Source organism: Benincasa hispida, chromosome 8 (assembly GCF_009727055.1).
Source record: "Benincasa hispida cultivar B227 chromosome 8, ASM972705v1, whole genome shotgun sequence".
Lineage (NCBI taxonomy): Eukaryota > Viridiplantae > Streptophyta > Magnoliopsida > Cucurbitales > Cucurbitaceae > Benincasa > Benincasa hispida.
The window spans coordinates 33464478-33536566 of NC_052356.1; the positions used below are offsets into that span (position 1 = coordinate 33464478).

The 72089-nt window shown below is 34.5% G+C and overlaps 4 protein-coding genes across 5 annotated transcripts in view; 2 read left to right on the forward strand and 2 right to left on the reverse strand.

The window, feature by feature from the left end:
• The first annotated feature begins 13216 nt into the window (after positions 1-13216).
• Positions 13217-13789, forward strand: LOC120084023 (secreted RxLR effector protein 161-like). Its single transcript, XM_039039927.1, has one exon. It carries the CDS (start codon positions 13217-13219, stop codon positions 13787-13789), a length of 573 nt encoding a protein of 190 aa, XP_038895855.1.
• Positions 13790-23488: 9699 nt separating this feature from the next.
• LOC120083803 (putative pectinesterase/pectinesterase inhibitor 24) lies at positions 23489-25617 on the reverse strand. The gene is made up of 2 exons (XM_039039682.1): positions 24591-25617; positions 23489-24165 (listed from the first exon to the last, which is right to left on the reverse strand). Exons 1-2 carry the CDS (start codon positions 25615-25617, stop codon positions 23489-23491), a joined length of 1704 nt encoding a protein of 567 aa, XP_038895610.1.
• A 3380-nt stretch (positions 25618-28997) lies between these two features.
• On the reverse strand, positions 28998-40158 carry LOC120083334 (obg-like ATPase 1). The gene is made up of 12 exons (XM_039039051.1): positions 39896-40158; positions 39298-39465; positions 36996-37119; positions 36548-36639; positions 35838-35936; positions 35530-35643; positions 34604-34668; positions 33012-33131; positions 32122-32197; positions 30039-30131; positions 29743-29793; positions 28998-29280 (listed from the first exon to the last, which is right to left on the reverse strand). Exons 1-12 carry the CDS (start codon positions 39980-39982, stop codon positions 29182-29184), a joined length of 1188 nt encoding a protein of 395 aa, XP_038894979.1. The 5' UTR covers positions 39983-40158; the 3' UTR covers positions 28998-29181.
• A 28214-nt stretch (positions 40159-68372) lies between these two features.
• The window catches only part of LOC120082878 (GDP-L-galactose phosphorylase 1-like), a 6206-nt gene continuing 2489 nt past the window's right edge, over positions 68373-72089 (forward strand). The window contains exons 1-7 of one of the 2 annotated variants that reach the window (XM_039038242.1): positions 68373-68531; positions 68678-68764; positions 69065-69494; positions 70285-70415; positions 70501-70560; positions 70701-70931; positions 71391-71570. In XM_039038242.1, coding sequence (XP_038894170.1) covers positions 69404-69494; positions 70285-70415; positions 70501-70560; positions 70701-70931; positions 71391-71570 — 693 coding nt within the window. In that variant the 5' untranslated portion in view covers positions 68373-68531; positions 68678-68764; positions 69065-69403. The remainder of the gene's footprint in view (positions 68532-68677; positions 68765-69064; positions 69495-70284; positions 70416-70500; positions 70561-70700; positions 70932-71390; positions 71571-72089) is intronic. The other variant, XM_039038241.1, reaches the window with a different exon arrangement.

Consider the following 72089-nt stretch of genomic DNA (forward strand, 5'->3'; position numbering starts at 1 on the left):
GTTTATTAAGAAATAATTTTCACCTACTGAGAATGCTAAACGAAGGAAACTCATTACAAATTTTGAACAAGACATGGAAGAATCGCTCAACGATGCCTCGGCGAGGTTTAAGAGGTTGGTCAGGGATTGTCCACACAATGGGTTGCCAGATTGCCTTCAGATGGAAATCTTTTATCATGGTTTGAATCCCACTTCGCAGACCGTTGCCAATGCGGCAACCACTGGTGGTCTGCTTGATAAAACGTATGATGAGACAAAGAATGTCTTGGATCGCATCTCCAAAAACCATGAGGATTGGAGAGAAAGTGACCAGAGATTGAGAATCAAAGACAATGATGCAAGGAATGGTACTATCGCTTCACTAATAAATCAGATGACCACAATGATGAACTTAATTCAGGGAATTGCGATCAGTAGCCCAACATCGCAAAACAGGAAAATCAACGCAATCAGTCAAAACACCACAAGGTGTGCGACTTGTAGTGATGGGCATGCGATGGAGGAATGCCCGCAAAATCCAAAGTCCGTTTACTTTGTAAAAAATCATCCCTTTTCGAATACCTACAACCTCGGGTGGAGAAACCACCCTAATTTTGCATGGAAGAATCAGCAACAGAATTTTCAAACCGTGGCGCAAAAAGAAGAGCCACCAGGNTACAACCTCGGGTGGAGAAACCACCCTAATTTTGCATGGAAGAATCAGCAACAGAATTTTCAAACCGTGGCGCAAAAAGAAGAGCCACCAGGATTCTTCCCACGCAACAACGGTCAAACAAACAATCAAGCAAGTAGCTCACAACCACCGCAATCATCCTCCTTGGAGAGCCTATTGAAGCAGTACATAGAGAAAAATGAAACGGTGATTCAAAGTTAGGCTAAATCCATTCTCAACCTAGAGTTACAGATGGGCCAGATTGCGAGTGAGTTAAAGAGTAGATCGCAAGGGGCTCTATCGAGTTCAACAGAACTCCCACGTAACTCGGGGGATCAAGTAAAGAGTAATGTTAGGTTGTGACATTGTGAAGTGGGAAGACTGTGGAGAGAGAAAAAAAAGGAGCTTAGTCGGACAGCTTCCATTGCGGTAGAACCTAAAATTGTGGTGACGCAAGAAGAAGAAGGAGAAAAAGAAGCAGTAGAGCCAGAGGTTGCGTCGACCTTAAATCCAACTGAGATGGGGACCATGAAAGTGCAGTTACCCCCTTTCCCGCGATACTTAGAAATAAAAAGAATGAAGAGGTACAGTACCAATGTTTCCTGTTTATATTAACGCAATTACATATTAATATTCCTTTCAGTGAAGCGGTTGAGAAAATGTCTGCCTATGCAAAGTTTTTGAAGCATATGGTAATCAAGAAGAGGGGCACTGGTAAGTTTGTCACGGTAACGTTAACACAAAGTTCAAAATCAATCATTCCATCGAAGATGAGCGATCCTGGGAGCTTTACTATACCTTGCTTCATAGGAGGACTGTACATCGGGCAAGCCTTGTGTGACCTTGGGGTCAGTATCAATTTGATGCCTCTGCGATATTTAGGCAACTGAACATGGGGCAACTGGTGCCCACAACCGTGTACATCCAGAGGGAAAGGTGAAGGATGTGTTAATTACCATTGACAAATTTATTCTACAGTCAACTTCATCATTTTTGGATTACGAGGCCGACAAGGATGTACCCATCATTCTGAGATGACCATTTTTATCAACAGGCCGTGCTCAAATTGATGTGCACAAAGGGGAGATCACTTTGAGTATCAACAGACAGAAGCTTAAGTTCAACAACATCTGTGCCATGAAGTTTCTGGACGAAGAAGACCTGCATGACTTAGATGATGACCGGAATTCGATTGAAGAAGAAAAGTTTCATGAAGAAAATGAAGAAGAGGATGCAAGCTGATAACTTGTAGAATTATAAGTTATTTTTGCTCTTAAGTTGGAACAACGAAAGTTTTAATGATAAATTCTCCTCATTTTTAGAAGAAATGCATGGATTTATTCAAACTCATGCAAAATAAGTTTTATTACTAAATACTGCGGCACTAACGCATTGTATTGCAGGATTTCAACGCAAGGATTAACGGTAATGCATTAGACAAGTGCTGCAGGAAAAGCTCTAACGCATGAGCCATGCGTCAGAGGGAGTTCAACGCAGAGAAGATTCATTGCTCCAGGCTGATTGTGTCATATCACCACTTGCAAGTATGGGCACCTGCAGCAGGCGGCGTCTGAAAAGCTTCCACGCAGCAGGTGGCTTCTGAAAAGCTTCCGAGAGTCAGGCGGCTAATCAGGGTATGGAATTTAATGCTGACCATGACATAGACTTTAATGCTGTCCATTCACCAAGTGGACGTGACCAACACCTATAAATAGATGAAGTCCCTCCAAAGTTAAGAAGTTCGAAAATTATCAAGATCCTTACTCTCTGTATATTGTAGTCATGGTTTTAGATCTGTAGAGGCTGTACTGTGGTGCTAGACGATCAGAAGGGCTGAGAACCACCACCACCGCCGGTCAGGGAGCGGAGGAAGTTAATCTGAAGAAAGATACCTCATCGAATTCCTAAACAAGTGGTTGTACACAGCGAGATTGAGCCAAAGAAATACAAGAGATTGTAATTCTTTGGCTTAACTCAGTTTCTTTCTTCTCATTTATCACTTTCATTCCATTTTATTAAATATTGCTTTTGTAAAGACTCTCTGTTTCTTTGTAAAATTCATATGTTTGATCCATCATACTTGCCATTGTTTATTTCTTTTTTATGTTGAATGCATTAATACTTTATGCATAACTTCATTCTAAAGCTCAAGCCAACTTGAAAAATTGGTTAAAGCATCTTTAACTTAGATTGTTCGAAAGAATAACTAAGCTGTATTAAGTAGGACGCCTAGTACAGCTAGAGATAGACTTACTGGTGTCTACTGCATTTTGTGTTAGACTCATGCATCCTAGAGATAGGCTTTATATGTTATTCGCATTGAGAAATGTTGAATGAAGTCTGACGCATAAACAAAAGATAAGCAAACCATCCCATCTCATTCACGCCACATTCTAGTTGTGTACACTCGTCTTAGACCGACGCGTCCACTTACCTTAAACTCCATTTTCGCATGATCCATCATTCACCACTCAACTCTTTTGCATCTTTTGCACAGGCACAACAATTTAGTGTAAATAATATATTTCTCACATTTATTTAGGAAAACCCCTACAGTAGATACAACGCGAGGTCTGCGTTTGGTTAATTGAATCCCTGAGTTCGACCCTGGATTTACCAGGAACCTAAATTAGTTGTATACTTGGGTCTAGTTTAGGAAAACTTGAACGTCATTAGAAGGAGTTGTGTACGTTCTGCTGCAAATATCTGACGCCCCAATGCGTTACATTTACTTAAACGCATCAAAGCATAAACGCATCACTTATACTTAGAACTTATTTTTCCAATTTATTTTACACAATACACTCCTAGAGCAAATCACGATAGCAACAAACACCAGTGCATCCGTTGCTGCCTGTAATTCGATCATAACAAAAACAAGCAAGGAAGAAGAAATGATAGCAAACCAAGAAGAAGAGCCAACAGAAAAAGAAGAAAGAAAAACAACGCAACCATCCCTAGTAGAACCACCAACACTGGAATTAAAGACTCTACCAACCCATCTAAAGTACGCATTTTTGGGGCAGAATGAGAAGCTGCCGGATATTATTTCCTCTGAGCTTAATGAAGTCCAGAAGAATGCGTTGATGAGCATTTTGAGAAAGCATTTTCGAGCAATTGCATGGATGCTCAGCGACATTAGAGGAATTAGCCCATCGTACTGTATGCACCGCATTCGAACCAGAAGGCAATGATCGAACATCAACGCAGACTCAACCCTGTGATAAAATAGGTCGTTAAAAAGGAGATCATTAAATGGTTAGATGTGGGCATTAGCTATCCTGTAGCAGATAGCCCGTGGGTCAGCCCCGTGCAGTGTGTGCCGAAAAAAGGAGGCATGGCGGTAGTCTCGAATGAAAACAATGAACTAATACCACAAAAAACCGTCACTGGGTGGTGCATTTGCATGGACTACCGCAAGCTAAATGCAGCCACAAAGAAAGATCATTTCCCCCTACCATCAAATGCTAGACCATCTACCTGGAAATGATTTTTACTTCTTCTGGGTGGTTATGCTGGGCACAACCAGATTATGATAGCTCTAGAAGACCAAGAGAAGACCACATTCACCTGCCCATATGGAACCTTTTCTTTTCGCCGCATGCCATTCGACTTCTACAATGCACCAAGCACGTTCCAAAGGTGCATGATGGCCATCTTTTCGGACTATCTTGAGGACTCTATCGAAATCTTTATGGACGACTTCTCTATTTATAGGAACACCTATGAAGTTTGTCTAGCCAACCTGGAGAAGATACTGAAGAGATGCGAAGAGGCGAATTTGGTGCTTAACTGGGAAAATTTCCATTTTATGGTAAAGGAGGGTATAGTGTTGGGGCACAAGGTTTCCCGGGATGGGTTGAAGGTGGATAAAGCAAAAATCGAAGCAATTGAAAAACTTCCACCTCCAATATGCGTGAAGGCTGTACGAAGCTTCTTGGGGCATGCTGGATTCTACAGACGCTTTGTCAAAGACTTTTCCAAAATAGCACAACCACTGAGTGCGTTGTTAGAGGCTGACAGAATATTTGATTTTGATGAAAACTGCTTCAACGCATTTAGAGTTTTGAAGATTGCGCTGATTACCGCACCTGTGTTGATTGCATCGGACTGGACACTTCCTTTTGAAATAATGTGCGATGCAAGCAGGTATGCATGGGAGTAGCTTTGGCATAAAAGAGAAAAATAATCTTGCATCCCATCGCATATATGAGTAAAACGTTAAATTCTGCTCAGACGAATTATACCAGCACAGAGAAAGAGCTTTTGACGGTAATAGAAAAATTTTGAGCATATCTGCTGGGACCAAGGTACTCATCCATACTGATCACTCGGCAACAAAATACTTAATGACAAAGAAGGACGCAAAGCCGAGGTTGATCAAATGGGTTCTCCTCCTTAAGAATTTGATATAGAAATAATTTATCGAAAGGGGACGGAGAACCAAGTTGCGGATCACTTGTCCACATTAGTAAACCCTGAGGTTGACCGCAATGAGTCTGATGTGAGTGCGGTGTTCCCGGATGAGCAGCTGTTCCATATTGAAGAATTGCCTTAGTATGCTGACATAGTCAACTATTTGGTTTGTGGATAATTTCCGAAAGATTATACCTACCACCAACAGAGGAAGCTCAAACATGAATGTAGACATTATTATTGGGATGAGCTGAATCTGTTCAAAAGGGGGGCAGACCAGATCTTGCGACTATGTGTACCAAATGCTGCTCAACAATGCATATTATCACAATGTCATGACTCACCATATGGTGGGCACTTTGGAGGACAACGCACTGCAACTAAGGTTTTACAGAGTAGATTCTTTTGGCCTACATTGTTTAAGGATGCAGTTGACTACGTAATGAAGTATGATCGGTGCCAACGTACAAGTAACATTTCATGGAAGCATGCAATGCCGATGAACACCATCTTGGAGCTTGAATTGCTCGACGTGTGAGATATTGATTTCATGGGACCATTCTCTCCTTCAAATGGTAAACAATATATTTATTAGCTGTCGATTATGTATCCAAGTGGGCAGAGGCAGTGACATGAGCTGCAAGCGATGCGGCGATAGTCTCCCAATTCCTGACGAAAAATACTTTCACTCGTTTTGGCACTCCCCATGCCATCATAAGTGACGAAGGGTCCCACTTTGTCAATCATACTGTTAAGGAGCTGCTGTGCAAATACAACATTCTCCACAAAGTGGCCACCGCATACCATCCGTAGACAAATGGTCAGGCCAAGGTGTCCGATCGAGAAATTAAGCTGATACTTGAGAAGGTAGTAAGACCTTCATGAAAAGATTAGGCAACAAAGCTTGACGATGCGTTGTGAGCATACTGGACTACATTTAAGACACCAATAGGTATGTCCCCATATGCGTTGGTATTTGGTAAGACATGTCATTTTTCTCTAGAGATGGAATATAAAACATTGTGGGCGGTAAAGAAGCTGAACTTTGATTTGAAGAAAGCAGGAGAAGCACGAAAAATGCAACTGGTCGAGCTAGAAGAATGGAGGATTAACGCATATGAGAACGTGAAGATTTACAAAGAGTACACCAAGCACTGGCATGACAAACACATATGCGGTAAGAACCTCCAAGTCGGACAGAGGGTCTTTCTATTCAACTCACGATTAAGGCTCTTCCCCGAAAAATTAAAGTCACATTGGTCTGGACCATTCATAGTTAGACAAGTATACCCGCATGTTGCGGTGGAATTATCAAATGATGACGGAACCAACATATTCAAAGTTAATGGGCAGCGAGTAAAGGCATACCATGGAGAAGGCTGACATCGCCAAGTCGACTCCGTGGAATTAAAGAACTTTGAATAGAGAAGGAAGCAGGTGGTCCCTGCATTATTAGACGATCGCAATCCATCAGGGACGCAAGTTTTGGGAATCATGGAATCTTCAATTCCTCTATACTACTTAGCCTTTTCATTATATCCTTTCAGTCTTTATCTATTCTTACTCTTATTCTTATTCTAAAAAAAAAAGGATTACGATAAAAGCATTTTGTTTTATTTAAAATTATTTGACCCTTTCTTTGTTTTTCTTGCAACGACCGAGGCGCTGGATTGCAGAGATGTTACACGAAGAAGCAACCTATCTTATTCCGTCACCGCAATCCAAAGAAGAGAGATCGCCGCGAAGAAGGATGCATCAATACACAATGCGGGCGACAACGTAAATTTGAGGGTGTATTCTTCCTTATCTCTATTTCAAATTGTGCACTATCGCATCACATTTTAATTTTAAAAGTTTTATCACCGCATCCTTTTTAATCACCGCAATCATTTGACATGGATAAATTTAGTAAGTTATCGCATGCTGTCTCTTTGCCAATTATGATTTCGATGATGAAAAACATACTTCTATTCTGTTCGTATATACTAGAGTCAACTTAATTTTAAGATAGTCACTTCATGAAATATTTGTAGAAGTTAGAGGTTTGCTAGCTTTCTTTCAAACTCTCTTTACGAAGCTTTCTAAGAACATCGCATGACTTATCTTAATCTTTTGGCAATGAGAACATTGCCGCATTTTAAATTCGGGGATGAGGTATTTATTTTCGACCTTGCTATTCTAAAAAAAAAAAGAGATAAACATATATATATATATATATATATATTGAGAACATCATTTCCACTGTCAATGCAATGGGAAACCCATGTTGATAAGAGTTAAGTTGTGAAGGGCACTTACCTGTAGTTGGTTGTCCGCATGACACATGTGGGGGCAAGCCAACATGAAAGTAAGTCATCAGGATCAACTTATAAATAAATGACTGCAACTCTGCTGTCAAATAGGTAGGCCAGAAAAAAACAATAATGTTAAGAAATATGCAAGGATAAAATCATTTAACACCCCGGTAAAAAAAATTCTTTTTTGAAATAAATCATGCGATGTCCCGGAATTTAGTAAAGTCCTTTTGAAGGTTAAGCTTGCGGTCTCTAGGTCTTAGAAATATTTTCGGAGGAGACTTGAATAAGACTTAAGGAAATTTTGGTGTATAAGTTTTGAATGAAGTATCCTTGAGAAATCTAGGAAAAAACATTGCGGTCGACTTGTTAAAGGAAATCTTTAGCTTATGTTTGAGGACAAGCATTGTTTAAATTTGGGGGTGTGATAACGGGCAGAAATGCACGTTATCATAGTGCTAAGTTCTTAAACAATGCTGGCTTGCATTGAGAAAACATGTTAAATTACGTCCAAAAAGCATCAGATTCATAATATTGCGGTCGCATGCGTTCATCGCATAGGAACAGTTGATTTTTGTATTTCTATGCAGAATATGCATTAATGCAAGGCCAAAATTACGATCATAGGAAATCATTGATCGAGCGCAGCATTACCGCAAGACTTTGCAGTGATCATGTTCGCAAATATTTGCTCAAGAAGGATTGTCACAACATGGTGGTGGGTGAAAGGCATAATTAATCATGATGGGACAGAAAGTTAATGACAGTTGAATCCGAATTAAGTTGACAGCCGCTAACGATAACAAGTACATTCAGCTTTTTGATGACAAATATTCGGCACATCAGTTAGGGAATTAAAGTCGTCCCATCTGTGCAATCATGAAAGAGAAGCCGCCGTTCACCCTAGATGTTCTATAAATACCAAAGGCAACCTTCAAAAAAGGGGTTCGAAAAATTCAGAAGTTCGGATCGCACGTCTTTGTCCATAGTTTTCCTTTTTATTTTAAGGCGGAGCAAGAGAGGAGTAGAGACATCGGAGATCGCTCAAGGCAACTGGAGAGAGAACCTTGAGGCATAGAAGTAGAGAGCGGGCCGACTCTCGCGAGAGCGAGATTATCTTTTGAACATGAGTAGAAGAACAGTGTAAAAGCCTGGGCAGCAAGAGATTGCTACCAGGCTCCTTATTCTATACTTGCATTGTTACTTTGTACTTCATCTTTATATTTATACAATGGAAGTTCTTATTCTACATCTGTTCACTCTTCTAGCACACACGAGTAGCTAAACTAGTCGAATGAGTTGAGAAGACCTAAGCTAACATGACCTAGGAAGTTCATTGCTCGCGATTATCTTGTGTTATGCTGTGCCAAATACCCTTTAGAGCTACTCGAGAGAGAGTCTGAAGAAAGAACCTAAGGCTCGAGAGAGCTAGGTTAGAATCTAGACTCGAGAGAGCAAGATTAGAGCTGCGTAAACAAGAGATAGGGACTTAGAAATAAGCTCTGTTTGCCAACCTGCATCGCATGCATCCTAGAGATAAAAATGATATTATGTGGTCGCTTTATTTAAGTGTGTGTCGCTCTGTTATCGCATAAATAAGAATAGAGGCTTTTGTGTAGGTCCTATAGACTTATCGCATATATTGCATGCGTTCTAGCCTTAGAAGCCATGACATTCGCCCCAAGAGATGGTTAACTATTGTATGCATGTTGCATGATCGGAAAGCATGAACGCATCCTATGAAGTGTTAGTCGAAACCTTTCTCAACCCGTTCACCGCATACTCATCGCATTTTTCGTTTGTTAACTCTCTTTTCAAACTTCGCCGCATTTGTTCATTTTCCATTAACGCAAACGACAACCTCAACAACTATTTATTTATTTGGTTACTGCAAAATTTTCCTAAAAATTACCACAGCAACCTATTTTCACAAGTCCCTGAGTTCGACCCTAGACTTACCAGGAAACTCAGTGGAGTTTACACTTGGATTCCGCTGAGGAAACTTAAGTGCTCAACGCAATTTTACCATCACATTTTATCACATTTCCACATCATAAAATAACGCATTAGAGATCATTGAGGACGAGCGCGAAGTGTTCGTGCTATGTTCGTGCGGTGTTGCGATCGTGTAGAATGGGCGTTCGTGGTTGCTCTTGTTCGTTCGATCAGAGTCGCGCATCGGAGCGTGGAGACGTTTTTGCCGATGTGCGTAGAGTTTGTCTCCCTTGTTCATTTTTTGTTCATGCTGTAATTACTATATGATTTGCATAACCGTTTGTTTTGAAGACGACTAAATGTATTGTTGATTCATGATTGTAATTTGGAATAGTTTTGTTTCGTTGCTCACGGAAATCTCAGATCCGATTTCCTTCACCTTCACTTATACTCTCACGCATCCCAATAAAATGGAAGAGCAAAATGCAATATTGACATATCTTAGATTCTGTTTGTGTCCAACTACTCTTTGCATCATGTTTAGAGAAGTTTTGGGGTGAGGCTGCTCTCACATATGTCTATGTCATCAATCGCCTCCCATCTTCCATTTTTTTTATAACATTTCTCTATTTGAATGCCTATATGGTACTTCTCCTTCCTACTTTCACATGAAAGTGTTTGGTTGTGCTTGTTTTGTCCTACTTCAACCTCATGAGCACACCAAACTTGAACCAAGTGCTCGGTTATGCTACTTTCTCCGCTATGGAACTGAACACAAGGGATTTCGTTGTTAGGATCCTATATCAAAACGATTACGCATCTCTTGTCATGTTACCTTTTGGGAACATAATATTCTTTCTAGTTTGTCCTCCTTTCACGCCTCTCTCACTAGTTCTCATTCATTGTTCACTGATCCTTCTAGTGATTATTTCCCATGTCTGATCCCCCATCAGTCTTCGAGTCTGCTCATTCAGACCCTGGCCTTACTCTTCAAGACTCAATATTGACGTCCAATAATCAACCTTCTTCTATTGAACCTCTGCATACCTCTGAGCTTGATCAATTAGCTCCTATCTCTACTCTCTCTGATTCGATATCTGTCTCCAGTGCTGAACTTGAATTCGAAATTGTTCGTTGCTCCACTCGGGTAAGAGAACCTTCGCCTCATCTTTAGGATTACCATTGTTTTTCCATATTATGTCTCTCGTTGAACATGCATCTTATCGTGAAGCCAGTACTAACCCCCTTGCAACAAGCAATGAATGAAGAACTTCAGGCTCTGGAAAAGACTCATTCTTGGGACTACGTGGATTTGTCCCCTAGTAAAAGAACCAATGGTTGTAAGTGGATTTATAAAATTATGACTCACTCTGATGGGTCCATTGAACGATATAAAGCTTGCCTTGTTGCAAAAGGTTATTCTCAAGAATACAACATTGACTATGAAGAGACATTTTCTCCTGTAGCTCGAATGACATCTGCTCGCAATCTCTTAGATATTGCCACATCCAAGAAGTGGAACCTTCCGCAGATGAATGTTAAAAATGTGTTTCTCAATGGCACTTTTAACTGAGGAGGTGCATATGATGAAGGGTTTGGAATACCCTGAAGTGGAAGCAAACGAATGCATAGTGTCTCGTTTTCGTTTTACAGAACATGGAATTATAGAGTAATGGAAACATGATAAGCATTTTACATTAAGTGCTCTTCTACTATGAATTTCAGAGAGGAATTAGGGAATTCAAAACTCACCCTCGAAGAACCTTTCTTCTTTGCCTTTTCTCTTCATAGCAATAGACAACACCGATTTCCTTTCAACTCTCGTTCACAACAGCTTGAAGATAGCAATCGATGCTTCAACAAAGAATACCACCAAGGGATCTTCTAAGTTATTCTCTAGGATTAGAACCAAAGCAGAGTTTTGTGGGCTCGCTTAGAAGAATTTTGGTGTAAATAGAGGGAGATTTTTCCTGTGAGAAATTTCTTTCTTCACATACAAACATAAAGCTCAAATGGAAGGAAGAAGATGAAGATAATAAACACAACTTTCCACTCTATGTGTTCCATGTAAAAAACGAGGAAAAAAGGGTTGAGGGGAGTTATCAAGATAACTTCCTCCCCTTTTTAATTTTCTAAAATTCAAATTATTGGATTTTAATATACATACACATACACATACATACATCATACATACATACATATGTATGTATGTATGTATGTATGTGTGTGTGTTTGTATTATCCAATTTAATATATATTATATTAAACTATATGTTATATCACATATAATATAAAATCTATGGTTTACATTATATCCTATATAATATAACCCATAGTTTATTATTCTCTCGTTTAACTTATTAATGTGAATCATATTAATATTAATTTTAACTTATAGTTTTTATATGAATCATGTTCATATAGTTAACATTTGAACCATATTCAAATATTTATTTCTCTCATTAAGACTTTATATTATAATGTATCATATACATTATATTAATTATATCTTATATAATTAATTTCCTTTAATTAATTTGAACAATTCAAATTAATCCAAAATTAATCTGATTTTTTTTAATCCTTATTGAGCTAACAATTGGACCTTATGGACCTATATATTGAAGCTCAATTGATAATTGATTAATTAATTAAACTCTTTAATTAAATTAATCAACCTTATTAATTGTCGGTCACTCCACTAAAAATCGTCAGCTGCACTCTTCACACTATAGATATATTTATGCGTCTATTGAATATAACCAATCAATAGTACGTTGACCCTTTACAAATTGCTCGTAAGTACAGTTGGGTTAAACTTATCGTTTTTACCCCTCTAGTTACATCTAACTTCTTAAGTACCACTAATCTCTCTAATGAACAATTAGTTATAGTCTAACTATAATCGAATCTCTCGAGCCAAGAGAGGGTATAGCGCCACATTTTTCAAAACTCAGAATCAACACTTAAGGGAACAATTTATCTACTTACCTAAACAATTGGGAAGGAGTAAATTCCTTCTTGTGTAGTTGTGTGTCCAACTCTCAAATCAGACAAATTTTAAAAATGGTAGGCACATTGAGTCGACAAATCTGACCATTCTCACCCATGTAGATCAATAGACCGTCCTCATAGGAAAGAGTTCACAATTCACTCAGAATTAAGGTCAAGTCACCTATGGTCATCCTAGTGAAATGTAAATCTATTCTAGCAACATTGTTATAAAGTGAAATTAATTTTGTGGTCCAATCTTATACAAACTCTTTATATAGGATACCTCCACCTACATGTCTCCATATGAATGATCAGGATTAGATTATTTTTTGCACTTTATAGCAATTGTAACAACTACAAAGCGGGTCGTATCCGTAGTGTCACCAAGATAAGGTACCCGACATTATCAATCTACTACAGACCGTTCAAGTTATTACTTAAACATGATCCACCTATATGTCTCCACATACATATTTAAGTAACATCTAATAACCTTAGATCTTAGTTTATTGGTTTTGGGTTTGCAAGTAAATGTCAAATAAAATACAAGTTACTTTATTGGTTAAATAATATATTTGTACAAATACAATTTACAAACTACAAGACCACGAGATTTAGGGCACCAACACTAACATATGAAACCTCCCCCTAGCTTCTCTCATCCATCTTAGAAAGTTTGTCTTCTTCGTCGAGCTTTATATGGTCTAAAACAAGCTCCACAAGCCTGGTTTGCCACATTTAGTTCCATTATCACTCAACTTGGGTTTACTTCTAGTCCCTATGATACAACCCTTTTTTGACGACAGAATCCTCAGGATATTATTCTTATCCTTCTTTATGTTGATGATATGATAATTACATGTGATGATCCTCAGACTATATCTTATTTGCAAAACTACCTGAGGGAATACTTTGAAATGAAAGATATGGGAGTACTCAGTTACTTCCTTGGACTTGAAGCGTCATCCTGCTCTGATGGGTATTACTTGTCTCAAGCAAAATATGCTTATGATCTATTGGCTCGGTCAAGTATTACTGATTTAGCCACATCACCAACACTATTGGATCTGAATATTCGCTTGACTCCGTTCGATGGTATTCCTCTCAAAGATGGCACTCTGTATCGACAATTGGTTGGAAGTTTTATTTACCTCAATGTGACCTATCCTGATTTTGCATGTGTTGTTCATATTGTTAGTCAATTCATGGTTGCTCCTCGGTCTATATATTTTACAGTTGTTCTTTGCATTCTACGATATATCAAGGGCACTATTGGTCATGGACTTCAGTTTTCTTCTCAGTCATCCTTAGTGTTATCTAGCTACTCGGATGCTAACTGGACTGGTGATCCCACTAATCGGCGTTCTTCCACAAGTTATTGCTTCTACTTGGGGGATTCTCTTGTTTCTTGGCGAAATAAGAAGCAAACTGTTGTTTCACATTCCAATACTGAATTTGAATATCGTGCTCTTGCTGATGCTACTTCTTTGTTACTATGACTTCATTGGCTTCTTGCAAATATAGGTGTTCCTCAAGAGTCAGCTACTATACTTCATTGTGACAATCACAGTGCTATCCAGATTGCTCATGATGATGTATTTCATGAATGCACCTTGAAAATGACTGTTATTTTATTCATCATCTCCAAAGCAATAAATTCATTTTACGATCCATTTCTACTACTGAACAACCCACCGATATCTTCATGAAGACGTTGTCACCCAGTTGTTTCACAAAGTTGCTTCACAAACTCAAATTGGTCTCTACTCTACCATTTTGAGTTTGAGAGAAGGTGTTACCATATATGAATATTATGGAAATTATGAGTTGTAAATTATCTTAATTTAGACTAGATTTAGATTTTCCTTAATTATTATACATTTTGTATATATATACTCATGTATTGTTCATTGTAAATCAACAGATTCATCAATAAAATACCAATATTTTAACACATCCATTGAACTATCCGTTTTAGTTTTTCATATGATGTACCTAAAAATTGTATCGATGTGCATAAATCAGCGAGATGATATACCATTTATAAATTTGATATTGATTAAGAAACTTTTATGTTATGTGTACAGTTTCAGAAGTCTCTATTTTTTTATGTAGAGTTTAGAGTTCATTAATATATTTTTTATATTAATTTTATTACGTTTCTTATGTCGGTTCTGTTATACTTTTGAATAGTATATCAACGATACGATATACTTTAGCAATATCAAATAAATCAAGTGTATCGAAAACATAAGCAAAGTGTATCAAGTATATCAGCAAAATCAAAATGCATGCATCAAATTTAACGAATATATCAGTCAAGTATATCAATAATTTCAAGTGCATCAGCCATGTGTCTCAAGTATATCAACAATATCAAACGCATTAAGTGTATCAATTATATCGATGAAGTGTATCAAGTATATCAACAATATCAAATGTTTCAAATATATCAAGTGCACCAAGTGTTTCAAATGTACTAAATGTATCAGGCATCAATCGCCATCCATTTTATTGATATTCAAGTATATTTGTAGTAAATCAAATAACAATCAACCATTTTTTGAATTATAACATGAGTTTATAATTTTATTGTTGAGATTTCAAGTATATTAGCAATTTATCAATAGTATATTTCATTTTACATTCATTTGAAATAAAATATGGTACATTTAATTCATTACTATTCTTATTAGTTATGATTGGATGTATTATGTATATTAACAATGGACGAATTATATTATATCGGTTTGTATCTATGTCATTGTTATACTCAATGTAATGAAAATTAATGAGAATTGTATATCAATGATGATTTGCATGTAAGTTATGTATAATAGTTGAAGTGTATCATTAAAGGTATTAATACTCATTCAAAACGCAATTTTAAATATAACATTAATATACTTTTATTGTATACATTGATCTTGTTCCTTTTTTCTTGACTCCTTAACAACTCAAAGTGTATCAGAGATTTTTTTTTAGACGAAGTACATCAATAAGCAAAATAAGTAATATATCATTTATGGTATTGATATACCAAAAATTAAGTGTATCAAACAGTATAGTATACTTGCTATTCCATGTACCAATAACGTCTATTGATATACTAATTTTTGCACACGTGTGTGTTTAAGGGCAATGCCAACTTTTCTCAAAATTTAGTTGGGCTAGACCATCGTTTTGCTATAACTACAAAACAAAAAACATAGAAAACACGCTTTCAATTTTCTATTTCCTTTTAGTTAAAGTTACAATTGCCCTTAAAAAAGTTGTACGCTCAACAAGATATTCTTTATGGACATTTAAAAATTTATTTTGAATTCTTATAAAACTAAATAAAATTTAACTCTAAATTAACCACAACGATTAAACTTAAAATTTATTGAAGTATAAATAATTAAATTGGACATTTGAAGTCAAAGTATATATATATATATATATATATATTTATGTTCATCAAATACGCTCAGGACCCCACTACTCGTCGTATTTGGTTTGGTATTGTTACCGCGCATGACTTCGAAAGTCATGATGATATTACTGAAGAACGTCTTTATCAGAATATTTTTGCTTCTCATTTCGGACAATTAGCAATAATTTTTCTATGGACTTCCGGAAATCTGTTTCATGTAGCTTGGCAAGGCAATTTAACTATACTTTGATCATCTCCACTAAGGATTATTATTATTATTTTTTCAAGTTAAGTAGCGAGGGAATAATAATCATTTGAGTACTTTTTATTATTTATTTATTTATATATATAAAAACTGAATGTGAAAGGTGATGTTTACTTTATTTAATAATATGAATAAAAATATATAGAATGATCAAAATTAAAGAAAAAACATAGTGGGATACCAATTATAAATATAGAGGTCAATTTGGTAATGTATGAATATTCCACCAAATGCTGGATTGGGGTGTAAAGCTTATAGCGTGGGGAGGCCTTTACAAAGCTGTCGGTTTGTTAATTTCTATTGAAGCCATTACCCAAAGGGAAAAAAGGTCCTTTCAAATATAGAATAATGTACTTAGAAAATGCTAAATGCTTACAAAGGAAAAAAAAATCGTATATTTAAGCCCTTAAAAATTCACCCATAGTAAAAAAGAAAAAAAAAAAAAAAAAGTATATCTCGAGTTGCATCAATCTTTGTGTAGCCTATTTTAATTCCTAATCACAAGTTACTATGTGGTAATATTTTCTTTTTTAAAAAACATATATTTTTTTCTTTTGCGATTTGAGAAGATTCATAGAGATGTGTGCATCCTCAACTCGGCTCTACCCAAGTATTATTAATAAGGGATCAAAACATTAAAATGTCAAACTAATGGTTGTGTTATTTGAAACTCTAAACTTTCGTATGTGAATCAATTTAAACCTTTTTTTTTTCGTGATTTCTAGCTATTTTCACTTAATTCTACCTAAATTCTTCTCAAAATCACCTAGACAATATTAATTTTCTCCAAAAAAATTTATTAAAATAGTAAGAAAAATTATCACACATTTATTTCTAAATAAGTAGAGAAACATAGAAGAAAATAAAGGCCCATGATAGCGTTCCCATTTCTATTTTTCATTTTTTAAGAAACTAATTTGTTTGATAACCCTTTCTATTTCAAAAATTTCAAAAACATTTCTAAAAATCGAACCAAATTTGAGAAACTAACCAAAAAAAAAAGTTGTTTCTATTTTATTTAAATAGATTTCAAATAAGGCTCAATAATCGATGTAAGATTGTTTTGTAGGTAGGTGTTCCCAAGCCCTTGGGCTTAACGATCCTGGTTCGATTCTTTGACATCTCCTTTTTATATTATTTTTTGTCTATAGTTTTTACCTTTTTTTCTCTCTTCCTTTTATAATTCTGTCTTTTTTTATATATATTGTCTATATTTATGTGTGAAATTAATTTTGAATATTTAGATTTTTAAAATTAAGATTTTCAATAGGTATATTTAATTTTTTTTTTTAATTTTAAATTTTAAAATTTGTAATATGAATGTCTATATGTTATTTTAAATTTAATTTTTTTATTTTTAGTATATTCGAAACTTGTTATAATTTTACAATATATAAATTTTGTTTGCCAAAATATTCATTTAGGTTGATTTTAATATTTTACCACCAGAACATTAACATAATAATATAATTGCGTTGAATTTAAGTTGACCTCGTTAATTTGAGTGAGAAGTAATATTGCAAAATTAAATTTTAACAATATATGAATGATAGAAACAATTGTATTATCGTTATTAATTTTGCAAGAAACTTATGTGTACTTGATAATGTAAATTTTTATAATTATTTGTTTATATTTTAATGCATGTTATATATATTTTTTATTTTACATATTAAATTATATTTAAACCATAAAATATGAGAAAATATAAGGAGAAAATTACAAAAAATGAAAAATAAGAAACTATTATCAAAGAGGTTTATGTTTATGTTTCTTTTTTTTTCAAGAAATAAGAAATAAAAAACAAAAATAGTTACCAAATATGTTCCTATTTCTAGTTTTTAAAATAGGAAACAAAAAATAAGAAAGAAGAAACATTATCAATGGGCTCTAAACCGTTGAAAACCTACCGATGTTAATGAAAAATCATTACTATCTATTCATCTCTTGCCTTTCTCTCTATTTTAAATTAAGAAAAATTGCAATGGTAGAAAAAAAACGTATTTGCAATTCTAGCTATTTTTAAATTACAAATATAATAAAGAAAATTTAAATCTAATTTCTATTTTTTCAATTATACCAAATTTATCTATTTTAAATATAACGTTAGTGTATCAATAATATATAATCATTAAAAATTTATATGATTTCAAATATTTCATAAAAAATCGAATTTTTAGAACTTCAAGTATATCATATGCATCGAAGTGTTTGAAATAAACTAACCTTTGGAATATTTTTTTTTTCTTAAGAAAACTTTTTAAACACAATCAATCTTTCTACAAGTGCACTGGGGAAATAGTAATTTGAAACATGAGTTTCTTTAATGATTCTAACGAATCAACAAGGGTTATTATTATTTTTTAATAGATAAAAAATACTTTTATTCGTCAAAATAAGTTTTAAATTAAATTTTAAAAAGTGATTTTTGTTTATCAAAATGTAAAACAAAAGACATCTTATCATCTAAAATATCATATAATCATAAACCATTTTAACACATTTTAAATTATTGATTATTTCATAGATACTTATGAAAAAATTTGTTTAAAAAATCATTTTTTTTCTCTAGTTATAATTGTTTGGACAACAAAGTCGTGCAACACAAATTATGTTAGTTTGGTGATGGATATCGACTTTCTTTTTTTACTTTGAAGTTGATAGTATTAATACTATATCAATTGAGTTATGTTTATTTTAATACCTTCTCTATTTCGTTATTTTAGTTGATTTATGTATTCTCACATGAAAAATCTACGATTTTTATTTTATGAAAACTAATACATTGCATGCATGTCTATGTGAAAAAATATTTTAAAGAACTTAATCAACACAGTAGACAAAACTTTTTTTAAACAAAATAAAAGAAAAAAATACAATGTTTTTAGGGAGATTTTCAAAAATAGAAAAAACAAGGGAAATTATTTATACAAAATAGCAAAATTTTAATATCTTTTTATAAAAGAGGACAGAAACTGATAGAAATCTATCCGTGTTTATCAGTGATAGAAGTCTATCTGTGTCGATCAGTATTTTTTTTCTATTATTTTTGTAAATAGTTTGACATGTTTTTTATCTGTGAAAATTTTCATGTTTTTATTATCTTTATATGGTAAAACACACCTTAAATAAATATATTTTGATTGGACTAGCCAAAATGAATATAGTTCAATTGACGTAATACTTGTACTCTCGACCTTAAATTCATAATTTGATTCCTTCACCCCACACATTGTCAAAAGGAAAAATTGATTGAACTATATTCAAAAGTATTTCTATTAATTAAAAATATGTTTTTTTTTTTACTATATTGAAGATTTTCGATCAATCACTTTAAAGTCATTTTTGGATAATAATCAATCTCTAAAATGTTTGTCAAAATAGATTTTAAACCAATGTAAATTTTTTATTTTCTTTTTAATTATAAATATTTTGGGGAAAAAACACCATCGTTTAAAATCATTTAAAAATCATGCTAAACACATTTTAAATTATTAACCATATTTGAAGGTACTTATAGAAAATTAAGTTTGTTTAATTTTTTTTCTTCAAAAGTTATTTTAAATATACACTATAGTGGCTAAAGTTGAAGGTTTATATTTCCACCTATATTTGTCGTAATGAAAAATAAAAACAAGAAAAGAAAAAGAGTGATTGAATGATATAAAGTTAAAAGCTAAATATGCATGGGCAACATTATCACAATTAAAAGATATTAAAAAAATGAATTCAAGTAATTTTATTTAATTAAAGATTTTATTTATTATAGTTTGGGGAAAAAATGGGCATTGGCATGTGGTTTCAATGGCTTTATCCTATGAAAGTTATTAGTGAAAATGGACTAATTCCAATTCCCCCTTTTCAATGCAAAAAGTAATTGACTTTAAACTTTAAAGTATCTTTTGATTATGTAAATATGTTACTCTTTTCAATGAAAGTGAAATAAATGCACAAATAAAAGGAAAGTTATACAAACATACCTTACATAACAGCCAAATGTATCAAACTTTTCAAAAGAAAATTTTCTTTCTTTCCATCTATGATTTTTCGATTTAATTTCAAAATCTTTTCAAGAAAGATGAGAATTTTATGGAAGCTAAGAACAAATGACATATTTAATCCAAAGCATAGAAATTCGAGGAATGACTCCATTCATTGTTTGGTCGGAGAAGTTCTGATACCTATTGGGACCTACGACTAAACAATTCTCCGACTTAACAATTTTACAAGTTAAACAATTTCATTCTTTGCTCGAAAGGCTCTTCAAAGTGATTAATATAATGGGAAGAGACAACAAGAGAGAGAAAACAACGAATGAAAATGTTCACTTGAAATTTAAAATGGAATCATTTTCGTGAAAGATACAACAAAGATGAAAATTTTAAATACGGTTGTTTTTCGACTTTGGGACTCGTTTCATACCATTAATCTTTATTGTTAGTTTGAAATTATTATTTTTATATCTAAATTGATAAGATAATAATATTGTCCATTCAAGATGGACATAATGTGAAAATCCTCCCAAAAGTTTGCAAATTGATGGCTTATAGAGATGATCTCTTTGTAAAAAATCATAAACTAATAAGGATTAATTCGAAAAATTATTTAAAATATGAAAGACTAAATTTGAACGTTTGAAAGCACGAGGACAAAAATAAAATAAATTCTAAAATATAAAAACCAAACTAATATTTTAACCCATGATAAAACTTGGAGGAATTGAATTGAGAGCAATGTAATAGGAAATTGTAAAATGGGAAAATATGAGACTTTGAGTAACTAAAAATTATAAATGTAAATTGTTAATAAAATCAATATAGAAGGAAGCTTTTTGCAATGATGGTATATTTTTAAGAAAAAATATTAATTTATATTTCTGAACTTTGGAGGTTGTATCAATTTAAACTCTAAACTAATGGTTATATCAATTTAAACCCTAAACTTTGGGTGTAGTATCAATTTAAATCCTTAACTTCCATAAGTATATCAATTTAAACTTTAAATTTTCATAAGTGTACCCATATAAAACATAATGGAAGAGTTTAAATGGATACATTTATGAAACTTCAAGGTTTAAATTGATACACTTGTGAAAGTTCAAGGTTTAAATTGATAAAATTATTAATTTGATGTTTAAATTGATATAACTCCCAAAATTCAGGGTATAAATTGATATTTACTCTATTTTTTCTATAAAGAAAAGAAATTATCAAATGTAAAAACAACTTCTAACAATATAAGTCAAAGTAAGAGCTTAACTCAACGGTAATTGACACGGTCTTACACCCTATTGGTAAGAGGTTCAATCCCTCTATTGAAAAAAAGCTTTTAACAATATAAACCATCAAATTATATCACAAATTTAGAAGAAATTACAGGGTAACAAAATCTTCATGCTTTAGAAAATGAAATGATGAACATCAAACTAAAAAAAAAAAAAGGAAAAAGAAAAGAAGAATCATGCCAAATTATTCTAGAATGTCAAGACATATAATAGCTTCCAAAAATAGCCATCAAAAGTTTTCATTAAAAAAGAGGTTTTGATTGACATTCAATTGAACACAAGGCATCATCCAACTGCATAATGAATGTTTTTCTCTCTCTCTTTTCCAATTTTTTACATAATTCTATTGGAAGAAGTCAACCCAAAATGTTTGATGATTTATTTTGAAAAAGTAGAAAAGTTATTGGCTCTAACTTCTGAGAAAAAAAAAAATATATATATATATATATATATATAAAGCTTATATTATGAACAATTCAATTGAGATTCTCTTCTAGGAAAAGTGATGTTGGCTCAAACTACATTATATTTTCACCAATGAAAGTGCCTAATCATGCTTATGGAAAATTAAAACAATAATAATAACTATGTATTGAAATCTGAAATTTCTTTTAAGAATAACTTCAAAATATTTTGTGTTATATAAGTAATTTTGGATACAAAATAGGTTAAAAGATCAGAAAAGACCAACAAAAATAGGTCCGAAATAAAAGTGGGCTTGAGTTCAAATTAGTATAGGATCAACTCATTCTTAGATGAATCATGCTTAATGCTATCTCGTTTAATTAAGGTAAGGAAAAGCTAATATCTTAATCCTAATTGGAAAAGAAAAACTTTAGGCCTTTTATTTTATATCAAAGTGCAACGGGCTCTCCCTCCGCTCCTAGTCACTAAGTTGTGCTATTCAGTCCTCGGCTTGGGGACTATATATGGCGTAACTTGAAGTTAACTTCTTCTTCATTCTACAAGATTTTCTTCATCTATGACTTTGATACATTAGAGCCGTTTTTCTTTGTTTGGTAGGTTACTTCTTTTCCTAAATTAAAAATTTACGGTTGAAGCAAGTGAAGGTTAAAAGAGGTTTTCGTTGCCAAATTTTAGCATCAACAATTTATATTTTATTCCTAAGCAAAATTTCCAAATCTTTGACGTGTTTTAAACTACTTTTAAGACAATCATAAAAGTTTCAAAACCAATTTAATTAGTTAGTTTCTTTTTTCATAGTGTTGTTGGACAAACTTAAACGAGAGCCCACGTGAAGTAGCCTACCTTAAGGCCACTAGGTCTAATAGGAAAGGTTGTTAGGTCATTGCCTGTGATGGAGGCCGACTCGTAAGAAAAGAACTACCGAGCCATTAGAAACGCGATCAGGTCCTTTCGACCATGACTGTTGAAAGATAGGTTGACATATCATACTATTTTGACATGTATGTCAGATTGAAGATGTATATAAATAGAGGAACTAGCCCTACGATAAAGCTAACAAAAATTTCTATATACTACTTTGATCCAACATTGATTTAGGCATGGAGTTTTTGGGGGCTAGTATCACACCGGTGCAAGTTCTAACCTTGCAGGTTAGCTTAGGTGTACTCGATCGAGTTCAAAAGGGAAGCCACGTCACGTAGACACTCCTACGTGTGAGGAGTTATGAAGGTACATCAACAGAGTTTTTTTTTTTTTTTCAACTTTTGGAGGGATCAGTGAGAATTTCTTGCTAGAAAATTTTCAATGATATCATATTATTATTTCTTCCATTTGCAATCTTCAAACAGAGTTTACTTTCATGGTTTCATTTTAATATATTGATATTTCCATAGGTACTTTTGAAAATTCAACACATTTATGCCCAAATTAACTACATTGAATTCAATAGATTTCCTAACATTTAAACAAACAAAAGAAAAGCACCAAATGTCAACTGAAAAGATCAAGAATGAAAGGAAAAGAGACCCTAAAAGGGAAGTGAAGGCTCTATTACACTTAGATTTAACTCAAGAAACCTCATAGACATTCAAAGTCTCAAGCTCAACCCTAAAAGTGGACAGAACTTTCTTAGTATATGTTCTTATTACAAAACCAATCAATCAAATGGTTAAAAGGAAGTATAAAAAAACTGAACAATATGAAACAAAATAGAAAAAGAAACAACAAAGTTTGAAGACAAAAGCATTTAGTGGCATTTGTAGCAATGAGAGGAAAAAAAAACTCCATCAAGCTTTACCAAATCAAAATCAAATGCTAGCTTTGAAGGGAACTTGTGCCTTTGAGATCCAATCTTTACCATCAATGAAGGAAGAAACTGTGAACTTCTTTGCAGTTTTAATGTCAATGTTCTTCACACCCGTCCACTTAACTCTTTTAGCTGTGGAAGAACCAGGGCCATAGTTTTGAAACTCTGCATAGAATATGGTGTCTGGTGCTGATGTTCCAACCCAAGGCAACCAGCCACTTGGGTGAATCAAACTCCCCAAATTACTTTGCATAAACACGGTCGTTGAGTAGTTTTTCCACGGACGGCCGAGGTAAGTTTCTGTAGTTTTCAAGTTCTCGTATGGTTGGATCGACGAGTCTTGTATCGAAATGCCAGTGTTTTGATTAGGATCAAACCTGCCTTGAGCAGTGATTGTGTTCTTTTGGCCCAAAAGAGGCAACCTGGGTGCAATGGTGCAGTTTTGTAGGACTACTGCTGAGTTTCCAAAGATGAAATCGACCGTGCCGTAGACCTTGCATTCACGGTAGAATTGGCGGTTGGAGTGTGAGTAGAGAGTGTCTTGGTATGCATCCATTTGGCACCGGTAGAAGATCGATTGGTCGGATGTCGACATCAGAGCAACCGCTTGGTGTTTGTTCGGTCCAGCAGTGTTCCTGAATCCCATATCTATGGCAATGAACCCTTTTCCCTTTGCAGCTGCAACAGAAAAAAATGCATATGGAAATGAATTGTCAATTGTAAAAGCTTTGTAAAAAACGAAAGGGTGTTTAGACCTCAACTTGCCTTAGATGGGGTGAGCTGTTATATTTATAAGCCCTGAATCTCCTATTATTATAGTTGAAGTTCCCGAGTATTATAACCCACACTTGGCTATAGTAAAATTATTCTAAAATCTACATTACCTGCAGTGTTTACTTTTTTATAACTATCCTATCTCCTCATTTGTAATCCAGACAATAGTATGCACCCGAAATGCAGACTATTATAACTCATATTGAAATATTCTGCACCTCAAATACAGACTATTATAACCAACAAACTATAATAACCAACTTAAAGCTCCGAGCTCCAAATAGCTCCAAGTTATAAGATTAGAGGAGTCTGTTCTTTATTTTACTTACCAAATGTTGCAGTTGAAAATGTTGGTGTCCCATCTATGACATTAAGGCTGCCAGTTACTATGGTTGCAGTCATTCCATCACCAACAATTACCACATTCCATTTGTTCTTCACAACTTCAACATTCTCCTTGTAAGTTCCCTTCTTCACATAAATCACAGTTCTCTTCTTGCTCTTATTAGGAACAGCCTCGAGAGCTGCAGTGATTGTTTTGTACTTCCCCGAACTGTCTTTCGCTACGACAATGTCAGCCTGCTTCCTGATATCTCTCTGAGCCAGCTTTCGGAGTATCGGGCGTGCCCAATCTCCATTGCTTTGGTGATCTTCATAACTCATCAATCGTCGTAGACTTAAAGAATCCGTAAGCTTCGAAAAGAATGACACGATGGCGAGTCCATTACTAGTCAGTTCAGTGGAGTTCTTCAAGTAGTTTGCAATGAGGTTTGCCAAAGCCGGATCGACTTCGGTGAGACCGTCAATGCAAGTCTGTTGGTAAGTAGCAGCTGATGTTAGCCATGTTTTCAAATCATCCACAGCTTTCAACAATGTAATATCACTAGAAGACAATGAGATATTCAAATGATCCAATGCTAAGTCCAAAAGTTCATGACAATTTTTCAAAGCCAATATGGTCTTATTGTCAGTTGAATTGGTAATAGCATGATAAAAAATGTAATCAGCAACTCGCGACAATTCACCGAGCGCCAATTGAACCGAAAGCTTGGATATCTGACTGGGGTCGAGGTGGCTCGAGTTAGCTAAAGGGCCAAAAGCATTTTGACATGTAACAGGATACAATGTCACATCACAAACTGCTTTGATTGAAGTTGAAAGAGCACCACTTTGATTGTTACTGTCATCATTGTTATTGGAAGCATTTCTAGTACCAAACACGACAGCAACAACAACACCAACAAGAACAACAGAGGACAAAACAATGACAGCAATCCTCTTCCGAGTCCTCCGGCTAGCGTCGAGCCTCAATTGGTCGGTTTCGTCGACCTTACCGTAAGGTCGAAGCAAAGACATGTTGATGTTAATTCCTCAAACTTGTTGTATGGGAAGAATGTTTTTGCTGAGATGGGAAAAAGTGTGGATTTTTTAGTGTAATATATAGAGAGAAAATTTGAGTTTATAATTTGATTGCTTTGACGTGCAAAGCACTAGAGAGTGTTAATTTTGATTACTGATTCTTTCATTTCATTTTATTATTATTTTAAAAAAATTGTTATTTATTTAATTGTTTTGTTTTTAGTTTAAAGTTCATACACGGTTTGAGGACTGCATCTCACGTTTCAGCATGATATCAATGCAACTAATAATTTGTTTATTTTTTTTCCTTTATCTCATAATTGGAATGCATATAAATAAAATCACAGAGAAATTTTCACGGATATAAAATATATCAAATTATTTACAAACATATAAAATATNCGATGTCTATCAACGTTTATCAATTTCTATTACTGAAAGATACATCTTTCAGGCTCTATTAAAGAAGATTAAAATTTTGTTATTTTGTTTAAAAAAATTTCTTTATTTTTCTATTTAAAAAAATTCTCCTAAAATCTTCTTCTTTGTTGTCTTTCTCTACAGCTAAATTTCTTTTAGCTTTTTTATTCATTTTGTTAGAGAGAAATAAGATTATGAACATTTGCTTTGCAGAAAAGAAAACAAAAACTCTGACCCTGTCATTGACTTCTTGTTTTCTGGCAATGTGCTAGTTTCCATCAATAAGGAAAAATTAGTATTAAAATATCAAAAGAAGAAAATGTTTATAATTTTTTTTTTCCTTTTTTCTTTTTGGTTAAATTACAAGTTTAATTCTCCAACTATGAGATTTGTCTATTTAGTTCCTTAACTTTCAAAGTGTTTAAAATGAAACTTTGAAACCTGTTTCAAAGTGGTTTTTGGTTGTTTTCTTTTTCCGAAAATTATTGTGCTTGTTTTATTGCGACATCCTTATTCTAGTTTTTACTTTTGTTACTAAATATTTAGGACTTGTTTTGTTGGTAATCTGAAATATGTTTTGTGTTTTCAGATTAACTAAATTTTGTAAATATGTGTTTGACAGACAATCTGAATTCTATTTTTGAAAATTGTTTTTGGATTCTGTGATCAGAAAATTACAAATTTTGAAAACTATATTTTTATATTTTCATTGCATCCAAATTTTGAATTTTAAATTTTAAAGTGCAAAATTATAATAAATAAAGATAAAACTTTTGGAAATATAGTATGTCATGTTCTAAATTTAATCCATTAAAAAATCAAAATATGTATCGTACAATGTATTATAACTTATATAATATTATAAAATAATAATAATTTGATTTTTTTAACATAAAACAAGTTCAAAAATAAATTAATAATAGTTTATTGTCAACTAATATTTAATGAGTAACTAAAACTAGTTTTATGATTTATAAATTAAGTATCAAACAAATTTTAAACAATTGTTTAAGTTAGAATCCAGTTTCTAAATCTGATATCAAATACATATATGAAAACATGAAATATAACTCTGTTTCTATTAAATCCATTGTTTTTAAATTTCTGTTTTCAGATTCCCTACTAAACAAGTCCTTAAATTTTTAGTCAAATTTTTAAAACAAAAAACAAGTTTTCAAAAAGTTTTTTTTTTAGTTTTCAAAACTCGACTTATTATACTACTAAAAAGTAAATAACAAAATAAAAAACCAATAGATGCAAGAAGTGTTTACAAATATTAAATGGTTCGACCTAAACTATCAATTTTGTGTGTAGTAGATTCGTGAATTTGAAAAAAAAGATCAATAAGCTCTTGGATTAGTTTTATAATTTTAAAAATTCATGAATCAAATAGATACAAATTTCAAAGTCTAGAGATTAGATTTGTAATTTTTCTTTCCTTTTAAATAAATGAAGAAGGAACTTGAACTAAAGTTATGACTCAGGAAGGTAGGCATTATACAACACATACTACTTTGCAATTTGATGTACTGAAAATATTAAACCAAAAGTACAGGTCAACCTAAAGGTTATTTTTCAAAATTTCATCACTTTATAAGGCCGTCAATACAGTGCATATATATTATTTGTTTTGTTGGGATGGTGGGGATCACGAAAATATACAAAAATTGATCAATCATATGGAAGATATATTAATTTATTATAGCAAATTGGTGATTAATGGATTTTAAGTTCATAATTGTAAATTAACATTCTTAATATGTTACGTATAACCATTATTATTTTTTAGACAATCTTAGTAGTTTGAACTTTCGTGTTAGAATAACTTCTATATTGCAGTTTGCTGGTTTTCTTAAATAGTAATTAAAAGAAGAGAATAAATTAGATTAACATGATATATTTAAAGGGGGAAAAGAAAATCAATTTCAATTTTCAACACTAAATTTAAATGTGTTGTACTTTTAACCATCAATTTAAATGCACAAATTAACTATTGAATAAATTTACCACAATTTTTAAATGTCAACAAACAAAAAAAATACTTTGTTCTAAACAAAAAAAATACTTTGTTCTAGTATTGTTTTTCTATAAAATTTTATCGATTTTGTACTATGAAACATTTTATAATTAATTCAATGCATATTGAAACAAAACCTTTTTCGAGGGTCAAAGACTAAATTCTAGGATTAACATCGCAATACTTGTTCAAGTTTGAATTGTAATTTGATAAAATTAAAAATTTAAGATTAATATTGATACAAACAAGTTATTTTTATCGTGATTATATAATGAATTGAAATGGGAAGAGAACTAAACTAAGCAAATTTGAGAGAGGACAAAATTTAGAACCGCCCTTTCAATAAAATCTTATTGAAAGCACATCCATATAAAAAAAACCTTAAAAGTCAACCGTGATTTTTCCAATTAACTTGAAATAAGGGTTAAAAGAGTTAGAAGGATACAAATTTAGGCATATGGAATAAGAAGATTGTAGAAGTTTTTTTTTTTTTTTTTTTAATCCTCTTGAAGTTTAAAATGTTGAATGGTACAAAATGTTGATGAAAATATCAATAAAATGACGTCAAATGAATATTTCTGAAAAAAAAATTTTAAAAAAACATTTAAAATAATAACAAACAATTTACACATTTTAAACAAGTTAAACCCATGATTTCATAGAAACATCAACAAAAATGTCAAAATGTCAATGAAAATTTAATACCATGAGCACAAAATTTGAGATGTCCGAGCCACAACATTTTCTCGAGTCGGATCAATTCCGACAAGGAAGCTGCCACCATCGACTTGTTCTAAACATATGATTTTATTCAGATGGGAAAGTTAAAAGATTACGAAGAGAACCAAAATTAAGAGATGACTAAAAGGGCCATAGTCTTGTCTGCATACTGCTAAAGGATAAATGTGAAGAACAAAAATATCAAGCAGGTTTCTCTCTCTAATTTGAACTCAGAAATAGAAGAATTTCTTTATATTAAAGACCAACTCAATACAGGCTCTAAGTCCAAAATTCAGGGTTGATTTAATAAGACATTATCATAACCAAAAAAGAAAGGCAGGGAAGAACTCGAGAAATCTAATAAATTAAGAGTACAGAGGATCGATATTACGTTATATGGGGACTCATTTTTTGCCACCGCCTGAAACATTAAATTTGAAGAATATGATATCTCCATCTTGGACCACGTAAGTTTTTCCTTCTTGTTTGTATTTTCCAGCAGCCTGTAAAATGACGGGAGGGAGGTAAAATAGATACAGTCTTCCATACTCCAGATAAAATAAGGATAAATATGATAGACATGTCATTGTGTCATTACTCAGTTCGGGTTCGGGTTGGAACTTATTTTGATTAGAGATTGAGTTCTAATACAAAATGCAATCCCCTTGAAGTTGTGTAAAAATATTCAACCCAACCATAGCTCACTGATTAAAGTTACCCCTGGACCGAAAGCTCAAAGTTTGAATTCCTCACCTCTATATTTTGTTGAACTTTGAACTCGAAAAAAAAAATGATAAAGTTGCTTTTTGTAAGTTGTTAAATATGGAGAGAAATTGATTGATGATTAATTATGGTATATCATATATATTTTTATCATTTGTCGGAAACCCGTTTAAAATTCAGGCTTCAAATCCAAATTCTAGTTTCTAATACAGCAAGAATCAAGATTGAATATACATATGTACCTTGACTGCCGTCTCACTGCCAAGTTCCTTGAGATCCTCAAATTTCATGACCTAAAACCAACATAAAAATTAGGATAATATCCTACAAAAATTTCAAAGTTACAAAATAAAAAAAAAAAATCAAATATAAAAAAGATATCAAAAGAAGAAATAAAAAACCAACAAAGGCATGAAAAAGGTCAAAAAGCCCAATCGATCTAACAATCACACGGCCAAAACTTGAGGGCTCTGTTTACTGACAGTTGAATTTACGATTATGTTTAAATACAACATAAGCAACAAAGGCTCAGAATAACCTCGGCACAAATGAACCCTCTCTCAAAATCCGTATGAATTGTCCCTGCAGCTTGAGGAGCCTTTGTCTGTCGCCTAATTTGCCAGCATTTCACCTGCAAAGGTACATATATTCAGGATTAGATCAAGCTAAAAGTTATGACAGCAATAAATAGGAGACTTAGATAGCAAACAATCACAATTTGCCACATTTGCAGCAATCAAAGGAGACGAACAGAAGGTATTCTACATGAAAAGATAGAAGAAATCTCATAAACAGTAAACAACCATTAATGGGGGATGGGGGGAACCTGCGAGGTGATAACTAAATCAAGACAATTAGCCAAGTGTTGTATACTATGACAAAAGAATCAAGTAATTGGGAGAAGTAATTCAATCAAATTAAATAAAACCAAACAAAATTAGTCAAATTAGGTTGACGTTGTTAATAGTGATTAAAATTTTATTATCATTATTATTATTATTATTATTTTGGGTAATTAGGACGGTGAGTAAACTATTTAAAAGGAAGGGGTGAGACTTGAAAACAAGTACGAAAAACATAGAACCAATCATTTCAGTAGTTAAACATAGAAAACAAGTACGAAAAACTGAGCCAATCGGATTAATTCAATTAGAATTTAAAGTCTTTTGGTTTGGTTATCTAGTTCATTGTGTAAAGAACCAATCATTTCAGTAGTTAAATTTCCAGAACTGACAGAATCTATCTAGTTTTCACCCCTAAGATTTGGTCAAACCTGGTTATGAACTTGGAAACTCATCTGAAAGGCATGGGAGAAAAGTACATCATGAAACTTTGATGTATATGTCATAGCTCATGGCCATTACTACCGTCTACTTTGGGATGAGAGAGGACATCATAAAATAAATACTTTGGCTTAAATATCATTATTACTCATTACAACCATCCTCTACTTGAACAGAATTATTATTATTGTTATTGTTATTATAGAAACCATGCTTTCATTGAGAATAAGGGTACAAAATTGGAGAATACAAAAAAACAATGCCCAAAACGGCACCTGAACATCTAACAAGATAAAGAAAATGGCTCCAATATAATAAGACTCTGAGGATAATTACAAAAGTCCTTTGAAACAAATGTCTAAAGAGAGGCATTAAACTCGGTAAGGGGCACACCTCTTTCAATGACCTCTCATTCCTGTACCCTAAAATTTCTCTCATTCCTTCGTAAAATGGCAAAAACCAGCCAGCCAAATGGTACAACACCCTTATTTCAGAAGCCAGATAGAATAAGACGTCCATCATAAAATGAGAACCATATTATCATAAGACACAGACCCAATGTCTCCGAAAAGAAGTCCTAAATCAATAGTGCAAACTTGCATCTAAATCCTCAAGTGGCTCCCTATAAAGAATAGACCACTACAGCCCAAGGTTAAAGGAAAAGTGTCTTTGAACGCAGTCCATAGGGTTGACTCTCCCGTGTAAAGCCAGACAAGCAAAGAACTTAATCTTCTTTGGTGATTTTTATCTTCCATGACAAGGAAAATATAGGGTTTCTAGGAGTGTTATGTGTACCCAGGAGAGAAGGTAAAAATGACAAGAAAGCTCTTTAGAGGGATTGGGTGACCAAAAACGAGTATCTCCATTGCCCCAGTGGCGAGCAGAGATGGACCTCTCCAAAAGAGTGACTAGAGCCAACACGTCGAAAGCTTCCCCATCTGACGAGGGGGCGTAAAAATGGAAATTGAGCAAATAAGAATTACCCAAATAAGAAATTATTGAAGATACGGGGGTAGACCTCAGTGAGGAAAGCTGACCCAAAGCTTGAATTTAACCCTGTTCAACACCAGAGATAAATAATTTCCATAATTTGGATAACTACAAGTCTACAAGATTATCATCCTCAGCAGAGAGAAGGCATGCTTCTTTAGTGTTGTATTCCTAAGTCCTAGGGCTCTAATCTCATTCATATATATAGAACCAAAGAAAACATCGATACTCACTACTTCAACCATCAAAGGCAAGAAATGGTAATAATGTTTGTAATATTAGAATAACTTTTAATTTATACAAGCATAAAGCATATGTACATGTAAATAATTATGATAAATATTTTACCTCATCAGGTCCAGCAGTGAAGAAGTATATGAGATTGATCGCGGAGAACCCAGTCTTTATGATCTTGGGAAGGGCACTGCAACAATGTTAATCATGTTCAGTGCTGCATCAAATCATTATTATACAATGTGAAGCTTCAAAATCATTGTGAAAGTAACACTGTTTAGTCTTACAGTTGGGCAGGTTTTCTTTCCCCTTCCTCAATCATATTCTTGTTAGCATAGATATTCACATTGTATGCCAACAGAATACGTATGTGGGTAAGCAATTTATTTAATTAGAGTAGATGGGTTTGTTTGAAAATAAAAAATCACTGTAGCGTGAACTAGAACTCGTAGTACTTTTCCATACACGTCAATCAAGTACAATATTGTATTCACTTAGAAGATAGTGGATTCTCTTGCTACATTTAAATTGGGCAAGGGCACTTGGATTTCTTTTTGGAAGGATAATTGGGCTTGTGCATCTTTTAAGGACCTATTTTCCACATTTTTTCTCTCTTTCTCCATCTCCTAGTGTGTCTGTGGCAAAAGTAAGGGATTCTTTCACTTTATGAAGGAACATTGCATTTAGACAGCCGATCACTGACTTTGTTTTTCTTATGAGTACTATTTCATCTCTTAAAGTTGCCCCTTCAACACATTCAAGGAAGGTCTTTGGAACCCTCAGGGCTGTTTACACTAATATCTTTGACAAGAAAGTTAGCTTCTTCCACGCCCTTACAAAATGATTCATTGTGGTGCGGATAATATGGAGGACTGAGAGTCCTAAGAAGATCAACATACTAAAATCATTATTTGATGCCATGTTCGTAATTAGTACTAAATTATTTTATTCCCAAACCCCCCCNAAAAGTCCTTAGCACTACAAAGCCAAGACTGGAAACTCGCCTTTGAATCTTGTTCTCTTCACAATACTTTTCTACTTCAGCTGGCGATGACATATCTGCAAGATTTCTTTCTAACACGCCACTGAAAGGAATGATTGTTTCACCACCATGTTCCTGCACCCTGTTATTAGGAAAGGGTTATTTTATTTGTAACAAGCAAATTCCAGATGAACTTGAAGAGAATTAAAATGCAAGTCCAAGTAGCATCATACTGGGAGGAAAGCAGAGAGAAGGAATCAAATGGACATTTTCATTGGAAAAAAATGGACATTAACATAAAACACATTGCTTTCTGCGTGCAGTTCAATCTATAAATAGCACTTTTCTTAATAAATAAATAGCACATGTATTAGACAATGAGAAATTAATTCAAATACGTAGACTTTTAAATGGAGAGGGATAAAAAAACAAAACTTCTAGTTATAAAATATCAAAGGAAATGATAAGCATAATATTGGGTAAGTGAGCCAAGACAGTGTATATTAAATTTGTTCTATTGGAAAGAAGAAACCAAACTATGATTATATGATGATTATATGATCTACAGGGAAAACTAAGTGAATAATAAATACCACCGATAGAATAGCAAGCATAAAACTGCATAAAACTGCGGGATCAATAAAATCTAACATTGAGCATGTTAAAACAAAATCAAGAGCAATATTTTTCTAATTTGTTAGCAACTATCAGGAAGTAACGTGTGCAGACACTGCACATTATTAACAAAAAAAAACAAGCAAATTCCACGAAAGTCATAAAGGGAAAACTACCTTTTTGTCCATGAGGTTTGAGTAATAGGTCTGTCTATTTAGTCCATAGATTTCAAAATCTTACACCTCCATCCCTAAAATCTAGGAAACAGTTTATTGTAGCCTTCACCTGAAGCAACTTAACAGAAAATGGCATGACATATCTTATAATAAAATAGATGATTTGACTATTGAAAAAAAAAAAAAAAAAGAAAGAAAGAAAGAAGAATCCTCTATCTTCTCTCTTCCTTGCACCCCCACCTCCCCACCCTTCAGCTCTCTCATCTCCGATGAGCACTGTTTAACGATGGTGAGACTCATGACCCCACCTTCACAAATCCCCTTCTCCCTCACCTTTTTCCCTCTCCTCAAACCCTCTCCGTCTCTCACTTTCGGCCCTTAAGTTCTTTTTCTTTTTCTTTTTCTCTTTTTTTTTTGAGCAATGAAGCTCATCCCTTCAATGTCGGAAGCTCCAATGGGCAAAGACATCATGCCTTTCTTACATCTTCTTCTGTGCTTCTTCAATGTTTCAATCTTCCCCTGTTTCACTTACCCCCGACAAAGATCTTTCTCTTCCCCACCTGGGTTTTAGTTTATTGCTTGTTTTCCATTTCCTTTTGGGCTTTCCTTTTCTTTTCCCCTTTCAACATTCCCCTCTTTCCATGTATAAGATTTTGAAACTGAAGACTAAACAGGCCATTAGACCTACTACTCAAACCTCAAAAACCAATTAGGTGATTGTTTCTTTAATAAATTAATCTGACGGTACATACATTTGCATGCACATGAACAAGGCGGTAGTAGGAAATGAGAAAAGATATACAGCAAAATATAGATTATGTACCAGGCATGAATCTTTGGGAGAAATTTATTCTTTTTTCTTTGGTAATCTTTCTCCGTCATGTTAACCTACAAAATGTAAATATGAGCACAATCAAAATATCATTCAGGTCATAAAAGCATTTTAGAAGAAATTATAGGAGTAGAAAACAGATCGTCCATAGCTTTATCAATAAGTATTGCTGCATACGGCTACTGAATAATCAATGAGGGAAAAAAAAACCAATTACTTCCACAGCACCATAATTGACTTCAAATGTCAAAATCCAGCATCTATCTAATTCCAATCTTATAGGTTTACATGGTTCAACCTCTGAGACAACAATAAAACTTGATATGGCAGAAAGGACTTAGAATTGTCTTTGTATCATGCAGTTGGGTTTGAAGGCATAGATTTATTTTATTGGAATTTCTATGATCTGCTAAAAGATTTTGTATTCTATTTGGGAGGAGGCCAAGTGCTTCACTCTAACAACCTAGGTTTCAGGATTGAGAGATCTTGGGAGGAGGCCCACACTAAAGGCTACTCGGTCATCTTGGCTAAGGCCTCTTTCCTCCTCCACAGCATCCAGCCTTTCAATGACCTTAGCATCGCTAGTCTCTTGAGTTTAATTAATGTTACCAAGAGTGATAGTTGATCGAAGTTTAAATAGTCCTTGAGGTCCTTCAGTTTCTGAATAAAAGAAAAAGAGCAATCTACTTCTACAAAACACATACTTTAAAATTTTGGATATTCAATTGAAGAATAAATAATAAAAGACATCATAACAAAACTAAGACACGGAATTTGGGAAAACATTCATATTTTAATCAATATAACAGATTAGAATTGAAAATGATATGATTATCTAGTAAAAGTATAAAGATGACAAAGAACCAATAAGTATATGTTATAATAACAGAGATACTTGTTAACGTGATAAGACTTACCAAGTAAACAACAGGCTTGGCCGTGAGCAACTGAAAAGTATTGAGAATCTCAACATCAGCAGCTTTCCAATCACCTAAACGAACATCTTTGCCTTCTTCAAGTGATGCCTTGACCTGAAAACGTAATTACATTTATCAATTTAGCTTCTTGAGCATTAATAATATTGTTTTTGTTCATCAATTTCAATTAACCTTCAATTAGTGACTATGGTAATATTAAAGAGTACAAAAAAGTACATTGGACCAGAACGTAGATGAAGAGAAAGCACATCAAAAGAATAACAGAATTCCAAATATGTAAACCACACCTTTTGGCAACATTCAAGTTCAATCTTCAACTGCTTGTCGTTGCTTCTCTTCATGCTCTTCTCAAGATCCTCAATTTTATTTTTAATAAATTCAATATCCTGGGTGTGGCACAAGTTTTTAATGAATAAGACATTTTCAGAGGTGCTATCAGGAGGAGAAATGACAATAACATTTAAAAAAAATAAAAATTAGGGAGAAAGCATGTTTTTTCAACTAAAATGTCCAAGCCATAAAGCACCTAAGATACCCAGCAATGTTTGCATGTCTAAAGTTCAAGAAAGTAAGATGAACCGCTCCCCTCTCCCTCCTACTAAAAAAGACTATATATATTTATATATATATATATATTGCAAACAGTACAAGAAACAATTAACTTTATTATTTTATAGAATATCAGGCACTGTAAATTTGTATAACTGGTATTTAGAGGAGGCAACGTAATTCAAGTATCTTCTACTTAATGTTAGGGGATGTCAAACATTAGATCCGTGGTACATGTAAATTGTAATGTCATCCATGCTACTAGGTGATGGCATGATAGAAGAGGGACCTTAGATTTCGTTTTACTTCTTAAAACAAATAAAATATCTCATTTTTGAGAGTGCAAAGCATTTCCTGTTCTCAACTTGACAGTAAATTATAAAAATTAAATTATTCAAAACCGACATTCAAATTTAGAAGACAACCAAAATTGCAAAATAAGGCAAACCTTCAAACGTAGTTCTTCGCTGATAACCTCTAAATCCCTAACAGGATCCACTGTATCGTCAACATGGATAATATCTGCATCCTCAAATGCACCTAGAAAGAAAAGAAAAGGTTTAATGCTTGCTGTGCATGAAATCAAACTGTCATCATCTAGAATGTTATTTTTTATAAGAAACAAATTTTATTGGTGTATCCTCATCGAGAATGTTAAATCAGTTATTAATGCAATCTGCTGAAAACAAGCAACAAAACTTCAAAGTACAGGGCACAGTTGATGTGGACATCTTACCCTAGAATGTTTTTCTAAAAGAAATAAATTTATTGATGTATCCTCATCTAGAATGATTAATGTAAAATCAGTTATAAATGAAATCAGTTATAAATGCAATCAGTTGAAAACAAGCAACAAAACTTCAAAGTATAGGGCATGGTTGATGTGGACATCTTACGTAAAACATGGAAAATGCCATCAACAGCACGGATGTGCGATAAGAAACTATTGCCCAACCCCTGTCCTTCATGAGCTCCTCGAACCAGCCCAGCAATGTCATGGATTTCTAGAAATGCCGAAACCTATACATTAAGATTACTTCAGAATGATGTAACACAAAAACCTAAATTGAATTTGATATTGTACAAAGTAACATAGTACTATTGCTAAATAAAAATGTAAAAGAATTTTGTTCGTATGATAAATTCTAAAAAGCAAATTCTCCAGAATCCCTTTCAAAGTACCAGAGCAAAGGGTTGAGAAATTCCAACTCAGAAAGAAACCCACAAAAGTACCTCCACCTTTGATTAGGGCTTTTCAGAAGTGCGACTTATTTTGAGTCCTTTTAACAACCTCAACAAAACCTCCTCTAGCTTCATTGATAGCTTTGAAAGAATCCCAATTCCATAAATCCAAATGTCAATTGAATTTGAATACCACTAGGCATCCAACCACCATAAGGGGGATAAACATGGTTTCTTTACAAAGAGTAACATCTAATTTTTCATAAGAAAAACAAATCATTGACAGTAATCCAATTTTTATTTATGAAGAGTAACCAAATGTAAATGAGATCACCCACAGCAAGGCTCCATCCAATTTGCAAGGGTTAAGTGATCATTTAGGCCAATGAAATCATGCCAACAATTTTCAACGTCATTTTTTTATGAGATGCAAAGGAATTCATTCAAAAAGGGCAAGAAGCCACAAAAGAACAACCTAAGTGCCAAGGGGACAAGACAACCCCTTCCTCAAAGGAAGGATTACAAAAAGACTTTCCAGTCTAAATTGATGGTACCAAAATGATGTGGTTACAAAACAACCTGTATCACAAAAAGAGGACAAAGAACAAGAATTATCAGAGAAAACCCACACATTTCTTTCCTTCCAAATGAGCCGTGAAATAGTTCTCACAACATTCTTCCAAAGAACCCTAGACTTATCTTTCACAAACCCACCAGCAAGAGCTTCATGCAACCACAAGCTCATGGACTTAGGAAAACACCCTTGCTGTCCAAACAACTGTCTAAACTGATTCCGCACATTTTCAGCAAAGCATAATGGAGTAACAAATGGCTGATCGATTCTTCACTACTGCAGCACATAACAAACATATTCAGGGAAAAAGTCAAGCTAGCGAATCTTCTTTGAACCATAGCAAAGGTGTTGATACTATTTAGAGCAACTTGGGAATACAGGGCTCCAGCAGCAAGGCTAATCTTCATCATTCATCCAACTCCTATCAAAGAGGTTTCTTCTAAGCCCCAAGTCCCGACCATTTCCATTCCACACATTTTGAACAGTATTAGACTTGGCATTTGAGATTCTGTAAATGTTGAGGAAAGGGATTCCGAATCGATCGAATCCTTCATGATCGAGCAGAATAAAGAAGGATTTTCAACATCATAGTTGAAGCATTTGCATGTAATAATTTTAACAACATCCAAATTGATCGCCTCCTCCAAGGTCAACCAGAATAAACAAGAATGGCAGGTTTTCATTGAAGTTATTCATCATGCCTAGGAAACTTATCCAACCCCTTTTTCCACCTTTAAAAGACCATATAACAACATTTTCTTCCCTGTCCATGGACTTCATAGATTCAATAATGAATCCAATGTATTTATCACGTTTTTCAACCCAAAGATATACCGTAAAGGCTGAAACACGCTTCTTTGAGAAGAACTATCATTCTTAGGGGTAAGAGGATAGTTTGAAAACAACAATAGAGCTATGAGAGAGATGAAAATGGATAGGGCAAATCATTCAATGCTCCTAAATATCATCAACCGTCAAACACCTATGCCTTCCTCCGGGGCTTGCAGACCTCTTACTATGATAGTGAATCTTCCTGTGCATGGGGTTTGTACTTTAGCACAAGATTCCAATTTCATGTTTTATGAACTTCTGTCAAAACTTTGACACCGCAACGAAATCTTATCACGTGAAACTCCTAGTTATAACTGTCATAGAAGATTATTCTTTCACAAAAAATAATTGATCAAATTGATCAAACAAAAATAATCAAGCGGATGGAACGGTGCATTAAATAACAAACTTATATGACAATATTATTGATGGTTTAGATATTGTGCAATTATTTTACTGCTTTAGAGCTCAACATGCATATGGAAGTCTAGTATTGCACAGAACATTACTTACTAGCACTTGGATCTCTACAAATTCTCGATTCTACTAGACGTAACTAAAATAAAGAACAACTTTCCATCTCTGACTTAAAATGGAAACAGTAAACAAACCTCGCTTTTAGGTTTGTATAAGTTGCAGAGCCATTCAAACCGATCATCAGGCACATTTACTCTGGCTTCATTAGGTTCAATAGTGCAAAAAGGGAAATTTTCAGCAGGTATGGACAGCTTTGTGAGTGTGTTGAAAAGAGTAGATTTGCCAACATTAGGCAATCCAACCTGAAATCTCAAACAAATACCAATCACAAAACTGAAAAGATGAATAATCAGTAGTTAACAACAATAATAGCCTTTCAGAAAAAGTGCAGAGAGTATCAAAAGCCAGGTCCATCCAGAGTTTTAAAAGCAGAAGAAGATGCATAACTTCCAAACATACGCTAAACCAATCAAAAGCTAAGTTAATGAATAAATAAAGACTAATAAGAAACAAACTCAATCAACTTCGTAAACTAGAAAACTATAAACCGCGTAGTCTCATAACAGAACATCATAATGAGCACTCGCATCCTGGATTAATATTCGGGATAAATAAACAGTTCAATGAAATTTCATTCTTAGCCATTCCAAGCAATCAATCAATGCATGACTGGGAATCCACTATAATCCAGATAATTAAAAGAGAAACAAAATGATCGAAGCAAGAACATACAATTCCAATCTTGAGATGTGAAGAAAAACGGCCAAGAATAGGTCGTTCAACTGGAGCTTCCTTGGATTTCGAAGCTTTGGGAGGCATTGCCGATACTGAGTGGAAAAGAAATGGGTGTACCGGCTAGCTGCTGAGCTTTGGTGCCGGATTCAGAGAGCGAAGTGAGCAGCCGAGGAGGAGGGCTTTGTTGTCCCTTATGCCATCCACGAAGCCCAACCCAACTGTTTAAACCCTAGCAAATTCACTCGCGTTTGACAAACGCAGCCCCACTTTACGATGTAATTTCAGTAGAACTTGATTTTTCCTTCTTTTTCTTTTTCTTTTTCTTTTTCTTTTTCTTTTTTAATAATAAAGTAAAGACACGTTTTATTACAGATTACCTTAATTTCACGATGATAATGTTGTTGGTCCTCATTTTTGTAAATAATGGAGATAACCGTCTACATTGTTAGATAGGGGTAGCACTAAAACGTGTCAATTTTCTATATTGCCCTATTCACCTTAGTGAGTGTAAAATTTTGATAATCGTGTTTGAAAATAATTTTAAAATTATTAAAATCACTTTTGTTATTTTTAAATTCTCTACGAAAATACTTTTCATTGTACAAAATCAATTTGTTGAATAAGAAATTTCGACTAATCACGAGTTGTCACATCATTATAATGAAAGTCCAACCCCATTGTAGAAATTATAAATTGGATTGATCGAGTAATTAAAGTCGTTCGGCCTAACCCAATTCAAATCAATTTTGAGCCAAATTAAAGTTTGGGCTCAAACCCAATATTTGTGCCAAAAGCAACTGGGTCTAAGCTTATATAAGGCCCATGGAAATCCTCTATAAATAGAGAGGTTTTTTCCCTTCATTTAAAGGAGGTTGGAAGAACTGAAAGCTAAAATTCTGAAGACCGAAATTTCAAAGCTCCAAATTGGAAGAATATAACTCCTCACGAGATCTAAAGACTAAAGTTCAAAAGACTTCTAGAAGATCAAGAGACTCTCTAGAGCTCTTCGAGTCATAAATTCTACAGATCGATCATCTAAAAAGATCAACAAGTTTAACATTAGACTTTACTTTTCAAATAGAAAGCATCGAATGATCAAATATTAGAGATTGTACTCACTATACAATACTTAAATTAATACAAATATAAAGTTTAATTTCGACTAATTAAATTTCGTCGAAAATCTCGTGCGAACAAATTATCACGTCTGGTGGGACCTCTCTACATTTCATCTCTTTCTATTTTGCAATATCTATTTAAACAAGCCGTGGCTTTTAAAGGCAATACTTCCAAAACTTCAAGCAATTTTTGTATGAGACCAATTACTCGAAGTCACTCCAGGAAAATACACCAATTTGAAGAGTTGCCACTCTCTGAGGTCGCGATGAATATATGTGAACAGTTGTCAAAGCAACCAAAAGGTGGAGTTGTAATCAAAGAAAGTCCAATACTCGACAAACATACTTTGTCTTATGAACAATCAAGTGAAAAGGGCGCCAGACCCAATTATAATGTTAGTCATGATGGTCGACGTGGGTACAAGTGAAGAAAGAATGGTTGAACTAGGAAAAACGTTAAGCATGCCAATGAAGGAAGTTGAAGAGAGAGATTGTGAAATTACATATCCAAAGAATCACATCGAAAGTCGTGATGATGTTAAATCAAGCCAAACACTTGTTGTCAAGGATAGTGACAAAGGGAAGACAATCTTGTAAGAAAGCCAACAACAACATGCAACTTCAATTGCTTCGTTGTTAGTTCAACAATTGCAAAATATAATTACAAACTCCATCGAGGCTCAATACAATAGTCCTCTTCAAAGTTCTCTCTTGTATTATAAAACATATACAAAGAGAATCGATAATTTAATAATGTCAATTGAATACTAGCCATATAAGTTTCAACAATTTGATGGGAAGGGCAGTCCAAAGCAATATATTGCTCATTTCATTGAAACATGTGAAAATGTTGGTACTGTTGGGATTTATGTCCTAAAGTATGGTAGTTAATGAGTTATTTGACATGATAGTTGAATATTTTAAATATACAATAATGGGTTATTCATTACAGTAAAAATCCAAGGTTTTTTTTTTGTTCCTGTGTTCGTGACTTTGGAGAGGAATCTCAAGAGAAGTAGTAATTCTTAAAGGGTAGGTTCTTCTATTCCCTCTATTTCTCTGTAGAAAACATGCTTATAGGTTTTATTTTGTTTATTCTGTTGTACATAATGTTATATGTTATTCATTGTTTTTTTATGTTTTTTCAAAATTGAAATTCAATTTCACGACGTTCACACGTTTCCGTGCAGAATTCCATTCCTTCAATTGGCATCAGAGTTAAATCATGCATTTTGATTTTCAATTTGAAATGAAAATAAAATAAAAGGTGGGTGAAATTTCTGTATTTTGAATGTTGAGATTTGCAAAAAATGATGTTTCAAATTTTGGTACTTAGATTCACTGCTTTAATGTGATTAAAGTTGTAAGAGCCTGTTGTTTTGGGCATTTAAATTATACTATCGAGTCTGTAAGTATGTGTCTTGAGCATTGGCAAGAGTCGTTGAGGAAGAAGATCAAGAACGGAGCAAAACGGACAAAGAATGAAGCAAAGACTTGCATTATATGCTGAAGCGTAAGGCACAACGTTGTGGCACTGTGGCACATAAAGACCAACGTAGCTATGCTCATCAACAACATTGCGACATTGAGGTCGAGCGTAGCGTTACACTACAGTAACAACGCAGCCCAACATAGCTACACTCGACAAGAACGTTGCTACGCTTCAGACGGTTGACGCGTGCAGGGAATTGCGACTAGACGTAGGTTCAATCCTTAGTGGCGGATTTGGCAACAGTTTTTTTAATTCGATTTTATGTAATTTATTTAATTTTAATTAATTAAATAGATATAATTTGATTATATTAATTTAATTAATTTTTTTATGGCTGTCAAAATTCGGTCTATTTGTTATTTATTTAATTTATGCATTTGATATATGATTAAATATTATATGTTGCACAATGTATGTCATATAGTTTTAAAATCCCACATTATGATAAATATTAATCATGTATCATATTTAATATAAGTGTTATATGATATAGTTGCATGATCTTATAAGCATGTACACGCATCATAATTAATATATATTATATTATATGATAGCATGTTTCATTAAGCATGTCCATGGAGGAACTCTTATGGGAGAGAACCTTGAGTGGAAGCGGATCGACCAAATTCCATTTTCATTAAATACAAAGTTTACAGTAAATAAAGAAACAAGATATGCATTTCATTATAATTTACAGCATGCTTTAGAAAGAATTAAAGGGTTTCAAGAAACCTCACATTTGAATACCTTTCTTCACGTTTTTCCCTCGAACAGATCATGAATTCCTTGAAGATCTTCTTCAAGAATAACCTCGAACAAAATCGAACACTATCACGAATGTTACCTTAGTATGCTCAAGGTGAGAACCCATGAGTGGTGGGCTCTGGCTATTTTGGTTACGAGGGAAAACTTAATGTATAGGAGGAAAGCTAGAGAACTCTCTCAAAGACTCAAAACCATACAACTCTTCTGTTGTCTTTCTCTCTTTCTCAATATCGATTAACCAACCCTAGAAGAGGAAACATTTTCTTTCATTGTTCTTGCCAAAAATAACCGCCACCCACTTACATGAGTGGAGAGATAAGAATGGGAAAGGAGTAGTAACTCTCTTCCTTATTATTTAAAAAATAATAATATAATAATAATATAAATATAAATATGATAACTAACTTATCATATTATATATATTAAATTATATGTTATATCAAATATAACATATAACCTATAGTTTTAATATTGTATCATATACAATATAAATTATAGTTTATTTTCTCTATAATACGACACTTAATATAAATCATATTTATATTAAAATTAACAACTATGAATCAAATTCATAGAAACTATATTTGAATTTCATTCAAATGTTTATTTCCTCTCATTAAGCTATAATGTATCAAATGCATTATGACAATTATATCACATATAATTGAAATAACTTAATTATATCATATATAATTAAATCCCTCTATTATTTTGAACAATTCAAATTAATCCAAAAACTGATTTTCAACTAATCCTATTGAGCTACCAAGGGGACCTCGTGGACCTATAACTTGAAGCTCCAATGGTACATGAATAATTAATTAAATTTTTTAATTATATTATTCATCATCCGTTAATTGTCAGGCACTCCACTAAAGTCTGACAACTACACTCTTTGCACTACAGATATATTTCTACGTCCATTGGATATAACCAATTAACAGTACGATGACCATTTACAAATTTTTCATAAGTACAGCTATACCAAATTACCGTTTTGCTCCTGTAGTTACATCTAACTCCTTAAGTACCACTGATCCCTCTAATGAACAATAGATCATAGTCCAACTATGACTAAACCCTTATCAGCCCAGAAGAGGGTGTGACACCACATTGTTCAAGACCTGAAATCAACCCTTAAGGGAGTAATTTATCTACTTACCACTGCCTCGGGAAAGGAGTGAATTCCATATTGTGTAGCTGTGTTCCCAACTCCCCAATTAGACAGTTCATTAAAATGGTAGGCTTGTTGAGTCGGTGATTTGGCCACTCTCACCCATACAAATCAAAGGACTACCCTCATAGGCAGTTCACAACCCGCTCAGGATTCAAGTCATGTTACCTATGGTCATCCTGGTGAAATGTAAGTCTCTATTATGAACGACGTTATATAATGAAACTAAACATTTCATGGTCTGGTCTTATACAAACTCCTTTATATAGAATATCCCCGCTCTCATGTCTATACATGAATGATCAGAATCATATCAATTGTAGCACTTTACAACAATTGTAACACATACAAAGCAGACCATACTCGTAGTGTTACCAGGATAAGGTACCCAGCCTTATCCATCTACTATAGACCATTTAGATTATCACTTAAACATGATCCACCCTGTCTCTACATACATGTTTAAGTTACAAAGATAACCTTGGATGTTAGTTTATTGGTTTGTTGTTAATGTAACTAAAATATCATATATTTTATAGACAATGAATAAAATATCATATATTTTATTAAATACGTAATGAGTTTGTTCAATAATGTTTACAAACTATAAGACCCTACGAGATTTAATGCATCAACCCCAACAATCCATGCATCATATCTTAATATAAATGTTATATTGTATGATGGGTATGTTTTATTTTCATTGATGATTAATATAATTGTTATATTTATATGATGAAAATGGAATTGCATTGAGTATGACATTACTTAGCAAATATAAATGTTATATTTAATTAATTCCATTAGATGCACGTAGTAGGTTTTAATGCTTCATTAATCTATAAAAGTTATAAATTTAATGAAATAGATTAAAATTTATAACCAAGAGTTGCATGCAAATATAGGTTTTAATTATTTTAAATAGTTTAAAATTAATTCACCTAGACTTATGTTAAAAATATTTCTAATATAATTAGAAATATTTTAATCTTTTATATTTGTTTTAATAGGATTAAAATAAATATAATAAAAGGTTAAATTTATAAAATAGTTGTTTATAAGAGATCTTTGTCTAATGAAGGTTCTGTCTAGGATTGAGGTATTTAAGCTAAAGTAAACGGAACAACCTTACATGGAAACTGACCTGGAAGATGAATTAGGCAACTATGTTATAAGCATGCAATACATGATTAAATTTATTAAAGTGTTTAATAAATTATAATCATACATTATTAAACTATCCAATATAAGAGTTATATTGGGTCAATTTAATAATGGACTTAGGTAAATTATTAGTCAGATTTACGTAAGTAATAAACCCTAGGTTTAAAACACTTAGTGGGAGGAAAATGATATACATGATATGTCAATTTCTTTCCACGTTCTCCCTAAAAGTTTACACCATGAGATCTATGCTCTGCGTCGTGGCACCATTTTGCTTGTGTCACCCTTCGAAAAATGTTTGCATGAAATTGATCACAAACTCCAGTAATAGATAGGATTTCTTTAGTTTTTACCTCAGTCAGTTTTTCCCTTCGGCTGGCTCATTGGAGCGAAACTCTAGGGTCTAAAATAAAGGGCCACACTTACAAAAAATTGTTAAGCAAGTTAATAATTTCTTGACAGAACAATGGTGACTAATCATTTTAGGAATAAGATTCCGGTGTATGATTGGTTGAGATTGTCTCAATTCAGTGAAATGATAACTGACCACCATTTAGTGGCTTTTATTCTAAATCACCGAAGCATTGTTGCAAAATTAGATGTCATATAGGGTATATTAAAATTTTGCTAAACTTTATTGGATTCAAAGGGTTTTGCATGTAACTAATATGAACAATTTGTATGGTTTCAGCAAACTTAAAAATGACTAGCACTACCATCAATCTACTCGAGGAGTGTCCTCAGGTCCCACTCCAACTACATCTTGAAATGTTCGGGATGCACACGAGAGGTGGATGAAGGCAAATGAAAAGACCAGAGCGTATATCTTGCCAGCTTGACTGAAGTCTTGGCAAAGAAACATGAATCAATGGTCACTGCAAGCGAGATTATGAATCCATTGCGAAATATGTTTGGACAATCATCCTCACAGATCAAGCACAATGCTCTGGAGTGTTGGGGTTGATGCCTTAAATCTAATGGGTCTTGTAGTTGTTATTGTATTCTACAAATGATTTAGTTAAATAAAGAGGTAGTTTATTTATCATTTAATTGTATTTATCCACAAGAACCAATAAGATTCAGGGTTATTTTTTAAAACTTAAACATGTATATAGAGACATACAGACGAATCATGTTTAAGTGATAACTTAAATGACCTGTAGTAGATGGATAAGGTTGGGTACTTTATCTTGGTGACACTACGAATACGGTTTGCTTTGTAGTTGTTATAATTGTTGTAAAGTGCTACAAATGATATCATCATAATCATTCATGTATAGACATGTGAATATAGGTGTTCTATACAAAGAGTTTGTATAAGACCGGACCACGAAATGTATAGTCTCTCTAAATAACGCCGTCGATAGATGAGACTTGCATTTCATCAGGATGATCACATGTGACTTGATCTAAATCCTGAGTGAGTTGTGAACTCCTACCTATGAAGGCAGTCCTTTGATTTGTATGGGCAAGAGCGGCCAGTTTCACCGACTCAATATGCTTACCATTTTGGGGATTTGTCTTATTAGAAATCTGGGAATACAGTTACACAGAAAGAAATTCACTCATTCTCCATAGTTAAAGACAGAAGATAAATTGTTTGGAATATCCTAGAACTTGCAGTTCGTAAATTATGTGTTAAGCATTCTATTTATCAATAAAATATTATTGAGCATTTTATTCAAATAAATTTGTTGATATTGCATTCTATTATGAAAATTCAATAAACATGTTCATGACTATAGTATGAATACTTTAACTTTATATGATGACATAAATAAGATCAAGTTAATAGTATATTGCCTAAATGGTCTATAAGTATAAGGTTGTAACACTATTGGACACAGTCCATTTTGTATAGGTAATACAAATGATATGATCCATAGATCATTCATGTAGAGACATATGAGTAGGGGCATCCTATGCAATGAGTTTGCATAAAGACTAGACCACGAAATAGTCACTTTTATTTATAATGACTGTTTACTGTTAAAACTGACTATTTCATACTAAAGTAATCTAGGATAACTCGATCTTTGAGCTAGCTATGAACTCCTGTTTGTTCGGGATTATCCTTTAATTTGCATGGGTGAGAGTAGCCCAACAGCAATGTTCAATAAGCCTTCCATTTTGGGATAAGACCAGATAGATAGCTAGGAACATAGCCCTACGAGATAGAATTCATTCATATCCATTTCAGGGTTAGCAGATAGGTTGTTCTCTTAAGTGTTAATTTCAGGTCTTGAACAATTGAGGACCCACCTTCTCATGATAGAGAAGGACATGATTCGTAAGTGGTATTATGAATCAATTGTTCATTAGAGGGTCAGTGGGAACTTAAGGAACAAAATGTATATTTATAGGGGTAAAATGATAATTTGACCTAGCTGTAAATACGAACAACCTGTGAATGAACGACTTACTGATTATGGTAAACATGGATAGAAATACATCTACAGTAAAGAGAGTGCAACTATTGAGCTATAGTGGTGTGTCTTGATGGTTAATGAAAAGTAATAAATTCAGTTTAAAGAGTTTAACTAATTAATTATAAATTATCGAAGCTCGTGATATGTAGTTCCAATAAGTCCCTCTACTAGCCCACAAATTGGAATAATGATTTGAGTAATTGATTGGATGAATTTTAATTTTAGGGTTATGAATTTGAAATATTCAAAATTCAGTTTTAGGGTTTATCAATTGATTGTATATGATGCAACTAAAACGTTTAATTTAATCAAAATTAAAACGAGATTGAAGAATCAATTGATTTAAACATTGATTTTAAATCAAATTGGTAGAATTAATGTTTTGTTAATAATATTAAGATATTAAATTAATTAAATTAGTTCGATTTAAATTATTTAATTTTGAATTAATTATATAAAACTAAAATTTAAATAAAATAGTTTTATTTAAAAGAAAAACCAATTTAATTGAAATTGATTTTTGAGTTAGTGGATTTTTCCCAAAAATTGGAAAAATCCACTAACAAACATTTATGGTGTTTTATCACTAAAATCCACCAAGAAGTAGAGATGTCCACGGGGCGGGGTCGGGCATGTCATTTCCCATCATCGTCCTCACTCCCCATTTTATTCCCCCATGAAATTTTCCACAGGGATCGGGGTGAGGATTCCCCACGGGAAATCTTTCCTCGTTACTTTTTTTTTTTTTCTGTAAAAAGCCAAATAATTTAAATCAAACAAATTTTAGTTAAATAATTAACTTTATCACTAAACTGTTTATTATGATTAGTTTTATATGATAATTTGAATTTAAAGATAAATTACTCAAATTTTAGCCTAAAAAAGCTAATTAATTTTTTTAGTAGAAAGAAATAAATATAAATCAAATTATTCACATATATAATCTAAATTTAAACATTCAATTCAAACATATTCATTATCTTTCCCAATAAATAATCAAATTTGAAATTTAAATGTAATATTTATATAATAATAATAATAACATAACATTAGATAACTATAATAGATAAATATGTAAAAGCTAATCGGGGCGGGGACGGGGCCGAGGCCGGGGGTGGGATTCCCCGTCCCCGTTTAGCTCACGGGGAATTTTTTTTCCCCTACTCCCTCCCGCATTCCCCGCCTAATCGAGGAATCTCCGCCCTGTTCGGGGTGGGGTCCCGCGGGGCCCCGTCCCCGTGGGAAAATTGGACATCTCTACCAAGAAGTCTTCAATTAAAAGAAAGTAGGAGTTGCCATACATGCAACCATGTTTTAATGCACGAAAAAGCTATATATAATGAAGCTTCATGCATGGAAATTGTAGAGAGATTGAGTTATTTATCCCTACTGCTGTAAAATCAAAACCCTACTCCACCCCCACTCTTCAATTCAACTTGGTTAAGAGTGTTTCCACTACATATTCCTTCTTGAGCATAGTTGAGAAGAACTTGTTGGTGGTCTATCTAAAGAATCCAGCTCAAACTTATAGAGATTCTGCTGAAATCATGAAGAGAACTACATAGGTATTGTCATCTTCAAACCCTCTTTTCAAAGCTTCATGAGTAGCATGTTTAAAACTCAAATTAAGTGTAGTTTAAGTGCTTATTGATTTTGAATTCTTCCTTTGCATGTAATATTACTCCTTCATAAATTGATCCCTTAAGGGCTGACTCTGAGGCTTAAACAATGTAGTGCCACAACCTCTCTTGGCCCTTAAGGAGTTAGATGTAACTACAGGGGCAAAACGATAATTTTGGCCCAACTCTATTGGAAGCAAGAAATTACTGACTACTGCCTTTCCTTTTAATCATTTACTTATGCTTATTGTTGTATTGCATCTTGTCTAAAAGATTATTCATTTTATAATCAACTACTCTATTTATATCCATATATCACATCATGTCTACTTTCATCATTTTCTTTGTCTTTACCTTCACCTTTTCATTTACCATGAGTTGCTAATTTTCACGGGACAAGGGAGAAGATTAATGCTATGAACTAAGTTAAACCTTTAAAGTGTAACCCTGTTTTATGGTGATTTAAATGCTTGCCTATGATCACTCATCGAGTCGAGTAGCTATGACTAACTGTCTGGGAGGGTAAGTAGTTGTGGAACTCACTAAACAAAGTAAAAAATCTTTCTAGATATAGCAATAACTTTATGCTCAAATGCAACACCACTCACGCATCATAGAAATATGACAAGTGTGACTGGCTGCCGAAAGGTGTGCGATGAACGACCACTCTCACCCACGCAACAACGCCAAAAACTTGTTGACAAAAACTTGCTGCGATCTTTGCGTGCTTGTCTATTGTGAACGACACGATACCGACCATGCGTTGATCTTATTATATGCTCAGTGTAGTGAATCATGAGCATGCCACAAGTTTTCTTATAGTTCGCCAAGTATAAACAAACTATAAGTTTAGTGGTACTTTTGGATAATGTTTATTAGTTAATTCGATATAAGATACACATATATATAGGTGAATGAGAAACCCTAATATAGGATATACAAAATTACGATAAAGGACGACTATACATATTAATTTAAATATATATGATGCCATCTAGCTCATTAAGGATAAAACAAGGAATAAATAGTTTTGGAATGATTTGAATTGGTCAAATTATTTAAGAAAATTTTTACATTAATGTGATTAATAAAAGGTATAATGTATATTGATACATTATAATACATAGTTAATTATGAATATGATTTATAATTAATATTAAGTATAAGGAAATTAATATAGTGTATATTGATACATTATAGTGCATTACGAATGTGATTTATAATCAATAGGAGAGATAAATATTTGAATGAGATTCAAATTGATATAATTTATATCGATACATTATAATATATAGTTAATTATAAATATGATTTATAATTAATACTATATAATATACGAGAGTGATATATTTGAATAACATTCAAATATTATTTATATAAATGAGATTTATATAAATGTTATTGGTTAAAATTTAATGTGATTCATATTAAAACTATATATTATAAGAGAGATGTGCATTTTAATGTTATTAAAATGCATATTGTATGATTCATTAAGTTAGTTAATTAATCATATCATATACCTTATTATATGATAATAATGTACATTAAATAACTCCCCATTATAGAGGCGTTATTTTCTTTTCACGATGATTCCCATCCTCCCTCTTCCTTCACAATTTGTATTGTGAATACAGAAGTGTACATTTTTAATGTGCAGAAGATTCTCTCAAGCTCTCTCACTTCCTCTGCCATTTTCTTTTTATTCCAAATCAAAGGATCCCATAATCCTTATTACTTGCCAGAGAATAGCAAGGAAGTCTTCTTGGTGGTGTCCATTGTTCGTGGTTAGTGATGTCATGGAAGTTTTGTTCGAGGGAGATCAAGTTTGAAGTTATTTGGGACTTGAAGAGGAAACATTGTAAAGAAGAGTCTTCAAGGGTAAGTTTCTCACGATCTCTTCTCAAATTTCAGCAACATGCTTATTAAGTTGTTTTGTTGTATTTTTTCTTCTCTATATTTTAAAAATTTCAAATTGTACGATGTTCAAACGTGTCCGCAAAGAATTCGATTCTTTCAAATAGACAATGACATTTTACTATACTTGAAAAATATTTTCAACAATCTTATCGTTTAAAACAATTACCTTCTAATTAATTAAACCTTTGCCATTACAACTTAAGAGAACGATGATCTATACATTTAAAAATAGTAATTTTTGCGAGATTGTTACATCTTGATGGGTCCATCTTCTATAATAACGAGCGATTTTAAGAATAATTGTTGGAATTTACCCAAAAACCAAGAAAAGTTATATATAAATTATTAAAAGAAATCCACAAAATTTCTCTAATCTCTCCATCTAATCTTGTTATTCTCAATATTTTATTTGTTTTCTAATTCCTCCCCTCTCATCCTCAAAAAGATAAAAATAAATAAATTAAAAATTAAAAAGGTCTCCTCTCTCATCCCACCATAGCTTAATGTCACAGACGAAAATCTTTGTTGTGGTGAATTTGACCGGACGAAATAGGCTAAGAATCAAGAAAAAATAGGTGAAGACAAATACAAGGTAAAATAGTTTTAATTCAAATAAGTCTAAGTTTTAGTAAATCAATTATCTTATCATATCTAATTCTAACTTATTAGGATTAGGAAAAATTCATGTCATCTTTATTATAAGAGGAAAATGTAAACTCTATCTCATTCTCCCTATAAATACATTATTATAACTCCATATGAGGTAACTGGATCTAGGATAAGATAAACTTATCTCATTCTCCTTATAAATACATCATCATAACTCCATATGAGGTAACTGGATCTAGGATCTAGATCTTAATCTAGAACTTAAAATTCTAACTTATTCTTCATTATATAGTTATCCATCTCCAACTTTGGCATCATAGCTATTTTTCTTTGTTTTGCAGATCATTTTTTCTGGACCTTCCCCAGATTGCAAATTTACAGATGCTATCACGTGAAGGTCAGGTGCATTTATCCCAATCCAAATATTGGTATCAACAACCTTCATCGTACAATGGAAGAGTACTTTGGAAGATTCTAGAAAGTTTTGGGAGGCTCTAGAACATTCAGAAGAATATGCAATAATGTGAAAGGTTCTAAAACATTGTGGAAGCCAATTGAATGTTCTGAAAACTTATGGAGTATTCCTTAAGACTAGGCTTCATAGAATTATAAGGAAAACTCTAGGACTTGTAAGATATTTCCAGCATTGTATAGATTTTTTCGATGAAAAATATAGACCATATGATCAAGTTGACGTTCACCATCCATTAGAAAGGTGGAAGGCTATAAATAGGTGGCCTGGGTTATTTGACAAAGACATCATAGAAATCATCCTTGAAGAGCTTTGTACACCCTCCAGTTTAATAAAATTTCTTGTCAAGCATTCACTACTTGAGTTCTCTTACTTCCTACTCAAAGCATGCTTGCCTTCAAATTTTTTCCCATTACGTTTAGCTTGTACCTAATACACCTTTAAGAAATTTAGGCTGATTTAGCTGTGATGAAAATAAAAGAAGAAGGAGAAGAGAAACACAAATAGTTTACGTGGAAAACCTTAGAACCAGGGAGAAAAAACTACGATAGAGACTTTTTTTATTATTGAAGTGATACAAAAATACAAGAAGACTTTTTTCTTCTAATTTAGTTGGAGTTGGAGACGGAGAATTTTTGGATGCTAAGTGTTTTCTTTTCTTATTTACTTTTTTGCAAGTTTGGATTAGGGTGAGGATATACCCCAATCTCATCCCTCTACTTTTTAAAAAACTACGATAGAGACTTTTTTTTATTATTGAAGTGATACAAAAATACAAGAAGACTTGCTCAAATAAATAGACAGACAAGAAGCCCTATGGCCATAAAAAAAAATTACAAATTAGCCCCTAAGGCAAACCAACCTCTTTTGACACTCCCCCTCAAGTTGGGGCATAAATATCAGTAAGTCCCAACTTGCTGATACAATAATCAAAACTTTGTCTTAACAACCCCTTTGTAAGGACATCTGCAATCTGCTGATTAGAAGAAATGTAGGGAATGCATATGCTTCCATTGTCCATCTCTATTTGATTAAATGTCTGTCAATTTCGACGTTTGGTCCTACATGCTGGACCAGATTGTTTGCAATACTTATTGTTGCTTTATTGTCACAAAATAATTTCATTAGAAGCTCACTATCTTGATGAAGATCTGTAAATACTTTCTTCAGCCAGATTTCTTCATATATCCCCAAACTCATGGCCATGTACTCGGCTTCTGCACTAATTTTGGTAACCACTCCCTGTTTTTTTACTTCTTCAAGTGACTAGATTGCCCCAGACAAAAGTGCAATACCCAGACATTGACTTTCTATCAACAACAGACCCAACCCAGTCTGAATCAGTATATGCTTCTATGCAACATTTACTTGACTTTCTGAACAGTATGCCTTTACCAGAAGTGCTCTTCAGATATCGTAGAATGCGTTCAACGACTGTCATATGTCCCTCGTAGGGAGCTTTGCATGAACTGACTGACAACACTCACTGCATATGATATATCAAGTCTTGTGTGAGATAAATATATCAACTTCTCGACTAATCGCTGATATCTCTCTTTACTGATAGAAGCTCCATTGTTAATATTGCTCAGTTTTGCATTATACTCCGCATGAGTGTCTACTGGTTTACACCCAGTCATTCCTGTTTCTTTGAGAAGATCCAGAGTGTGCTTTCGTTGTAAGACTGAGATACCCTCCTTCGATCGAGCCACCTCCATCCCAAGAAAGTACCGCAATTTTCCTAGATCTTTAATTTCAAATTCTTCGGCCATATTTGTTTTAAGTCTCATAATTTCAACAATATCATCACCGATCAACACAATGTCATCTACATAAACAATAAGTATTGAGATCTTTCCTGAACCAGACTTCTTTGTATACAACGTGTGGTCTGAGTGCCGCTGATCATACCCCTGTACTTTAACAAACATGGTGAATCTGTCAAACCAGGCTCTTGAAGACTGTTTCAACCCATACAATGAATTCTTTAATCTACAAACCCGATGCTTAAACTGGTTCTCAAAGCCGGGTGGAGGGTTCATATAGACTTCTTCTTCAAGTTCTCCATTAAGAAACACATTCTTTACATCCAATTGATACAGAGGCCAATCTTTATTAACAGTAACAGATAATAGCACCCTGATCGTATTGAGTTTGACTACAGGGGAGAATGTCTCAGAGTAATCAATACCAAAGGTTTGAATAAAGCCTTTGGCTACCAGTCTCGCCTTGTATCTGTCAATCGTGCCATCGGATTCGTACCTAACAGTAAATTATTAAACCCGAATTTCTATTTTCCTTACTTAAGCAAGTGATAAAAGGAATTAACTAAGTGAAAGTTAAATCCTAAGTTAAGGGGAGGGAAATTTCTAAGTGTTAAGTAGTTTTTTCTTGAATAAATTAAGTTGAGCTTTAATTGGTAAAATTGTGATAAAATTTGTATAATAAGTAGGTTGATGAGAAAGTTAGCGTGAAATGGTAAAGAAGGAATGAGGATTTGAAAACGAAAAATATGGAAATTGAGTTTGGGAAATTTCGGCTAAATATAGAGAAGTTATGTGAAATGCATTATGGATGAAGAAAGGATTAAAAACTGAGAAAAATATGGGAAATTATTTTGGGAAAAATTTGGAAAAAAGGAAAATCTAAAAAAAAAAAACGTGTAGAAGTTGCACAGAGACAAACAATTCGCAGTAGCTAAGAGCGAGATTGTTGAGATCGAGACTAGTGAGATTGGAGAGAAAATGGTAGAGAGCGAGATTGAATAGAAGATGGGAGAGAGCAAGACCAGCGAGAAAGTGGGAGAGAGCGAGATTTTGAGCTAGAAAGTTGGAGAGAGCGAGATTTTCAGTGAGAAAGTGGGAGAGAGCAAGAGCATCCTGTACGTCAGCCATGCCTTGTCCGGTGCTGCATTCGAACGTCACGCCCACGCCTCGCCTATGCATCGAACGGCCGGGCAAGTGTATATGCGTTGAATTTGGCTGCATTCTTGTAGATTATACATTGGAAACCATAGTTTGAATACAAACAAAGCTTGAAGACGTAAGGGCAAACGTCAATTAAAATTTAGGTGTCCGATTAAGAAAATTTCTTAAACCCTAAGAAATTATGTTGGATGCGTTTGGGAAGAACACATTGAACCAAGGTGAAGTCAGCTTACGTTGATTAAGGGAGGATTAAACATTTGGCCATGCAGCCAAGTAGGTGAGATCAATCCCACGAGCAATTTGAACGCCTATAAATAGGGAGTTGGGATTTCCTTTTCAAATCACACAAAAATCATAAATTTCGTAGAGAAAGTAGAGGGCAGTGAGGGTTCAGAGGAATGTGTCAACTTTGGACGAGGAGATTCTTCCAATCTACTCGTGCGTTTTGGAGTGATTCTAAAGCCATCTGAAAGCTCTAGAAGTCTTAGTTTTCAGAGTAGGGCTGTTGGAGGAAAGGATCAAAGAAACCAGGCTGAAGGTTGAGAAGAAGGAAAGAAGGGTCAGACTGTCGGGATTAGTCTTGAGCCAGCCTGAAGATTTTTGAGATTTCGGCCAAAAACCACGAAGGAGTTTCTGAGCTGAAAGTTTTAGGATAAAGATTCGTAAGACATTTTAGAATAAGTTTGTATAAGGAAAATATTTCCAAATTAAGATTTGGAACTATGAGTAATCTAAGTTGTAAGTTGAATCTGAGGGGTGAAAAAGGGACCCGAGGAGCTACTAGAGTGGAAAATTCCTAAGTTCAGGTAAGTGGGCTAAATGTTTTCGAACTAAAATGTTTTTAAACTGTTTTGATTACAAAACGTTTTACAGAAAGCATATTTCGCGAAATAAATTCTCATGCCTACTAGTTTTATAAAGTGTTTCCAAGCAAGACTCTGAATTGTGTTGTGAACGCATGGCCTATTTTGAAAAAACTATTTACATATGTTGATTTTATCCAGCATGCGTTACCATCTTTTTAAACCATGTTGAATATGTATATTTACATATACATGCTTTAAAAGAGAAAAGTTGTTTTATAAATAATTTTGGTAAAATGCGATGCGAAGTACAAGGAGAAGGCATCCACCCAACTAGATACTGAAGTAACAAGGAGAATGTATCTATTGGTACTGAAGTACGTTGGAGAAGGTATCTATAGCTCCGATACCCGAAGTACAGAGGAAAGGTATCTGAGCAGTAGTATCTAATGTGGCAAGGTGAAGTCATAAAGTAGAGATTGCGTAAAATGGTTTCTCCCTGGACTGTAGTTGATGTTGGATTATTTACCAGTTTAACAGTACTTTTTTATTTTGAGAAATGATTTTACTATTTTATGTTATAAAATAGTTTTATATAATTTACGCTTGGAAAATATTTATGCTGCAAAAGTTTATATTTCAGATAAAACTATTTTATGAAATTATGATTGAGAATTTAATTGTGCCACAGGTGAATAAAGTCAGAGATTGAGTAAAATGGTCTCTCTGGACTAGTAGTTGATGTTGGGATTATTTTACCAGTTATAACACTTTTTGATTTGAGAAATGATTTTACTATTTTATGTTTAAAATAGTTTTATATAATTTACGCTTGGAAAATATTTATGCTGCAAAAGTTTATATTTCAGATAAAACTATTTTTCTGAAATTATGCATGAGAATTTACTATGTTTTCTCGGTCACTCACTGGGCGTAAGCACAACCCGTTTTCAAATGTTTTGTCCCCCCCCCCCCCACAGGCAGGGTAGCGGTCAAATTCCTCTGAAGGCAACTTAGTATCTGCTCTGCCACTAAAGATCAAAAGACTTGTAACCGTTTGCTAGGTGGTTACAGTTAATATTGTACACATGTTACTATTGTTCATATAGGGACTAGGGTTTGTGGGTTTTGGGACTTGTAAATTTAATGTTGTAAATACTCTAAACATATTAAGTTTCTAAGTTAATAAATTGTGGGTCTACAGCCGTCCCATTGCATATAATTTGTATTTGGTATCAGAGTTATTCCGCAAAAGTTTTTAGGCAGTAAGTGTCAGCCTAAGGGTTGATAACTACTGCAGTCATGCCCTTCTCTAGGCTAAGAGGGTAGTTTGGGGCGGGGTGTGACATAAATACTCATTTACATCCAACCATCTTGTGCCCCTCAGGAAGAGCAACCTGTTCCCATGTCTCATTTTTTTTCTAGAGCTCTTATTTCTTTCATAACTGCAGCCTTCCATTCAAGAGCTTCCATGGCAACATATATATTATTTGGAACCACCACTGTATCTAGGCTGGTAGTGAGAGCCTTGAACTTGGGAGATAAGTTACTATATGTCATGTAACTATGCATAGGGAACTTCGTACATGATCTAGTCCCTTTTCTCAAGGCAATGGGAAGACCGAAAGATGCATCACGACTTTCTTCCTCTCCAATTTTCTTACTGCAACTAGCTGCCTGATCCATGGGCCTTTCTTTAGAAGGAATTTATACACAATCACCTTTCCTTGCACTGTTCTCGTTTTCAGGAGCTATTTCCTAAGTGTTGTTCTTTTTATCAGTTTCTTCATCCTTCTCAATCCCTTCTTTTTTCTCATTATTGTCACCCTTTTCTATATCTTTGTCCACTTTGCAAGTATTAGTCTCAACACAATCATCAGTATAAAAAATAGGGATGTTCATACCTGGAGCTGAGATAGAGTTAGACTCATGAACTGGAGCCGGAGAAACGACAAGCGACACTGTTTCCTTCCTGAGATTCTTCCTGTAGTATGTTATCCAAGGGACTTGATTGGTAGGAAGAACAGGACCAACATGTTTAGGTTCAACCCTCTAGGGGAACATAATACATGGACCAATTAGCCTTTTCATTAAGACTCTCCCCCTAAAGAGGACTAATGGAAAAAAAAGGTTGACCTTCAAGAAATGTGACATCCATAGAAACAAAGTATTTTCGAGACGAGGGATGATAACATTTGTACCCACGTTGATGGAGAGGGTATCTAACAAAGACACACTTCTGGGCACGAGGGGTAACTTTCGTACAATTGGGACTATGAGTATGGACGAAGACAACATAACCAAACACCCGGAGAGGTACTCGGGGATTAGCCGGGTGTTGGGATACGACTCTTTGAAACAGTCAAGGGGAGTGTGAAAGGCTAAAACATGGGAAGGCATGTGGTTGATGAGGTGGGCTGTAGTGAGGATAACATCTCCCCATAGATAGGAAGGAAGAGAGGTAGATATCATAAAAGAATGAATGACCTCTACCAGATGCCTATTTTTTCTTTCGGCTACTCCATTCTACTGAGGAGTATAGGCACAAGAGCTTTGATAGACAATCCATTTATAATCTAGGAAGTTCTGGAAAGAGTTATTAATAAACTCGTGCACATTGTCACTTCGCAAAATGGCAATTTCTATGTTGAACTGGGTTTGTACGGTAGCATAGAATTATTGGAATACAGAGGACACCTCAGACTTATCGACCAAAAAGAAAACCTAGGTCAGTCTGGTGTGGTCGTCAATAAAGGTGACAAACCAATGCTTTCCTGTAGAAGTGGTGGTTGGTGGAGGACCTCAGACATCACTGTGGATAAGATTAAAATATCTGGATGGTTTGTAAGGCTGAGAATGAAAGGGGACACGACTTTGTTTGACCCGGATACACACATCGCAATGTAAAGATGATATATTAATACTATGAAATAAATGCAAAAAATGATACTTCATATATTGAAAATTAGGATGTCCCAGATGGTAATGCCATAACATAAAATCAGTTTAAGCGTTAGAAAAATTCAAAGAAATAAAACTAGTCCTATAACCATCCATAGAAAAAGTCTCATCAATCAGGAAATAGAGTCCCCTATCGTGCCAGATAGTGCCAATCATCGTCCCCGAGCTCAGATCTTGAAACAAAACAATGTTGGGTGAGAAAACAGTCTGACAGTTCAGGTCTCTTGTAATTTTACTCATAGATAATAAGTCGTATGAAATTTTAGGAACATGCAACACATCACGCAGTATTAGACCCTCACAAGGAGAAAGATGTCATTTTCCTGCGACAGAGGCAAAGGAACAATCTACGATTCTAATATTTTCATTATCAGCACTCGAGTGGTATGATATAAAATGATTAGAAGAACCGGTTAGGTGATCTGTTGCTCCTGAATCCACAATCCAGGGCTTTTTACCATTAATGCTAATAAAACCGAAGGACTAAGCCATATGTGAGTGTGCAATAACACTGACCCTGATAGCACTTAAGTTACTTTGACCATCTGCTCGAGGTTGAGTATGGGCTTTGTCATTTGTCGATTCGCTCATCAGAGCCCGTCCAGGGCCAAACTTGTCCTGTGGCCGGCGTCGTTTGTAATTGGGAGGTTTCCCATGCAACTTCCAGCATTGTTCTTTTGTGTGCCAATGGCTTTTTGCAATGCTCACAAACAGGTGGAGGTTTCTTATCACTGTCAGATCTAGAGGATTTTGTGGCAAAAGCAGCAGCGTCAGTAGATGTGACTACTGGATTATTCATCGCACTAGATCTACGTATTTCAGAACAAACCTCCATAAGCGACGGTGTAAGATGTTGGCCCAATATCTTACTGCGAACACCTTCAAACTTCGGATTTAGCCCAGCCATAAAATTATACACTCGATTAGCTTCCTCAATTTTGGACTACTGAGTCTTGTCATGTGTACACTTCCAGATAATTTCACGACATAAGTCCATTTCATGCCATAACAGGGATAATTTATTGAAGTACGATGTACGTCCATAGCTCCTTGCTTGCATTCGTGGACTTGCTTGCATAAGGTATATAGGTGGGATGCATTCGGCTTCTTTGAATACAACTGTTGCACTGCATCCCAAATATCTTTGGCAGTCGCCATATAGAGCAACGACTTGCCTATTTGAGGTTTCATGCTACTCACCAGAATTGACCATAGCAATAAATCTTCTGCTCTCCAGATGCGTTCTTGGGGGTTACTAGGTTCAAGTTTTGGTATCTCCCCCCAGTTAGATATCTAAATTTTTGTCTCCATTCTAGAGCTATTCTGATGGATTGTGACCAGGAGAAATAATTTTGGCCTAAGCTTTTCTCCAATAATAATTCATGAAAAATGTCTCATTGTTCCAGACAACAAATTTTCAATAGATAAAGAATGGAAAGAATTTACCAGGTTCTCGGAATACAACTAAAGATTGAATGGCTCTGGTTGAGCACTTTGTGAGTTCGTGCCAAGAATCGTCCCAAGATCCGCGAGCTGTTGTTGAAGAAAAACAAATCGTTTTTGAATCTCACCAGGGAAAACACCATTCACGGCTGCCGGAGAACTCGCTGGAAAGGGGACGTGAGCCCGGCACTGCAGTCGGACAGGGCTGGACCATCAACCGGCGGTTGCTATTCAACAACGAAGCCACGACTGGTCTGGGCTGGGTGCGATCCTACGTGGCCGGGTGCAACCCAACCTGTCCGCGATCCTCCATGGCTGGGCGCGATCCGATCTGTCCTTCGACGAATTGGGTTGTCTGTCCGGTGACACTCATTTGTTGAAGAAGACGCGGTAAGGCAGCCTCTAGGTACTGTTGGACAGCTTCCTTAATCATGGCAGCCATCTCGGAGTTGGTCGTCAAAAGGAACTCATCAATGGTGGCTAGGGTTTCGTCGCCTTGCTCTGATACCATGATGAAAATAAAAGAGGAAGGAGAAGAGAAACACAAATAGTTCACATGGAAGACCTTAGAACCAGGGAGAAAAAACCACGATAGAGACTTGTTTTTTATTATCGAAGTGATACAAAAATACAAGAAGATTTCTCAAATAAATAGATAGATAGGAAGCCCTAGGCCCATAAGAAAATTACAAATAAGCCTCTAGGACAAACCAACCCTTTTCGACAAGTCGCTAAAAAGGGAGTGTTTAAGTGCTGCATTTGTGAGAAAAGATCAAGTTCATAATTTTGGTAATGTTCTCAAATAAGAAAATCCAACAAGAGGCAATACATGAAGCTGCTGCAAATTGATGCAACACATCGGAAATGACAAAATATAAATACCTAAACAAAGTACTAAAATTGTCTTTGTCCCCTTCACAAGTTAAGCACTCAGATTAGTAAGTCATAATGATAAATAAAATGTCATGTAGAAAGAAAAACGACATCATGTATGTATTGGTTCACCCTAAACTTGGGATTACATCGTATGTTTTGCAAGTGCAAGTTTTGCTATAATCACGATTACAAAGTACTTTACATTCACACTATAATTTCACTCTTCAAATAACCCAAGATGACTACTTGACTTCCAAATACCCAATTAAGTAGCTTGGAATTACACAAGAAAAGGAAATGGTAGAACCAACTAAGAATGGTGTTGCCAATTCAGTTTGCAACTCACCCATGACATCATATTGAATGGGATTTAAAATTATTGAACTACACAAGAACAAAACCTAGTAGAGGCTACAGAAAAATAGTCATAGGTCAATATGAATATATAGGCCACGAAACCTAGCTTAAAATGGGCACCAATTTTACGGAAAGGATAAAGTGAAATTTCCCTTCTTGTAATAGTGTCGCAACACTCTCTAAGTTGCCTATGTGCTATCATTTTAGGGAACACATTTTAATTCACTAGTTTTAGCTCTACAAATCCTAACAATCTCAATTAGAGACAACATGACAATCTTGCCTCCAACTGTAAAGAAAGCTAATCATATTGATGATCTCCAAGGTCTTACTCCCATCATATTAGTTAACTATGATCTTCTCGATAAACTTTAAGGTTAAAAAAAACACTTAAATCAACGAAGTAACAAAACACGCGACCATAAGAAAATAATTAGAAATCATTAGTGTTTGCCTCAAAGTATGAGCAAGCTACATAAATATGTCCCTGAATGCAAGAGATCACATTCATACACTCCAATTTCAGTTAAGTGATAACACTTGACATCATATTCCAGTTGAAACAACTGTTACTGAAGAAGATATATTTTATAGATGGCATAATATCTTAGCAAACTACCTTAGTCTTCCACTTTAATGTCTCACTTGCCTGGCGAGTTAACTCATTCAAACATCTAATTATTGGAGATTCACGACGACCATAAGAATGTTTACATATTGAAAAACTTTTTAATTAGTTAGATTTTGTTATTAGCATTGGGTTTTTTCATGCCAATCTCTTTTGTGAATGCTTGCGTCAAATTGATTATATTGGTCTCAATTGCAACATTGACCACATATATTGACATGCACAATTTTGATGGTCAGTGGTGTACATGGATTATGGATTGATTGAATTATGACATATTTTTTTATCAACAAAAAAATTCAGGTCGGTCAAGTTGGCAATCCAAATAACTCAAATATAGTCTTCAACACAATCTAATTCAACTCTCAAAATTTGGGTGGGGTTGTCGAGTTATTATTTATTTTCTTTTTAATTTAAATACTTACGACCAGGATGCTTGCACCTTCTATGGACAAGCCAAAGGAGGACCAATCGGAAAGGAAAAAAGACGAAAGCCCCAGAAAAAAGGACAAGAGGTTGATCCGTCCGGGTTCCATCTAAATCAACCAAATCAATGTTTCCTGGGACTTTGTGGAGCAAGTTCAACCATAAGGCACTCCATCAAGCAACTCTAGGTTGTATAGCCTTGTGGTGTAAGGCTGTGTAAATAACTGGACCTTACCACCGGGCTCAAAGGATCTCATTCTCCGTTATCGGATTGGCTCGTGCTGGAAATGCTAGCTCGACTTCCTATCCAGTCTGCCTTTGAAGCCTAGTTCCCATTTCCTTCGTGTAAGTTCAATTCCTGTTGTAATGCCAGCTTAAAGCTCTGTTCTATGCCCGCCCTCTGCCCATAAAGAGATGTGGTACCTTTCACTCTGCTTTGTAAAAAGTTTTTTGCAATGCCGAAAGGAGTGGAAAGTACCTGTTGCAAGCCTTCTCCAAGCAAGCCTGCTGTAAGCAGGGTATCCTATTCACGTGGGACACAAGCCAGGTTCTAGAGTAAAGAAGAGACTAAGGTAGTATAGTCGTTGATGTGGTAAATGTTGCTAGCCCTGCTGGGTAAATGGAGCATTACTTACTTCATTGCTTTTATGATTCCCTATAGGACTCATTCACATCCAGATCATGAATGTTTGGAATCCATATTATGCAAGGAGACATTGCTTTTGCTAATTCGAATTGAAGGGTGATATCAAATCGGTCTATTTCCGGTTTCAAACTATGAAATAAAAAAGAGTCTTAACAATAAGTCGACAACAGGTATCAAAATTATACAACAAGAAATAAGCAGAAATAGGTGCATAACGGTAAAAATGAGAATGAAATAGATAAGAATTTGGAATTCATACTTCATTTTTGGGTCCTCAGCCAATTCCCGACCGCTTCGCCACCTTAATATCAAGGAAGCCCTTGGACCTACTGGCTCTTATTCCCACCCAACAAAGAATGTAACTATTCCCATCCTCCCGAAGCAGGGGAAGATAGGTGACAATCTTCTTCTGTTTACAAGTCTTCTTGAAGAAGCCTTGACTCGTTTATCCGATTCCTTATCCACTCCTGACCGATGTAGAGAAAGTTCAGTCGAGGTATAAGCTCAGCAAAGTTGCATTGTGCTTTTTCTGGGGAACGTAAAGAGATTTAGTAGGTGATAAGTAGTTCCATAAGTGCAATGGAACAAGTTTCGATTGAGTTAATGATCAGTGGCTTGCTTGCCCCCCTTAAACAAAGGCAACATCACTTAGACTGCTAAAAAATGATGCAAGCAAAGTTCCTCAGTACTATGGGCCGAGCGTTTCATAAAGCAGTGCAATATTAATTACTGATTGCCACGCATGAAAGACGAGCAGAAAAACGATGAATTTGCCTTCCAAGCCCAGTCAACCACTTATGATGACTTCGCCCTTACCCATCTGTGCTGGAGCCTCTCGGCAAAGCTCTTGATTGATCAACGCGAGTGAACTGGCTTGATCCACCCACCCCTATTGCAAGGATTCGGCACCTCTACTTGATGCTTAACGCCCGCGCTTCGGTAATGCAAATTGCAGTTACCAAAAGTTTCTTTAACCATGTCCGAAAATCGATCAAACCCGGGAATCGAATCCGCTCCTGCAGTGGAAATGTTATCGCCCTTGTCCTGGAAAAAAAGAGAAAAATGCCATTAGCTTATTCGCCTTTGTCTCAGTCCAACATTTACCTTCCCGCCGAGTAAGAAAATTGGCTTCCTTTGTCTCACGCATGTGGCAAGCAAGAAAAACGTATTCGCCATAATTACGATATCCTTTGCTGATGCTGATAGTACTACTAGCTCTTGACTTAAAGGGCAGTAAGTGGCTCACCAATTTCGGGTGTACGCGTCCCGTAGTCTAACTGGTATTCATGTCTTCTATAGCAGTATGGTATATGTAACGTTGTTGGTTCCAGGTTGCTTAGAACTGTCAGGTTGCTAGACTTTCGAGTAATATATGCAGAAAGCACCGGCAATGGTGTCCTCAAGGGAGGAACTATGGCAGGAGTGGACTGGATCTCGGTCTGAGAGACTCAGTCTGATCATCTCGTTGAAGGGTTTCAGAGCTTAGTCTGTAGCTACGGGGTTTGCTATGACTTTTGACTACCGTCCGACCGTGATTGAGGCTAGGAAGCCTAATGGTCTCATTTCACAGACCATGCTTGGAATTCTTCTTCCTTAGTTAGTACTTTAGAGAAAGCAGATGCTAACACAACCGAATAAGGAGAGGTTTGAGGCGGAAGAACTCAGAAAAGCTAGCTTGCCCCTAGATCGACATAAAAGGGAGTTTATTACGGATACCAACCCTTTTTTTTATACTAATCCTCCCTAGTAGGGCTTGTAAAAGCATTTGGGAAGGGAAAAGACTGAAGGATTATGAAATTCCCTCACACTCGTGGCACTATGAAAGGCATCTAGGAAGAGCAGATACCTTATTCAAACCTGTAGGTATAGGAAGAGAACTTGTTTAGAATGAGTCTCAGGCTGACGAATGAGGTTTAAGCGCGTGCAAGCTTTTCTCGTCGGTCAATCAACCGGAACAAGCTGGGCCTTCCAATGCCGTACCCGCCCCCCAACCCGCCGCTACCCCAACACTTTTTCACTCTTTCATATACTAGGGGATTTCACTTGGAAAAGAAAATGTTCCATACTAAAGGATTCGGTTCTTTCCGCTCTCCCTTAGTGTCTTTCCACTTCCGTCGTTCGGGAACAAACACTTCGCCCAATTCTTTTGAATCCCGGCCCCACTAACCAATTAATTAGGGTAGTGGCACATTAAGTAACTTCACAACATTACTTAATGAAAATCCCAACATATGCCGTTCTCTTGCAGTATGTCTTTGTGTATCCTTTTGTTGATACATTCCACCTTTCGAGTGAAATGCCAAGCCCTTTCTCTATTCAAGCAAAAAGTATGCGCTCAAAATACCTCCGTCACCCCAACCCACCTTGTTTGTGTACTGGAACTGCTACCACTTCCTTAGAACAGCACTAACTTACCGCTCTCTACTATAATCCAATAGCTCCATAATAAAAAAATAGCTATGAATTACACACACGCAAGTAGTGGCTCGTACTATTATTTAGTATTTTCTTTGATTTCATTTTAGAAATAATTTGAAAATAAAACAGCAAGTACAAAAATGAGCGACCAGCTTTAAGAACTCCTTCTCTATCGTTCGAGTGTATCCCTATTTTCTTATCCAGATGTAAACGAGCAAGGTTCAGGCACTTTCCTTTAACATAGGAGAACAACCTATCCATCAGAACATAATATAGGAAAGTCTTCCCTCTCGGTCAAGCTGCTTTGCTCCTTCTTCTAACCTGGCTGCTTCTCGCTCACCAAAGCTACAGATCGGTAAGAAGACTAGCTTAGCTTTCCCTTTGTTCACTCCTTAAGCAAGATCCCCCATAAAGAAAAGAGTCCGAGTGGGATGGCGCACGACGCCCTCAAAGAAAGAATCTTTCCGGATATTTTCAAAACTCAAAAGAAGAACTAAAGCCCTGATCACGGATCAAGATGCAAAAACAGAATGACAAATAGAAGAAGCCAACCTAGAAAGAAAGAGAAAAAGAGGGTCTCTTTCTTCCTTCTCCTATTCCTGTCCTTCCTGCTGCTGTTGATGGAGAAGCATTGAGCAAGGCAAGGAGTCAAGACATTGTTAGCTAAAATCTCTGCCCTTAGTATCTTCCTCCGCTCTGCTATTTTATCTACAACACATTTCTAATAACCAAAATCTCATAAAACTCAATTCTATCTAATAATTAAAATCTCATAAAACTCAATTCTTACCTACCAAATATCTATAATATCTATTACAAATTTTATAAAAAAACAAACATTTTTAAAAGAAAAATATAAAGAATTCACAAATTTATCAATTCTAAAATATATATATATAATTCGAGTTGGGTTGGATCAATCCAATTTTTTTTATTCAACCCCATACCCACCTCGCCTAATAAAAATAGAAAAAAATTCAACCCAATCCAACAAAAAAAAAAAAAACAAATCCAACTCAATTCAACCCCTATAATTTGATTGAATAGTTCGGATTATTTGGGTTGGTGGGTCATTTAGACACTCTAATAGTCATTGTCTCCATTTAACACCCTTATAGTTAGTTTTTAAATGTCTTGTGAAGTTTCTCGTAGGTTATATAATTTATGACATATGTCTTCAAAATACAAATGTTATTCCTATCAAACTTAGTGAACCATTGAAACTTAATGGTTCTACAAATCCAATAACTAATAGCCTTGATACCACATGTCGAGAATAAAAAGATAGAGACAATAAAATGACATAACCACATTTAGCAAAAAGTGTTCCAATATACTCAAGCAAAGTATATAAAAATTGTAATTTTTTTCTTCACATTTTAAAATGTCAAGTAAGAAAATCACAACGACAAATAGAAACAGGTAGAAGCAGAGAAAATAACGCTAAATATATATTGGTTATCCTCAAACTTGAGGATACGTTCAATTTTTTGTAACGATAGGTCTACTACAATGGAAATAGAAATAGCTACCATATTTACACCACAACATTAGCTTCTTCAACTTTCAAGCACTGTGATCCAATTATTGATGATCAACAAAGAAAGAAACTATTAATCCAACGACAAATAATTACCAATATAATTTGCAACTCACTTGACTTTCATTTACGTTTGTATGTTGAATAACACTTAAAAAGGGATTGATCTACGTAAGAAAAATTGAAGAAATGTTTTTTAAAAAACCAATATCAGTATTTATTTTAGTCTCAAAACATATAGCTTAAAAACACACATTTTTAAATGAATGAGATTGTGCTACTAAATATATATTTGTATGTGTATCTTCAAAGGGGCATCAATATTGACATCGTAACGTCGAGACACTCGAGAAAGAATCGCAGTGAAATTTTTCGTTCTTGCAATAGTGCCACAACACTCTCTATCATCTACTCTATCCTCTTAGCTAGTACAATTTGCTTCATAGTTTTGGCTTCACATATCATAAACATTATTCAACAATTTATTCTCATATTTGATATTGACTATTGAACTAGTATCAATCGGTCACTCTCACCAACTCGATCAAAGTTTAGGAATATTTTTTTTTTTTTACAATTTACCATCTTCTAAACATATTCTCGAAAACTCTTCTACTAAAATGGCCGATCTATCATGGACCACCTATGGCCTATTCTTAGAAACTTTTCGTTTGAAAAGGTAAATTTTTCTTTGAATTGACCAGTCCAATCCATGTCCATGGCAAGTATCGTGCATCCAGTTTTGCTTTTTATAGAATACGCGCGTCGGTGGCCAATTCGTTATCCTAAATTCAACTGCTAGAGCGAGATTGAGGGCGAGCGAGCAGGAATGGCGTAAGGAACAGGGTAGGTTCTCTCAATTGCAGAAACATTTTTCATTTGCGACATCGATTAATCCTTAATTTGTTAACTCCATGAAATATTAGAACATCCCATATTCGGTAGCGAACAGGGTTCCGGTCAATTCGTAACTTTGATCTTAAAACATGCAGGTCATTCTTTCCTGATTTGAGAACGATTGAGCGACTTTTTGGATCGGTTGGCTGGTGAAGGCTCCTTATCTTCCTTTCATCCAAAGGGTAATTTCGATTTTCCTAAATTGGATTGTGTTGTCATATATTCATAATTTGTTTTGACAAGCATCGATGTTTTGAGAAGGTTATGTAAGATAATGAAGATGCTTAATGAATTAAAAGCAGTTTTTTCAAATCTTTATGATGTTTGTGTTTGGCTATATCAGAAAGAAACGTATATTAGTTGAAAGTGTTGCTTCTTATGTTCTTGATCGAGTTTTGAAACTGATGAATTCGAGAGAATTATAAGTACATTCAATTTGTTGACTATATTTGATTTCGAATCTGAATATAATCCTCCTTCAGATTTACTCCAAGACTATTAAAGGGCTGGTCCTCTGAGGGCTGGCTTCCATTGTTCAATCACGGCTTTAAGGCAAGAGTCTTGTGTCAAAATTGGAAGGGACAAAGAATACATGCAAGCTTTCCCTAAGTTCTTGATTGCATCCCCTTCATTTCACGGTGGGCGTGGTGCCTTGCCCTCTGCTGGTGGGCACCCAGCAGATCTTACCTTCCTTGCTGGTGGTGGTTACTAAGACAAGCATTTGACTGAACGGCATTCCTTGTCACTGGATTGTCCCGAGAAGTTAATATACTGCATACAGTTTGTTAGTTTGTAATCACCACTAAACATCACACTGAAGAATGGTCCAAGTGAAGCAGGTCGAGGATGAGAACATGTGTTCAAAATATACAGCAGATGAGTATTTAAAAACTCAGAAGTCATGCATCAAAGGTTAGTGTTTTTTTTCCTTGCCTAACCAAGAATATTATCTTTTCTGGTACTACAATTTCGAGCTCTTTGATATTTTCCCCCCGTACATTCATGATCCCTATTGTGAAAGTTGAAAACTATTATCGTTCACGTTCGGCTCACGTTGATAGTTACAGAAAAGCTCTCCTTTGGGCTGAAACTGAAAAAGTGGGTAATTTCTAAAACTCTTTGGGTAAGGAGCTTTGTCTTGATGTGTGGAAGCACACCAGATTCTCCACCTTCCTATCTCCCTTTTCCTATCTTATAAAATTATCTATTTCCAAAATTTCTTCAAGTGTTGCAAAAAATTGTGTTTGAATGAGCAGCCTTAGCTTTGCAACTTAAGCTCAATCAACGCTGTTAGAGAAAATCCCTAGTAGTTATAGAGACACTCCGTCTATTGTTGGAGGACATAAGCTGTCTTTTGCAATTATTTGTAATGGCTGCCCTGATTAGATGGTGGTTGTATTTTTGTGATTTAATTAGTAGTAGGTACTTGGCAAACTGCATGTCATTTGTAGGCACTACCAATGGGGAGTTGTCTTCATTAGAATTTCAGGGATGATCTCTTGTTTTATGTTAGGTGCTCTAATACGACTGTCTGTTTAGTGTATTTAACTGTCAACCTTGACTGATAACCAAGATTACTAAGTTCAACTCTGTTATTATTTTTTAGGATTTTTTTCATTGCTAATATAACACCAAGAATTAAATTGGTTTTTATCTTATTAACCTTATGTGAAGCCTATTGATAATAAAAAGTAGTTTTCAGGTATTAGATTACCCCTTTATCAATTTGGTAAACATTCTCCCTTGAATGATATTTCCTTCAAAATGCTTAAAATGCCTTCATGCGACCCTCTGGAAGAACAAACCCTATTGGAGTCTCTACTTCTTGCCAAGGTACGCTACTATGCTTTAAAATCTAAACAGACTTTTTATTTCTTGGTGTTCTGAACGTCTGTATAATGGTCTTTCCACATTGCAGTGGGAAGAGAGATTGTCTGAAGGTCTTTTTAGATATGACGTGACTCTTTCTGAAATTAAGGTGGTGTATACTGCGCTTTCTCTAATTAAACCTCATTTTGCTCACTGTTGGAATCAACCGCTTTCTAGCCCTCCAAAATGTAGAGAAAGGGAAAGACTGCTGAGACCTATGGGTTTTAACATTTTTTAATATTTTTGCAGGTAATAGTGGGCAGGAGAAAGTTCCTTGCTCAGCTGAATGAAAGCTGGACGGACACTTCTCTGTTACAATATGAAGAGAAAAGAAAATGCGATCATGGAATTTTATTTCAGACTAATTGGTTGAAATGCCACGAGGAATTGCTCTGTTGCATTTCAAGTGGCGAAAATACTGAATCCAAGCTTATTTCTGCTGCTCTAGTGCCCAGTAGTTCCATCCTGGTTCTTATCAATGTATGGCTCAAACTTGGATTTTCATTGCACTTTTTATTTTTTGTTTTTTAAATAATAATAGTAATAATAAAATCCCTGGATCCTTTGGTTTGTTAGATCTAGATTAAGTTTTTCATGCTTGCAGCATCGACTTTGTAATGATGGCAAATCATATTAAGAACCCCCTTTTCCTTTTTCTTCTTACTATTTTGCAATTTTCATAGCATTGTTTCATCATTCTCTTCTCTTAAAAAGTATTGGATGAAGTTAAGTTCTTAAACTGTAGAAAGCAACTAAGGAATTGGCGTCCTTTTCTGGTGCAATTTTATCGTCATATCCTTTATGAATTATCCCTTGACTCTCTACAAGATGCAGAGTGCTTGATATTCATTCTAATGTTTGTCTGATCGGTTATTTTCTTGTTCTGATATTGTTTCTTCAAGATATGCATAAGATATACCCTCTCTCTCCTTTTTCCAGGCAACTCCTGTGGAGTATGGCCATGTCTTCTTGTTGCCCTGTGGTGTCAACGGTCCACTTCAGTTCCTGGATGATAGGTCTTTGGAAATGCTTTTGAGGATTGCTGTTGAAATGAATAATTTCTCTCTCTGCCTATTCTATGAGTTTTCTACTCCCAGGACTGCATGTTTATATTTTCAGGTGAGAAGCTGCAGATTTATGGTTGTTGCTATTATGTTTGATAGGATTGTCTTATTTTATTTTATTTATTATTATTATTATTTTAATAGAAACAACTACTTTCAAAAAACACAGGCATATAAAAAACCAAGCCCACATCCACTAAAGAAAAGGGGTACCAACTAAGTAAAATGTTGCCTATAGAATAATTACAAAATAACTTTGAAGTCGAAGCCCAAAGATAAATACTGACATAGTAACAGCCAAGGTGCTCTGAGTCCCATGATCAAAGATTTAGAAATCCAAGATTTTACCATCACTTGTAATTTTACGGAAAGTCTAAAACTGGAAGTGCATCAACTACTACGGGGATACCGCTATAAATGCTTAAGTGGATATCCAACGCTGAAAACTGGCCTTATGGTTTGCTATTTGGTGTTTTGATGGATAGGAATTCGTGTATGTTGTCACCCCAATGATATGCAATAATCTTACATCACCCCATGCATTAAACTAAGACCGTTATATGAGTCAATTTTT

What these genes read in the sequence shown, in the direction of transcription:
- LOC120083803 (XM_039039682.1), bottom strand. Translation starts at nt 25,617, where the DNA reads ATGTCTTTGCTTCGACCTTACGGTAAGGTCGACGAAACCGACCAATTG. An exon ending in ATTTTCAACTGCAACATTTG is followed by an intron (nt 24,166 to 24,590) that starts GTAAGTAAAATA and finishes TTTCTGTTGCAG; the next exon opens with CTGCAAAGGGAAAAGGGTTC.
- LOC120083334 (XM_039039051.1), bottom strand. Translation starts at nt 39,982, where the DNA reads ATGCCTCCCAAAGCTTCGAAATCCAAGGAAGCTCCAGTTGAACGACCT. An exon ending in TATACAAACCTAAAAGCGAG is followed by an intron (nt 37,120 to 39,297) that starts GTTTGTTTACTG and finishes CTTAATGTATAG; the next exon opens with GTTTCGGCATTTCTAGAAAT. An exon ending in GCGAAGAACTACGTTTGAAG is followed by an intron (nt 35,937 to 36,547) that starts GTTTGCCTTATT and finishes TGCCACACCCAG; the next exon opens with GATATTGAATTTATTAAAAA.
- LOC120084023 (XM_039039927.1), top strand. Translation starts at nt 13,217, where the DNA reads ATGGGAGTACTCAGTTACTTCCTTGGACTTGAAGCGTCATCCTGCTCT.